A 57052-nucleotide genomic window follows, 5' to 3' on the forward strand; every position below is an offset into this window, starting at 1 on the left:
TTGGAGAGATAGGAGATAATAGAAAAATACCTAAACATAATAAACACAATATACAGCAAACCAACAGCCAACATCAAACAAAATGGAAACTCAAGGCAATTCCTCTAAAATCAGGAACAAGACAGGGTTGTCCACTCTCTCCCTATCTCTTCAATCCCTGACTTTGAGCTATAGTAATGAAAACATCTTGGTATTGGCACAAAAATAGGCATATAGACCAATGGAATGGAATTGAAGATCCTGATACTAAGTAACCCACACACCTATGAACACCTGACCTTTGACAAAAAAGCTAAAACTATACAATGGAAAACAGAAACCATCGTCAACAAAGGGTGCTGGCATGTAGAAAACAGCAGATAGATCCATACCTATCACCATGCATGAAGCCTAAGTCCAAATAGATAAAAAACCTCAAGATGAATCCAGCCACGCTGAACCTCTTAGAAGAGAAAGTGGGAAATACCCTTGAATGAATTGGCACAGGAGACTGCTTCCTGAACATGACACCAGTAGCCCAGACACTGATATGGACAATGAATAAATGGAACCTCCTGAAACTGAGAAGCTTCTGTGAAGCAAAGGACATAGTAGGAAAAAACGACCACCCACAGAATGGGAAAAGATCTTCACCAACCACACATCTGACAGTGGGCTGATCTCCAAAATATACAATGAACTCAAGAAGCTAGGCACCAAAATACCAAACAATGAATTTAAAAAGTCTGGTGAAGAACTAAATAGAGAATTCTCAACAGAGGAATCTGAAATGGCTGAAAGACACTTAAGAAAGTGCTCAAAATCCTTGGCCATCAGAGAAATGCAACTCAAAACAACTCTGAAATACCACCTCACACCTGTCAGAATGGCTAAAATCAAAAACACCTATGACAATCTAAGCTGGAGAGGATGTGGAGACCACTTTTGAAATCAGTATGGGGTTTCCTCAAGATAATGGGAATCAGTCTACCACAAGACCCAGCAATTCCACTCCTAGGTATATACCCAAAAGATGTGCATTCATACAATAAGGACATCTGTATAACTATGTTCATAGCATTATTTGTAATAGCCAGAATCTGGAAGCAACCTAGATGTCCCTCAACTGAAGAGTGGATAGAGAAAATGTGGTAAAATTACACAATGGAGGAGACTGGAAATACCTCACTGTTCCTTCCCCCTCTGCCGGTCAGACCTCTCCTGAATTAGGAGAATACCAGGAGAGGCAAGACCATCCAGAGCTGTAGATATTGAAGTCTTGGCCCAGACACACCACCGGGTGACAAGAGGCGATAGAGAGACCCCACCTGCACACACTGGAAGAAGAGATGGGAAGAAGGCAGAATAAGAACACACTCAACAACAGAAAGACCAATATGACACCACCAGAATCAAGGATCTCCACACAACCAAGATCTGAAAAGTACAACATAGAGGAAGAAGAAGAGACTGACCTAAATTTCTACAAGTTTGAGACCCTTAAGGAGGAAAAAAGAAAATCTCTTAAAGAAACAAAAGATAAAACAAACAAAAATTCAAGAAATAAGTAATTCTCTTAAAGAATCTAAAGAAAAAGCAAACAAACAAGGGAAGGAAGCACTCGATACAGTTCAAAGCAAGAAAGCTGAAATAGAAACAATAAAGAAAATACAGAATGAGAGGGGATGCTGGAAATAGAAACGCTGGATAAACAATCAGGATCTAACAAAGTGGGTATAAACAATAGAATACAAGAGATGGAATACAACCAATCTCATTGGTAAAGACTCACTAGAGGATATGCAGTCATCGACCAAAGAAAATTTCAAGTCCAACAAATCCCTAACACAAAATATCCAGGAAATATGAGACACCGTAAAAAGACTGAACCTTAGAATAATAGGTATAGAAGAAGGTGAAGAAATACAGCTCAAAGGTACAGAAAACATATTAAACAAAATCATAGAGGAAAACTTCCCCTACCTACAGAAGGATATGCCTATGAACATACAAGATGCTTACAGAATACCAAATAGACTGGAACACAAAAAGAAGTCACCTTTCCACATAATAATCAAAACATCAAACTTACAAAATAAAGAAAAATATTGAGAGCAGCAAAGGAAAAAGGCCAAGTAACATATAGAGGAAGACCTATTAGAATCACACCCGACTTCTCAATGGAAAATTTGAAAGCCAGAAGATCCTGGAGAGATGTCCTACAAATACTAAAGGAACATGGATGCCAACCCAGACTACTGTACCCAGCAAAGCTTTCACTCACTATAGATGGAGATAACAAGATAATCCATGACAAAATGAGACTTATACAATACATATCCACAAATGCAGCAATATAGAAAGTTCTGGAGGGAAAACCCCAACCCAACAAAGATACCTACACTTACAAAAACATAGGAAATAGATTATCCAACTTTACCAAACAAGAAAAGAAACAGGAGGGTAAAATCCACACACAGTGACACCACCAACAATAAATCCAAAACACACAATAACCAACAATCAATGGACATTAATATTCCTGAATGTCAATGGTCTTAACCTGCCTATAAAAATATACAGGCTAACAGAATGGATAGAAAGACAGAATTCATCCTTCTGCTGTATACAAGAAACACACCTCAACTTCAAAGACAGGCATTACCTCAGAGTAAAGTGTTGGGAAATGATTTTCCAATCAAATGGACACAAGAAACAAGCAGGTGTAGCAATCCTAATATCTAATGAATTAGGCTTTAAACTAAAATCAATCAAAAGAGATGAAGAAGGACATTTCATACTCATCACAGGAAAAGTCCTTCAAGATGAAGTCTCAATCCTGAACATCTATGCCCCAAATATGAAAGCACCCACATATGTAAAAGAAACATTACTAAAGCTCAAACCACACATAAAACCACACACACTTATAGTGGGATACTTCAACACACCACTTTCACCACTAGACAGGACCAGCAGACAGAAACTTAACAGAAGTGATGACCCAACGGGGTGTAACAGATATCTATAGAACATTCCATCCAAACACAAACGAATATACCTTCTTCTCAGAGCCACATGGAACCATCTCTAAAATTGAACACACTTGGCAACAAAGCAAACTTCCACACATCCAAAAGAATTGAAATAACCCCCTGTATCTTATCAGACCTCCATGCTTCAAGATTAGAATTTAACAGCAATACAAACTGCATAAAACCTACAAACTCATGGAAATTGAATAACACTTAATCGCATCATTCCTGCGTCGAGAATTTAATGAGAATGTAGACAAATCATACCCAAACTTATGGGACACTTTGAAAGCAATGCGAAGAGGAAAGTTCATAGCACTAAGTGCCCACATGAAGAAACTGGAGAATAGTCACACAGGAGATTTGACAGAACTGAAAGCTTTAGAACAAAAAGAAGCAAACTCACCAAGGACGAGTAGACAACAGGAAATCATCAAACTGAGGGCTGAAATTAATAAATTAGAAACTAGGAAAACATTACAAAGAATCTATGAAACAAAGAGTTGGTTGGTTCTTTGAGAAGATCAACACTATAGACAAACCTCTATCCAAACTAACCAAAAGGCAGATAGAGAGCATGTTAATTAACAAAACCAGAAATGAAAAGGGGGATATAACAAGAGACAGAGGAAATCCAGAGAATCATCAGGTCATACTTTCAAAACATGTACTCCACAAAATTCAAAAATCTGAAGGAAATGGACAATTTTCTTGACAGACATCACTTATCAAAATTAAACCAAGAACAGATAAGCAGTTTAAATCAACCTATAACCCCTAATGAGATAGAAGCAGTCATCAAAAGTCTTCCAACAACAACAAAAAACGCCCAGGGAAAGATGGCTTCACTGAAGAATTCTACCAGAAATTCAAACAAGAGCTAATACAAGTACTTCTCAAATTGTTCCACACAATAGAAGCAGAAGGCTCATTGCCAAACTCTTTTTATGAGGCTACAATTACTTTGATACCAAAGACGCACAAAGATACAAGTAAAAAAAGAGAACGACAGACCATTATCCCTCATGAACACCAATGCAAAAATACTCAACAAAATATTGGTGAACTGAATCCAAGAACACATCAGAAAAATCATCCACCATGAATAAGCAGGCTTCATCCCAGGGATGCAAGGATAGTTCAACATACGAAAATACATCAATGTAATCCACCATATAAACAAACTGAAAAAGAATAAAACACATGATCCTCTGACTAGATACTGAAAAACCTTTGAGATAGTCCAGCATCCCTTCATAATAAAGGTCTTGGAAAGAACAATAATAAGAGGATCATATCTAAATATGATAAAAGCAATATACAGCAAACCAAGAGCCAACATCAAACTAAATGGAGAGAAACTCAAAACAATACCTCTAAAATCAGGAATGAGACAAGGCTGTCCACTCTCTCCATATTTCTTCAATATTGTACTTGAAGTTCTAGCTAGAGCAATAAGACAAGAAAAGGTGATCAAGGAGATACAAATTGGAAAGGAAGGGGTCAAACATTCACTATTTGCAGATGAAATGATAGTCTACATAAGTGACCAAAAAAAAAACTCTACCAGAAAACTCCTACAGCTGATAAACACATTCAGCAAAGTAGCAGGATACAAAATTAACTCAAAAAATCAGTAGCCCCATTATATACAGATGATACATTCATGGAGAAAGAAATCACAGTAATATCACCCTTCACAATATCCAGAAACAACATAAAATATCTTGTGGTAATACTAACCAAAACAGTGAAAGACCTGTACAGTAAGATCTTTGAGTCTTTAAGGAAAGAAATTAAAGACATGTGAAACAATCTTGTTTCTAATTTAAATAAAAAATGGAGAAAAAAGTAAAAAACAAAAAAAACAAAATTCAATTTAGAAAACTTGAAATATTACACTTAACATTATTTTGATGAAAAAAATCCCCAAGCCAGTTTTTATCATTTCTAGTACATAGGTGAATTACCTTCAACTGGGTTATACCACAAAGATTATGCATAATATAAGTGAGACAGAGTACTACTATAAAGACCAAGAAGAATATGTTATGCTAATTATCTTTTTCTATTTGTTTGGGTTTTTTTTTTTTGAGATAGGGTCTTTCTTTTTTCTTGCTTTTTAGTTTTTCGAGAGAAGGTTACTCTGTAGTTTTGGAGCCTGACTTGGAACTTGCTCTGTAGACCAGGCTGGCCTCAAACTCACAGATACCCCCCTGACTCTACCTCCAAGTGCTGGGATTAAACACATGCTCTACCACATCCAGGCTGAGATAGGGTCTGTCTATATAGCCCTAGCTGTCCTGTAACTATGTAAAGCAGACTAGCCTTGAAATCACAGAAATTCACAGAGCTCCTGCCTCTGGAGTGCTAGGATTAGAGGTATGTGCCCCTGTGTCTGGCTCTGTCTGATTATTGTATATGATCTTTTTCTTTTCTTCTTGTTTTTTTTTTTTCAGACAGGGTTTCTCTGTATAGCCCTGGCTGACCTGGGACTCATTCTGTAGACCAGGTTGGCCTTAAACTGAGAGAACTGCATGACTCTGCCTCCCGAGTGCTGTGATTAAAGGTGTTCACCACCACCGCCTTCTTCAAAAGAACATGCAGCATGTACTTTGCCTTTAGATACAAAGAGACTAATTTCCCTCAACTTTTAATTACCATGATCATTTAGGAGAGATTAGCAGTCCTCTAGATTTGTGAAATCCCTAAGTACCCAAGTTAATAGCAAAATGTACTTGATCAGAAGCCAGACTGGGCACAAGAAACTTACTGAAGAATCTATAGTTCTGGCTTCCCAAGACTGAACAATAACACCAAGTATAACAGACATGTTCTAAACCTTCAGGCCACTGGTTCTGTAGCCATTACACAAATTGATCCTCACTTAGTCCAATTCCACCATCTAATCTAAATCTTTACCTGTATGCCTGTCCTTTTGATGGTTTTTCTGGATACCAGTGATTGAAGAATTTGAGTCAATTTCTCAGCAAACCTCTCAACTGCTTTTTTCAACTTAGCATGTTTCCTAACCAGCCTTGTGAAAAAGAAGACAACAGCATCAATTTGGTTCTTCATCTTTCCCTGCAAAGATAAAATTTTACTTAAAAAATACAAATCCAAATCCAAGCTGGGCAGTGGTGGCGCACGCATTTAGTCCCAGTACTCGGGAGGCAGAGGCAGACAGATCTCTGTGAGTTTGAAACCAGCCTGGTCTACAAGAGCTAGTTCCAGGACAGCCTCCAAAGCCATAGAGAAACCCTGTCTCAAAAAAAACAAAAAAAGCATTTAAAAATAAAATACAAATACAAGCAACAATAAAATACACACACACACACACACACAGAGAGAGAGAGAGAGAGAGAGAGAGAGAGAGAGAAGAAAATAAAGTTCTGCACAATATGCCCCCTTACAGCTTTCCCTCCTTTCAATTTTATCTTGTATTCATGTCCAGTAATTATCATTTATGGTTTTTAGTCATCAGAGACCTATTAGGAAATACTAATGGGTTTTGTACTACTTAAGTCTTATTTTCAGCAGTAGTTCAGTGTAGAACACAGAGCATTGCTAATGATGACTGAAGTAAAACCAGATAACACCCAAAAAGAATCACTAATAAATACCACATAGGTTTTACTAAATAGGTCAAAATCTAACTCAAATTACAAATTCTGTGAAATGATTTAAAATTTAAAACAGAAGAGTCCATTTTATAAAATCTAGCAGCCAGGGCTTGATAGATTGCCCAACAGTTAAGATCATTTCTATTCTCAGGGAAGATTTGCATGGTGGTTAAAAACTATCTGTAACTCCAGCACCAGCGGGGCCTCTTCTAACCTTTGAGGGTAGCAGACATCCATGTGGTGGTCATACATACATGCAGGCAAAATACCCATACACATAAAAAGTTAAAAAATAAGAAAGGAAAAACAAGAAAAAAATCTTTAAAAACTAGTACTATAGCTCCATTTTCCAGAAAATTTTGTAGTTCTCCCAAAAGTTTAAAGACCCATAACATTCCCAATAATTCTTCTGTTTATAAGCCCAAGTAAGCAAAAAACACATTCCCCCACAAAGAGTGTGTACAGATATGTCCCTGGTAACAATATTTATACCAGCTACAAAGTAGAAACAAACACTCCAAATATCCACCAGAAGATGAAGGGACAAATAACATATGGTGTACATGCACAATAGAATTAGCAATTACAAGGGGTGAAGTAGTAACACATGCCACAAGATGGGTGAACCATTAACACAGCATACAAAGGTGAAGAAGCAACACACAACATCACATATTGAGATTTCCTTTATACATAATATCCAAAACAGGTAAGTCAATACAGATAGAAAACAAGACTGGGTGGCCTAGAGGCAGGAGGAGTGGAAGAACAGGAGGAAAAATTCTAGTAAGTCCAAGGTTAACCTTTTGCTATGAGAAAACTGTTCTAAAGCTGAGTACTGTCCTGGCTTTAAAATTCTGACTATGCCAAGAGCACTTCACTGTTTACTTCAAACTGATGAGTTGCATTTATGAATCATACTGCAATAAAGCTGTTACACATTGAACATTTTTCTGCCCTCAGGGCTTTGCACACACTCTTTCAGAAATATATATAGTTTGCTAAAAAGCTAGGACAAAATAGTATTAAAACACATTTAACAGAACATAAATTCAGGATCACTCAAAAATTTAAAAAATCAGTTACATTTTGGAATTGCATCAAGGACTATTAAAATAGAAAATTTGATTTGTCGTTGATTAATCCACAAAGGCTGTGGGTGTATGTACATATGTATGTTTTGAGATGAGCTCATTTTTTGGCTGATGAAAGTAACATGGAGATATTCAGATCCAGCATTTACTAAGTAACTTCATTTTTCTGAGTGCCAACAACAGGCTGTTCTGTATTGATTATAGCAGTGAACTAGTTTAACAACAGTCCATTGTACCAAATCAAAGCCAATGACAAAATCCCAGAAACACCTGGTGGTTTTAGCTTTCTTTTCTTAAACTGCTCTTAAGTTTCTGGTCTAATGTGATTCCTTTTACTCTGTGTACAAGTGTAAACAAAGGACCTCACTGGAATTCTATATAGTTATCTGAGATGTATCCTGGCAGTCATACTCACTCTCACCTTGCATGGGCAAATACACAAAACTTCCTCCTGGACTCTCAGAATGCCAAGTTCACCTACAGCAATTATGGATTGAATCCTTACAAAGCAGTGTGTGGGCACACAGAGCTTCAGTCAACTACAACTACTGTACAATCTCATTCTTCTGAAAAATGTGAGGCATTTTCCACTTTATGAAGCTTTGTTTATACTTCATGTACAGTACCTATGATGGGACAGAAAATCCACTGGAATTGAATACACAACTTGGGAAAGAAAGTTATTGATGGAAGTTCATAAGCTCTACTCCAAAAATAAATAAAAGCCTCACACTAAAGAAATGTTTTGATTCTTAGAATGTTCTCATTCATCAATTTGGCCAATATGTGCTACATAACAGTTTGGGGATTTGCATTTGCTTGATCCATTTCATATTAAAAATAATAAAAGAAGTTAAGAACCACTTAGTGGTTGTTTTGGGTTTGGAACAGAAGATGAGCCATAAAGATTGATTTATTTTTCTGCTTGAAGGAATGACAACTGGAATAGCTGATAAATTAACCCTCTTTATCAGTGTTTCTGGAGCACCAAAGACAAAAGAGGGGGGTCTCTAAAGTCGGATGGGGAGAGGGGGCGAGCCATCACAGGAGGGATCCATTAGACCTTAGGCTTCTACTGCCATTCACAGGATCCCAAAGCTGCCGTTTTAATTGCCACTAAGTGAACATCTTCGCGGGACATCATCACCATGGTGCCTGCCCCTCAAGTTCTACTTTGTTTCACAACCCGGCCTTCTAGGAATTTTATAACTTTTTAGTTCCATCTCCCCAGTAATGAACAGGCAGGCACAATTTCTAGAAACAACTATTTCTCCAGGTGGATGATGCCAAAGTGGGATCGCCAAGCGTGGTCGCAGCGAGCAGCCCTGACCGCCAGGGCAGTGGTGGCTAGAGAAATTCAGATGCTGTGTCTCCCAGCCTGGCACGGGTGGGGAGGCCCCACACACTCCTGAGGGTCGGCCTGCGTGCCAAGTCTAACTGTGCAAGCCGGCCCGCCCCTGTTGGCCGCTTGCCCGCCGGCCGGATACCAGCTGTGGCCTATCCAGAAACGGTAGAAATGTAGTAAGAGCAAAAGGAGGCATTGCCTCCACTCCTTTCCCTGCTGTCACCTCTGCCATCTGGCGCTGGGCTTTGATATGGCTTCAGGAAAGTCTCAACGTCCCTTACAGATTCCATGGGGCCCGCTGGTGGTCTCCACCCCGCCCATTCCACTCACCTCCAAGTTGCCACCATTCTGGGGCTGGACCCTCACCGGCTTGCTACCTGGGCCTCCTGTGACCACCCAGGCTCCTAGTTCTGTGTCAGCGGGCCACTGTGGAGTGCGCAGGAAAAGAAGCAAGGAATGCAGGGAACAAGTTGGCAAGCTCGGTCCTAAGGTGGCCATTGGAGGTTGGAGGCTCCGAAGAAGGGAGGAGCGATGGCTGGGAGAGGCCTGGAACTGCACAGGACCAATGCGCGCGCCCTGGAGGCGGGACTTATCGCAGACCAGGTCCCAGCCTGTGTGTAGAGCCTGGGTTTGCACAGTGATGATGGCCAAGTGGCACCTGTCCTCTCGTGATGATGACAGAAGGAGTCAGCAGATTGCATCCTCTCTGCTCTTCAGCCACTTCTCCTCAGGCCAGTCTCTCTGTTACATGTGGGTAATCTTAATTCCAGGGGAAGCAGGGAAAGGATGCAAAGGCGAGATTGGCATGAACTCTCCTTGTCCTTCCTGTGGTGAAATCACTGACTGTTCCCTTCCCACCTCCCTGCATGTGAGACAGACTGTGTAATATTGCCTGAGCACTGTGCTGCCAGAGTTGGTGTCTCCAAATGAGCATGGCATTTTCTTGTTGGCTATTGTATCTGTTGGGCAGTGACTAAGGAGTGGCCCCAGGGATGGCTCAGTGGAGAAATCGATCCTTCAGTAACTTTCTATTTTTGAGGCACTTTACCTCAAGGACTTACCAGGAATGAGGCTTAAGCCTTGACTAAACACAAGAAAGAGCAGCATCCTTAGGCTGAACTAGTAACAAGGCGGTAATGTTGTGACATCAGTTGATATGTAAAACAGACCAGGAAAACACAACACACTCACTTAAAGAAGATTAAAAGTGCAAATTTAGAATTAATTGTTAAAACTTTATCTGGCCAGATTTCTTATTGTTTACTGGGGCCTGGTAATATGTGTTGTAAATATTCCTTGGGCCATTCCAGGAAATGGTATAAGAGTGTTTTCATTTAAAACTAATCATCACATTGAGATTCTTACTGATACAGGCCTTTAACTCTACACTTTCATAAAATAGGTACAAACATTTTCAATTGTCAAGAAATTTCTAAATCTTTTGATTAATGTTTTATGTAATCTTTTCCCCCCTCTCATTTTCTTTTTTGGTATTCTGAGACTGTTTAACAGCCTTGGCTGTTCTGGATCTCGCTTTATAGACCAGGCTGGCCTCAAACCCACAGAAATCTGCCTGCCTTTGCATCTTGAGTGCTTCAATTAAAGGAGTGTGCCACCATGCCTGGCTAGGATCCCTATATAATCTTTATTAATCTGTGGCCCACATGGTTCAAACAGCAGTACCGTATTTAAAACCAAACAAAAGGCAAAACCCTGAAATTTCACACACTCAGTGGTACTAAACACATCTGAAACACCTTTGCCTTCTCTCATTGACATTTCTCCCACTTTGTGGGCTCCCTTAGTCTTTTCAAAACTTGACCACAGAGGCTGTTGAGATGGCTCAGTGGTTAAGAGCGCATGCTGTTCCTACAGAAAACTGGGGTTCCATTCTCATTACCTACATGGCTGCTAACAACCATCTGCAAATACAGTTCCAGGTGATTCCAGGTCCTCTCCTGACTGCCTCGGGCAATAGGCACATACATGGTGTACAACATACTTAAGAGTAAAACACTCAGATACAAACGAACATGCCTTGCTTTTTGTTTTTAGCCCTGTTTGTGTACCTTAGAAACACTCCCAGTTCTGGCTCCTAAAATCAACAAATAACAAATGGAAGTTCTGGAGAGATGGTTCAGCCATTAAGAGCATGTGCTACTCTTACAGAGGATCCAAGTTGGTTTCTCAGCACCCACATTTGGACCAGTAAGTCCAGCTGCAGGGGATCAGATACCTCTGGTCTCTGATTGTAGATGCCCTCATACACACACACACACACACACACACACACACACACACACACACACGTATATGTATATGTATATGTATATGTATATGTATATATATCTACTCACAGACACATCCATATACATACAGTTTAAAAAATAATAAAACTGTTCTAGTTAAGTGAGACTAACTTCTGCAGGAAGTTTTAAGGGTAGTTGCTCTGGAGTGGCAACTTGTGTTGCCACCACCAATTGTTGTTTAAAATAATTCAGGAATGTGAGGATGATATTTGGTGACAAGGTCTTCAGGGTGTGGCTGGATACTGAGCATAGTCGTCTTTAGGAATTGAATGCCTGTCCTATTAGAAGAGACATGGAGATGTGATTGCAGATTCTTCTTTTCTGGAGGACACAGCAGATGACAGACAGCAAACCAGGAAGTGTACCCTCACAAGACAGGGATCTTGATGTCCCAACCTCCAGATCTGTGAGAAAATAATTTCTATGTTTTCATCTGCTCAGCCTCTGGTTTCATGTTATAGCAGCATGAACTATGAAGGAAACAAGGCTGATGTAAACAATTATATATTAGTGTTTCTCTTTCACAGAGAACATAAAATGTTCATTAAAATGGCTCTTAGGACCATAGGATTCAGGGTTTTTTTGTTTTGTTTTGTTTTGTTTTGTTTTGAAAATGAACCATCCTGGTAGAGCTGAGACTAAATAATCTGGTTTTATGTGATTTCTAAAAAGTGTATATGGTTTCCTAATAATAAATCATACTTCACCAAATCTTTGAATAACTTTTAAAATCTCATTTTCCCTAAAATAACAGTATTACTTTAAATTTTGTTTATGTTTTGTTTAAACAAAACAAAACCTTTTGTTTCTTTTGGCTCAGGGAAGTTCTATATTGATATCAGAACCGTCTTGAGGCTGGAGAGGTGGTCCAGAAGTTAAAAGCAGGTAACTGCTCTTCTACAGGACCTGGGTTCAATTACTAACACACGTGTGACAGCTCACAAGCTTCTGTAGCTCCAGTTCCAGGGATTCAGGTGCCTTCTGCTGGTCTGAAGGAGCATTGCACACACATAGTGCACTGCATACATGTAGTGCAACACACTCATCCGACACATAGAATTAAATTTCAGAAAGGAGATATATATGTTTCAGGTGCAGTCTCTTCAACATACAAGTTTAGTTTGCATCTGAATACACATCCATCACCTTTGTATTGTAAACAAGGTTCTGCTGTATTATGTAGCACCAGCATAGACCTAGGGAATCATTAGAGAAAAAATAAAGGGATCTAAGCATTTTTAAGTCTAAATATGATATGTTTGTGGCAGTTGGTGTTCCATACCTGTGATGAAATCCCTGAGAAAATGATCTTCCACAGAGAATTGCTTAGTTTTGACTGCAGTTTTGGAGCTGCTAGTCCAAGATCAAGTGACTCCACTACTGTAGCCCTCTTGTAAGTGTGCTAAATAGCAATGACCCAAGCATGTGATCATCAAACTGCCCACCTCATGTCCAGAAAGCAAATGAAGAAACAACACAGTAATGGGTATGCTGAACATGTCCCAAGGACTCCCACCAGGTCCCACCTAGAAAATGAAATTAGTTCATGGACTTCTGAGGATGCTGAACATCCAGACTGTAGCATAGTCTCATCCAGATTTTCTAGGACTTAGCAATCTCCCTGAATTAAACTAAATCTACTTCTTTTGCTCTTGACTTTCTAAATATCTACAGTGTGGTAGTTTTAAAAATACAAGTGTAAAGAAAAATTGTAACGCTTATTTTCTCAATGTGTCATGCAGTAAAGATGACTCCAATGAGTCAGACAGTCACATTGTGAATGATGAATAGAACCTTGGTATCAGCCTTTTCTTTCTGGTTTTACCCACTGTGTAAACCCATTCGACTGCCTCAGCCAGGTTGTAGGTATGACCTGCCTTTTTGAGAAGAAAATATTGTGATGACACTTCTCAGATACTTTACTGATAAAGAGTGTGTGAACTGGGTAAGCATATTGCTTAGGTGTGCCAGGTACATTGGACTTAAGTATCTTGGAACCCAGCCTCCATGGGGTCTCTAAGAGTTGTTTTCCAGCATAACCACATGTACCTCCTGTTTTCCTGACCTCACCCCACTGGGAACAATATCCTGTTGTGAACCCTTTGACCTGGGGTTTTGTAAGTTTGTATATAAGGCTGCTCCACAATAAAGGTAGGAGACAATCTCTCAGAAAGTGGACCAGGAGTCTTCATCCAAATCTCCAGGCTTTCGCTCAATACTCAGACTAAGTGGTAGCCAAGAGCAGCCACATAGGTAGACCTTCCTATTGGAAGTGCCTGATGTAAATGTCCCCTTTTTGACAGGAGAGGAGGTCTTTTTTCTGTTAGCCTCTTTGCCATTATTCACTATTTTCTAGTTCATGAGAGAACATTAGTTATATTAGTGAGTATAGCATCTATGAACACATTTATACACACAGAGAGAAAGACAGAGAAAGAGAGACAGTTTTGGAACCCAGCCCCCATGGGGTGTCTAAGAGTCGTTTTCCAGCATAACCACAGGTACCTCCTGTTTTCCTGACCTCACCCCACTGGGATCAATATCCTGTTGTGAACCCTTTGACCTGGGTTTTTTGTAAGTTTGTATATAAGGCTGCTCCACAATAAAGGTGAAAGACATTTTCTCAGAAAAGGACTAGGAGTCTTGTGGTTTATCCAAATCTCTAGGCTTTTGCCCAATACTCAGACTTAGTGGCCAAGAGCAGCCACAAGTGGAGGTCCTACCGAGATCGGGAAAGAAAGGGAACCCTGAGAGATCACCCTCAGAAGGCTGGAAAGCAAGTAAAGAGTTGTGAGGGTAGATTGCAAAAGGTACTAGAAAATAGGTACCTCAACTCCTGAGAGAGTTGGATTGACAAAAGGTACTAGAAAATAGGTATCTCAACTCCTAAGTGAGTTGGATTGTAAAGGCACTGGAAAAGGGGTGCCTCAACTCCTAAGAGAGTTGGATTGGAATAGAGATCACAGTCAATCACACAGGTAAAGTTTAAGGAGACAAGGTACTGGTAAGATTTAATTTTAACTTTGAACTAAGCAATAATGCTAAGAAAATTATTAAAGAAATGCGGGAAATCTGCCACTGAGGAATCCCTCCTCCATGAACTACCCACCAGCAGCCAGCTGACCCAGAAGCCCGTGCTTTTGTCCACTAGAGCCTGCTGCGGGCTCCAATCAGCCAGCAATGATGTGGTGTGCACAGGCTGGCTGGAGAAATTGCCCCCTGAGAAAAAGTTTGGGTGCTATGCTTGGAAGAAATGCTGATTTGTCCTGTGGAGAGGTCAAATGAGTGGTGACCCAGATGTTCTGGAATACTACAAGAATGAACACTCCAAGAAACCCCTGAGGGATATCAAGACCAATGAGCTCACCTTCTACCTGGTGGCTGAGACAGAGGCTGACATGAATAGGTGGGTCCTGAGCATCTGACTGATGCCCTGAGAAACCTTTCTTCAGTCAACCTGTGTCAAGCCACATCCAGCCTGCCTTATCCACCAGTGCACCTCAAGAGTATCAACACTTGCACCAATGCATAAAATGCAAGGAATGCCAGCTTCTCTCAGACCACTGGACAGGAGAGTGATACAGCAATGCAGAACCCAATATCTTCATCCCCTGTATCCAGTGGCACTAACAGCTGAGCTCCAAAAAGAGTACTGGCAATGTGAATTACATAGTCCTGGACTTTCAGCCGATCTCCCAGAGCTCTCATCGCAAGCCATCCACATCTTCTGTCAAATACGATAAAAAAGGAGAATATGTCTAAGAAAAGATCGAGGACCTACAAAAGAATGGACAAAGATGCGACAGTCCTCAAGACCCTCCAAGGATGCCAACCTATGGTAAGGATGGCCATCCCTGACATCTCCTCTCCTTTGTGACTTTTGTTCAAAAGATGTATGTGTGTTCTGTATGTATGGTGTGGCCACACGTGTTTATGAAGTTTGATCGTAAATGTGTGATTGTTAACAAAAGAATGCTATTGTGTTGTCTTTGAATTGTTTATATGCTGGGGAAGGAGCAACAGTTGTTAAAGTTCAGGTTACTTGGGAGGGAAATTTCTGCTTTATTCCATGGAGGGTGAAGAGCTGTGGATTTCTTCCAGACTGGTATGGTTTCATGGGGCAGGACCCCCTGAAGCAGTGGCCCAGGTGATCTGAATATTTGTTTTCATTTAAATTTGGTCAGTTAGAAATGTTAGTGGTCACAGTCAATCACTTTTAAAAGCAAAAAGGAGTAATATGATATAGAAATGATACTTTGTTTTGAAATGGATCTTCATTTATTGATACTTTGTATTGGAATGGATCTTCATTTGTTGATACTAGTTAGGTTTTCTAGATATATAGATATTCTTCATATCATTCAAAGACCAATGGAATATATGGCATTTAAATGGTTTAGGGTTTTTCTTGACAGTAAGACACAACTGCTCCTGGCACACCAATTATATCTAAGAGAAAGATGGGCATCCAAGAAACTCGTTATAGAGTTTGACTTTGACATGGCAAGACCAGCCATTTGGGAAAGAAGCTACTCTTGCCTAAACTATTTAACTGTTGCTTTATAAACTGGACATGCAGGACCCACAGGAAAATGCCTAAAGGGTTCCTGCTTCATGGAGGAGTACAAACTGCCAATGCAGGACAGTTTAGAATTCCCTGCTTCATGAAAGAGTCTACCAGACATTCTACAGGATACAGAAAAAAGATGACAGACAAACTGCCAATGCAGATGGACAGTTTAGAATTTCCTGCTTTGCTGAGAAGTCTGCCAGACACATTGTGGCCTGTTGGCTAAAGATGGATGCCCCAAGGTTACCAAAAAACTTTAGATGACTATCTAGAAAGCAAGATGACTCTGTCAGTTCTAGAGTTTATATATTATACTTCTATGGTCTTTGATGGAGTTGAAGACACATAGTTATAATAACTCACTAAGATAGAATGGTTGAATTCCTTGATAACTGTTTTGTTATATATAAAGAAGGGGGAGATGTTGGAGCCCAGCCCCCATGGGGTGTCTAAGAGTCGTTTTCCAGCATAACCACAGGTACCTCCTGTTTTCCTGACCTCACCCCACTGGGATCAATATCCTGTTGTGAACCCTTTGACCTGGGGTTTTTGTAAGTTTGTATATAAGGTTGCTCCACAATAAAGGTGAAAGACATTTTCTCAGAAAAGGACCAGGAATCTTGTGGTTTATCCAAATCTCCAGGCTTTCGCCCAGTACTCGGACTTAGTGGCCAACAGCAGCCACAAGACAGTCAGACAGAGACAGGAGTTGTAAGAGTTGGTTTGTATTGTTGTAGGAGATGGAAAATTCAAAATCTGTGGGGCCATCAGAATAGAAACTCATCAATAATTAAAATTATCACTTAATCCCTAAACTTACATCTAGGATTTCTATGTTAAGGTTTTAAGATGAAATTTCTTATTTGAGAAACTTCAGTTTTTTCTTTTTGGGCCTTCAACTGATTGAGACTCGGCTCTATCACTGAGGGTAACTTCCTTTACTTAAGGCAACTGATCATGAGTGTTGATCACATTTACAAAATATCATTCAAACCAACATCTAGACTAGTTAGTGTTTGAAAAAAAACAGTAGTATAACAGCATACTGCCACATAAAACCAGTTACCAAAAGAACTAGCTAATAGTGTTTCCATTTGACATGCTAATAAGTACAATTAAAAACACAAGTTTTTTAAAATGAGCTACAAATAAGCACACATTATTTAGGAAAATAAACCTCTGGGCTGGAGACATAGCTCATCTGTAATGTGTTCTGTTTACTTGGTATACTGAAACACTATATCCAGAAGTTAGGCTTGAAAAAAAAGGCTACCGGTGACAGTACAGTTGTAATCCCAGTGCTAGGAAGGCAGACACAGGCAGATTTCTCCGGCTCACTGGCCAGCCTCCCCTGTTGGCCAGTTCCAGGACAACCAGAGACCCTCATGCAAAAAGGTGGATGGTATCTGAGATTGACAGCCCAAGTTTTCCTCTGGTCTTCCCATGTCCGTGCTTGCACATTCATGCTCCTCCTTACTATACAGTCACTCACATACACAGTGAACAGAAATTCCTTCAGTTATTTAAATTTGATTGTTTTAGGCAGTTTTGTGGAAGTGAGGATATGTAGGTGTATTAGTTACCTGTCTGTTACTGGAAAAATCATCACGATGAAGGCAACATATAGAAGGAAGAGTTTATTTGGCCTCTAGTTCCAGAGGGTAAGAATCAAGCATCGAAGCAGGAACAGAAATGTAAGGGTCATATCTTGACCAACACATGAAGCAGAGACAGCAAACTGGGAGTAGGGTGAGGACTTAAGCTCTCCAAGTGTGGCCAGATAACATACTTCCTACAGCAGGTCCACACCTCATAAGTCTCAGCAAAATGTGCCATCAACTTGAAACCCAGTGTTCAAGAGCCCCAGAATGTGGTGGGAGCAGAGTGGGGTGGGATTTGTCATTTAAAGAACCACTTTAGGAGTAGAGGAGGGAAGATTGGATGTATGATTTTACAAGTCATTCTTCTCTATAACCAAATATTTGCTACAGCATTGGGGACAGTGCAGCTTAAAAACAAAAGTTGAGTTAATAAATGGGTGACTATCTCTTCAAAGGTAAAAACACGCTAATATGTTTTCAAGGTGTCCCCTCCAAATTTCCATGTTACCGAAGTGATAGTATTGAGATGTGGGGGCCTTTCACAGGTGATGAGGCTACTGAGAAGGCTTGCTTTCTAAGTAAGACTAGTGCCGATGCAAAACATGGATCCTACCTTAAAGAGAATGAGAGATAGTTTGTTCTTGAGCTAAATAAGAGTGATCCTGACCCAGGAACCCACATTCAAGTTTGTGGTGGCTTGAAAGATAATAGCCCCCATAGGCTCATATATTTGAGTGCATAGTCAACAGTTAATAGAAATGTTTGGGAAGGTTTAGGAAATATGGCCATGTTGGAGTAGGTGTGGCTTTGTTGAAGAGTAGGTGTGGCTTTGTTGAGTTTTCAAAAGCACATGTCAGATCCATTCTCTTTCTGTCTGTTGCCCACAGATCAGAATGTAAAACTCTTAGCTTCTGCTGCAATGACATGCCAGTCTGTCTCCTGCCATGATGATCATGAGCTAATTCCTCTAAACTGTAAGAAAACCCCTGATTATGTGATTTTTTTGTAAGAGTTGTGTTGGTCATGGTGTCTCTTAAGAGCAATAGAACAGTATTGTTCTATAATACAAGAGGTTGTCCCAAATAATGTGTTTCCATGTAGGAAAAAGTTCATTAATTTTTATAGTTAAAGAACAGAAAGTCATAAATCAGTACATTTTCCCAAATACATTGGTGGAAACATTGGTGGGTGAATTATATCACAGCGAGAAATCTCAACTCTTAAGTCTCAGATGCTATCTGATGACATTCTTAGCTTTTGGATTGGTGGACACTAGGCATCCGTTGATTTAATGCATTCTAAAATATTTCAATTGGTAGTTGAAAGGATTTAGGCTACAGACAAAGGTGGGCATTAAATGCTATTAAGACCCTGAAAGAAGATGGCCTCTGGATCTGCTTTCTGAAATCAGGAACTCCTCACCAGTCAAACTTCCTTGTAGAGTCTTTACCATAGTAGTGACCCTCTGGCTGCAACTTCAGACTACAGCAGATGGCTAGACAAATGAAATTCACAGTCAAGTCCTGACACTTGAAGGCCTAATTAGGATGATTGTGCATAGGCTTTCCATAGGTGCAATGTCGGCAGGTGAGCCAATGAGATGTTCCCATAATGAGTGCATTCGCACCCTGCCCCTGATCCAGTAGCAGCTGAAAGCATGGACTAATTCCATAGGTTACCATTATCCATTCAGAAGCATGTTTAAGTATAATCCTAAACAGTAATTATTGTGCATTCTGTCTACCAGTGGTTTGTGATGAAGTGAGAAATCAGTATAGTGTAGCAGCAATTCATGAATGCAGCAGATAAGCAAAATGAAGAACAGACAAAGGTGAAGTACAAAAGGAACAACTTATGACATCACTGCATCTCATGTTTAAGAACTGAGTAACATCATACGTACCAGTAAATGTGCCTGCTCATATTTTCATTGACTTACGATTCATATTCATCTTACAAAAACAGAGAAACTTCGTGTAACCTCTAAGATTGTGGCTGATAAGTATCTAACAGACCATCTCACAGTAAAATTGGGGAGTCATACGTAGAACCTCAAAGTAAACCAGGCTACCCTCAAGCACAGCAATCTCCATACCCCAGGCTTATGAGTCTTGGGATTACAGGCATGAGCCATATTGCCCATCTTATTTGTCAAAGTCTGATCATGCAGACTATAGCAAGTAATTGTTAGCATATGTGATTGACTAGCAGGTGATTCTAATCCTCTGTGTTAAACTCAAAATTTAACCGAGAGGTGCGTGAGTCATATGGATGTACTTCAAAACTGAAAACATACATACAAGTAACATCATGCAGATTGATAATGCTATATTTAGAATTATATTATATAAATGTACATATTATGCATGCAATAACATTTCATGAAATAAGAGGTGACAGATGTTTTGGCAGCCATTCAAGTTTACTAAATAGTTCAAATAGTCTCCAAAGATGACAAATAGCTCTGAGGCGTGCATTGCCAGGGAATCTAACTTATATTTGCTGTCTTGTTTCCCATTGCACAATAACACAATTTCTTATGGTTATGGTATTCTCATCTCAATTATGTTGATGTTTGTGTTTCATTTACATAACTTTCAAGAACAACCCATAATAGCTTTTGAAAATTTGCACTTTAGTTTGACTTCAAGCAAAAATTCCTGGCAAGCTTGTAGACTGTGAATTGTTAGAAATACATATACAGTGATCTAACGTGAAAAGATCACTCACTTCACTTTAGCATTTACTTAAAACAGTAATGAAATTTAAATTGTGATTTGAGTTTTGCTGATTGTAAAGGAAAGAGTTTAACTACTTGTTAAATTTGGGGTTTAAAAACCCAAATATTATAATATAAATGAATTGAGATACTTGAACAAGGAAGGCGTCAAACTTTTAAAAATTAGAGAAAGGTGAGAAACATAAATCTTAAAAGAAAAAGGCTTGCTACTAAATTTTTAGGCTATGAGCCAGCATTTCTGGCTCTTCCCTGAGAAAATCTGTGAAGCCAGGTGATTAAACAGAAAGTCCAAGTTCCAAAAAGAATTAAACTTCCTGGCTTACCTAGATGTCTATCTCAGTGTTCGGTGTGAATCAAGGTGTGTGTGGCTATGCTGGCACTCTGCAAGAGTGACAGTTACCTTTTTGGTGTTAGCATAGCACTTCCCAATCCACATAAGAGCTGTCAATTTCTTCATTTAACTCTAAAAATCCCACCTTGGAGAAGGCCCTGAGAATGCATAGCTCCTTCCAAAGGTCCCAAAAAGTATCAGCAAATGTAAAACAGCAGGGAATTTGCCTCATTATCTGTGCAGCAGGTATCAAACTAATAAAGCTAATCCCATATCAAGTGCTGGAGTTGCTCAGAAACCTAAACTGGAACTGGCAAATCTCACCCTAGGGTCTTTGGCTGAAAATTGACTGCCCTGTGTCTGCTCATGCATCCAGTACACACTTTCCCAAAAGTTTAGAAGCCAAAGAAGTCAGAGACACAAGCAGCACACAGAAGCCATCAGATCCAGGAAAAAGAAAAGATCAGAGGAGAGCAGCTCTGCAGGGGGGTCTTCCTGACGAAACCCTGGGATGAACATGCTTATTTTCACGCTGCAACTGCTGATCATTTTACAGAAACACACCATGCTGTGGCTCTGCATGGAGCTGAGAACGACAGAAATATTTATTTATTTATTTATTTATTTATTTATTTATTTATTTATTTTGCTTTTTTGAGACAGGGTTTCTCTGTGGCTTTGGAGCCTGTCTTGGAACTAGCTCTTGTAGACAAGGCTCGTCTCGAACTCACAGAGATCCGCCTGCCTCTGCCTCTGCCTCCCAGTGCTGGGATTAAAGGCGTGTGCCACCAACGCCCGGCCCATTTTTTTTCAGAAATATTTATTAATGCTATAATTATAGTTAATCTGTGTTGAATCTCCCCAGGCCCTTCCATTTTCCTTCATCAGCGACTCCTACAAGGAAGGCCGGCCTGGGGTAGAATCCCCAAATGCAGGTCTTCCATACAGGCAATGGCTCGGATTTTGGAACCATCCTGGAACTTGGGGTTCTGCACTGTGTTCCAGTTCCCCAGCCTACCTGCCCTGCTCTGCCCTCTGCTCTAGGGCCGGTCACCCAGGATTCCCTTCAGGAGAAGGACAATAAAAAGATCATTTGGGGGGGGCAGGGGTCTTTCTTTTTATCATTTTTTTATTTGAATTAGAAACAAGATTGAATTACATGACAATCCCAGTTCCCTTCTCCCTCCCTCCTGTCCTCCCCTACCACTCCCCCCCAACTAAAACCCTACCTATCACAACCCCTTCTTCTATTCTTCACCTGACTCAACCTTTCTGCTCCCTCATGACCTCTGCATCCTTTTTAAAGTTTCCTCTCTGTCAGCTGCCTCAATGGTCTGCCTCAGGCATGTCAGCAAAGGTTCTGGGAAAGATGCCATGGGCAGGAGTAGCCTGCAACATGCCTAGATGTGTTCCTAGGTCCCCAACATTCTCCCCTTCACCCTGGCCTCGGCAATTTTGAACTTCTTAATTTGGTAGTCTCCACGTGCTTACCCAAGTGGTTGCTGTGCATGAAGCGTTTGCTGCACTTGGGACAGGCAAAGCTCTTCTTGTCCATGTGACTCTGCGTGTGCCACCACAGCTCATCCCAATACATGAAGCTGTTGCTGCAGAAAAGTCCGTTGCACAGGAAGGGCCGCTGTCCCCTGTACCAGCACAGGATGCGTCTTCGGCTGCCATGCCTTGCTGTGCACCTTGCCGCAGCCTGGCATTTGGGGCAGTGGCAGTGGTGGCACCTCCAGCCAGTGGTCACCAGGACCTTGGTCTGCAGTAGCACTGACATCTGGCTCTGGTACTGCACAAAGTCCAATGGCCCAACACTAGTCCCTTTGCAGGGCGCAGGCAGCTACTGCAGCTGCCCTAGCTGAGGAGGGGAAGTGGAGAGTATGGGGGACCCCAGCACAGGAGCTCGAAAGGCTGGTCCCGGGAACTAAGGAGCCTTCCAGATTGTGGGAAGCGCCTATCCAGCGTCTGGGGCTGGGACTGGGAACAGATGGTGACAGGAAGGTGGTGGAAGCTGATGTGGTGATGGGGGCAGCTGGTTGGAATTGCCGGAGGCAGCACAGCCTGCATGGCATACAGAGTGGGTATGCATGGGTACAGAGGTGGGGGCACAGATGGCAGGCAGACCCACCATGCTTGAGGGCAACATCTTGACTGGAAAGAACTCATAAGGATATGAGGGATCCACAGGGGCATGAGCAGGAGCCCCTGTACTGCTCTTAGGGACTGCTGCAGGTGTGGTCTCTGCACATACTGTAGTCAGGACACAGAGGCCATGCTGTGGACTTGATGCACACTCGATCAAGATAAGGGCCTTCTGGGTAGACAGATAAATGGCAAGGCATGATGAAATGTGAGTCTGAGACAGCAGAGATGGAACAGTCATGCAGGAACCGAAAGTTTCACCAAACCAGGACAAGGGAAGAGAAGTAAGTCCCTACAAGTAGGCAGCTGATGTCAAGACTGGGGGACCAGAGAAGGGGGAGGGAGAAAGGGAGGGAGGGAGGGAGGAAGAGAGGAAGGGAGGGTTGTATGTGTGTGTGTGTGTGTGAGAGAGAGAGAGAGAGAGACAGAGAGAGAGAGAGAGAGAGAGAGAGAGAGAGAGAGAGAGAAACACACAAGAAGAGGCAGAAAGACCAGCAAAGAGTTTACCCAGAAGATACTCATGTCCAAAGGGGAAACTTTCATGGTAAGGGCCTCAACACCTACAAAGCAATGGAAAGGACAGTCACTGTGGACTCTGGTTCATAAACACTAAATGTTCTGAGTGAAACAATCAACCTATCCAAAGAAAACTACAGAGGACCACACATCCATGTTTGTGGCGGTATCAATCATAGCTGTCAAAATATGGAAACAACCTAGTGATAGCCAATGGATGAACAGATAAAAACAAAAACAAAATCTAGATGCTCAGTGGAACATTTTTAGCCATAAGGGGAGTGAGATTCTATAATATGGCCAGTATGAATGAACCTTGAGGACACTGTGTTAAGTAAAATATTCCAATCAAAACAGGGTTCTACCATTCTACTTTATGAAGTACATAGAACAGACAAGTCAAAGGCACAGAAAATAGAAAAGTCGTTACCAGGGACCCAGGGGATGAAGTAGTGGAGAGTTGGTGTGTAATGGGTATAGGATATAGTTTTGCAAGATGAAAAGAATTCTGGAGATGTGGTTAACAAATTATACAAATATAAATCTATGAAAACAGCACATATAGACTATTTTCTATGTAATTTGCCTTATATTTTTAAAGCAAAGAGGAAAACCCATCCCATTTTACTGTACTTCTAATACACACACAGGTAAAAGAATAGCTGAAGGCAGGCCAGGAACCATACCCACTGCCACAAATCTAAGTCCAGCAGGATGGGAGGTGGATTTGGTCACAGTTCTACCACAGTGCACATACACAGGCACAGAGGCCCAGCAAGAGTCCTGCACTGACGCCCCAAGGACATAAGCTCTGAACACAGAGCTCACAGACAAGCAGACACACTGAGGTAGTTGGGTGCCTGCATGCACCTCTCTGATTTATCTTTGAACTTATAATGTCTCCCTCTATTATATTACCTCTTATCTTGCTCTCTTATGTTCTTCTCTCAACTCAACCTCCCTGCCCCATCATGTCTACCTCACCCCTCCTCTTCTCTCTTTCTCATTCTCCTAATTCCCGGTCCCCTCACCCCATGCTCCCAATTTGATCAGGAGATCTTGTCCCTTTCCCCTTCTCCAGAAGACCATGTATCTCTCTCTTAGGGTCCTCCTTGTTTACCAGCCTCTCCAGCAGCCTGGGCTGCAGGCTGGCAATCCTTTACTCTGTCTAAAATCCACATATGAGTGAGTACATACAATGCCTGTCTTTTTGTGACTGGGTTATCTGGCTCAGAATGGTTTCTTATAGTTCCATCCATTTTCCTGCAAATGTCAAGAATCCATTTCTTTCTTTTTCCACTGAGTAATACTCCGTTGTGTAAAAGTACCATATTTTCTTTATCCATTTTTCAGATGAGAGGCATCTAGGTTGTTTCCAGGTTCTGGGTATTACAAATAATGCTGCTATGAACATAGTTGAGCAGATGCCCTTGTTATATGAATGTGCTTTTTTGGGTATATGCCTAAGAGTGGAATTGCTAGATCTTGTGGCAGACTGTCTCATTTTCCTGAGGAACCGCCATACTGATTTCCTAAGTGGCTGTACATGTTTGCACTCCCACAAGCAATGGAGGAGTGTTCCCCTTCCCCCACATCCTCTCCAGCATAAACTGTCATTGGTGTTTTTGATTTTAGTTATTCTCACAGGAATAGATGGTGTCTCAGACTGCTTTGATTTTCGTTTCCCTGATGACTAAAGATGTTGAGTGCTTTCTTATGTGTCTTTCGGCCATTTTAGATTCCTCTGTTGAGAATTGTTTATTTAGATCTGTACCCCACTTTTTAATTAGATTATTTGGAGTTTTGGAGACTAGCTTCTTGAGTTCTTTGTAAATTTTGGAGATCAGCCCCCTGTCAGATGGGGTTGGTGAATACCTTTTCCCAGTCTGTGGGCTGCCTTTTGTCTTAATAAATGGTCCTTTGTCTTACAGAAGCTTCCCAGTTTCAGGGAGAGAGAGAATAAAAATGAAAAACATTTAAAGATTCTTTTTACCACTAGAGATTAGATGGTTCAGTATGTAAAACATGCTATGCAAATAAGAGGCCCAGAGTTCAGATTACAAGCTCTCAAGTAAAAATAAATAAGTAAACAAACAAATAAATAAATAAGCAAACAAAACAAATACAGGCAGGCATGTGCTGCCTGTAATTCCAATGCCAGGGAAATGGCATATTAACTAACTAAACTAACTGCAAATGATGAGCTCTGGTTCAGCAAAAGACTTGACTGCAATAAATAAAGTGGAGAATGATCAAGGAAGATGCCTGATAGAAACTTTGGGACCCCAGTCACACACACTTGTATACAGGCGTGCACCCACATGTATGTCAACACTCAAAGGTGTGCGTGCCCCCCCCACACACACACCATGAATACACACACATTCGAAAAGAAATTTCCACCCAGAGGCTATGTTTTATGGAAATTAACAAGTATAGTTAAAGTTTTTTATCTCTCTCTCTCTCTCTCTCTCTCTCTCTCTCTCTCTCTCTCTCTCCTGTCTGTCTGTCTGTCTGTCTCTCTCTCTCTCTCTCTCTCTCTCTCTCTCTCTCTCCTGTCTGTCTCTCTCTCTCTCTCTCTCTCTCTCTCTCTCTCTCTCTCTCTCTGTCTCTGTCTCTTTGTGTGTGTGTGTGTGTGTGTGTGTGTGGTGGATATGTATGTGCACCACATGTGTGTGTGTATCTGCTGTCTGTAGTAGACAGAGAGGTTATCATATCTCCTGGAACTGCAGTGGCAGGTGGTTGTGAGCTGCCCAATGTGGCAGCCACCCCTCTGATCCTTGCATTGTTTAGTTCTATCGGCTGGCTTTACAGGCTCTGACTAAGACTAATATAATTCTCAAGCACATAGAAATTTCTGATGATCAATGCACCCTTTTCATTCAATGCCAACCCTCTTCAATGAGGTGTGAGGCTAGTACCAGCTCCTTCAACCAAGTAGATAGGGGACCCTCGTCAGGAACACAGTGGACTGAGGTATCAAGACAAGGAGGAAAATATAAATACCCCATACTTTATTCCAGGACCAAAAAGGAATCCAATGTCCCAAAAGCCACAAAGCAAAATAAATGAGGACCTAAACGACTCATACGGGTTCATTTTGATTGGGGAGAACATCACTCTAGTGGGTTCCTGTGGGAGACTAGAGTCCAGCACAGAACAGACACACATGAATAAATGACACTGGTGAGTCTCTGAGGCTCCAACTCAAGCTTCTAATAACTGCCCGATTTTGTTTCCCCAACACACCCTAGCAGGACATGGTGTTAATGTGCTTAAAAGTTACAAGGTGGATGGACTACACCATGCTGTCAAAAACAATTAGGTAAAAGCAAATAAAAGCCCAAGATGTAAAAGGATGCAGCTTAAGCGCTGATAAACAATACACCTCTTGGCAGTAGATAACAGGAGCCATGACTAAGATGAGTACAGCTGAGCAGAGGCAAGTTCGGCTCTCTGAGGGAAACTCTCCCACTTCCTCCTCTTTCAGATAATGAGGGGACAGCCTGGAAGAACTCCACCGCTGGCAGCAGAAAAGCACAGAAAATGGAAGATCATTCTGCCAAGGAACAGATCCCTGCTTGGTGGAGAAATCCCTGAAGGAAGGAAGGCTCTGTGTTTGGTGTGCTCAGGAAGCAGAGGTTCTGGAGAACAATAAGCCTGCGGGTATGGCTCTTGCAGTAGGCAGGAGGAGACAGCATCTGCTGGACAGCAGCCCTGCTTAGGAACCATGTGCATCAGCCTCCATGAGGAAATTGCCTGGAACAAAACTCTAGGTGCAGGACCAGGAAATCACTCAGCAATGGAGAAGTCCCAAACAAAAGTCTCACATCTCAACAACTAAGTCCTGTCCCACATGTAACATGCATGCGGTACCAAACATATCAAGGTCAACACTCACCACCCATGGTCAACACCACGTCTATAACTGCTGTCATTTTCTCATCTCAGGAACAGTGATGATGGGCTCCCCAGTCAGCTACAACTCATAGAGCAAAGACCGGATGCTCACATGGGATCAGCCAGCAGAGCTGGAGGTGGAGTTGAACTATGCAGCCCCAGAAGTCAACACCAAAGACATGTGCTATGTGCTTCTCAAGCTCTTTTCTTCATTGCTGGGGCCAACAGCACACAGGGCAAAGGGACAAGTGGCAACATGTTTGACCCTGAAAACTAAAATGCAGGCTCTCACGATACATGTTCTATCCAGCCAAAACCCATTCTGAATATCCTAGGACACTGGATAATGGGCTTGCTTCTTCCACAGTGTCCTCACCATTCACACAAGAATTGAGCATGGGAAGACGGCACAGTGAGTAAAGGATTTGCTGCAAAAACTTTAGTACTTGAGTCGGACCCCCAACACCCATGTAATAAAGTCAGGCATACTCCCAGTGCTAGGGGTCAGACACAGGAGGATCCTAGGGCTTGCTGGCCTGATAATAAACCTTAACTAATGAGGTCCCTGTGTCTATGGTAGAGAAGTATGGTAGAGAAGAGGTAGAAGAAGCTACTCCATGACTTCTGGCCTCAACCCACATGCTAACACATACACTCACATACGCTCACAAAAACACATATGAACACACACACACACACACACACACACACACACACACACACACACACACACACACACACACACAGAAAGAGAGAAAACAAAAGGCTCACAGTAATTCTACAGATAAATGGTGGAACCTATGAAGAAAGGCAACATGGCAGGTAAGTGTGGAAAAATCTTTTAGTCAAAGGCTTGATTCCTTGAGAGTAGATTTTCATATATTTATTTAACCAGGCTCTTATACTAAACAGATATTTCCCAAATGTCACTGGAGACTTCTGTTCTCATCGATTTCTATGATAAGGTTTTTGGGTATGGATATGCCTCTCACAATTAGATGAATGCAAATAAAATGTTTGCACTTGTCCTGCTGATCCCCTAGGGCAAACAGAACTTACCCTGTCTCCCTCGTCTCTTCTGTCCACTCTCTGTCTCTGTGTCTCTTTAACTCATTTGTCTTTCCTTCCCCCTTCCCTCCCTTTCTTTTTTTTAGCTCTAAGTATATTTACTTTTATTTACATACCATTTCTTTGCAGAATTTTTTATTTGAGTTAGAAACAAGATTGTTTTACTGTCAATCCCAGTACCCTCTCGCACCCCTCTTTGCCTATCACCCCCCAACTAAAAGCCTACCTATCACATATACTTTCTGCTCCTCAGGGAAGGTGAGGCCTTCCATGGGTGGGTAATCAGAGTCTATCATATCCTTTGGGATAGGGCCTAGGCCAACCCCCAGTGGCTCAGGGAGTGGAATGGGCTCCCAAAGTCAACACTTATGCTGGGTTTAAGTTCTGACCTACTACAGGAGGCCCCATAGAATTCCAGAGTATCCTCATTAAAACCCACATTCCTGGGGTCTAGATCAGTCCCATGCTGGTTTCCCAGCTATCAGACCAATAGCTTGCCCTGTTGAGGTCAGCTGCTTCTGCGGGTTTCACCAGCCTGATATGGACCACTTTGCTCATCACTTGTCCTTCTCTGCAACTGGATTCCAATTCAGTTCAGTGATTAGTTGTGGGTGTCTGCTTCTACTTCCGCCAGCTGCTGGATGAAGACTATATGATGGCAGATGAGTCACTCATCAACCTCATTATCAGGGGAGGACATTTAAGGTAACCTCTCCTTTGTTGCTTAGATTGTTACTTGGTATCATCTTTGTAGATCTCTAGACATTTCCCTAGTGCCTGATTTCTCTTTAAACATAAAATATCCCCCTCTATTATGGTATCTCCTTTCTTGTTTTCTTTTATTCTTCCCCCTACTCAAACTTTCTGCTCCTTCATGCCCTCCTCACCTCTCCTCTTCTCCCCTTCTCATTCTCCTAGCTCCCTCCACCCTCCTCCCATGCTCCCAATATGCTCAGGAGATCTTGACTCTTTCCCTTTCTCCAGGGGAGCATGTATGTCTCTCTTAGTCTCCTACTTGTTTTCTAGCTTCTCTGGCAGTGTGGATTGTTGGCTGGTAATCCTTTACTCTATGTCTAAAATCCATATATAAATGAGTGCATGTTTGTCTTCTTGTGATTGGGTTACCTCGCTCAGAATGGTTTCTTCTTTTTCCATCCATTTGCCGGGGAATTTCAAGGTTCCATTTTTTTCTGCTGAGTCGTACTCCATTGTGTAAATGTACCAAATTTTCTCTATCCACTCTTCATTTGAGGGGTATCTAGGTTGCTTCCAGGTTCTGGCTATTACAAATAGTGCTGCTATGAACATCGTTGAACAGATGTCCTTGTTGTAGGAATGTGTTTCCCTTGGGTTTATGCCTAAGAGTGGAATTGCTGGATCTTGTGGTAGACTGATTTCCATTTTCCTGAGGAGTCCCCATACTGATTTCAAAAGTGGCTGTACAAGTTGGCACTCCAACCAGCAGTGAAGGAGTGTTCACCTTTCTCCATATCCTCTCCAGCATAAACTGTCATTGGTGTTTTTTATTTTAGCCATTCTGACAGGAGTAAGATAGAATCTCAGAGTTGTTTTGATTTGCATTTCCCTGATGGCTAAGGATGTTGAACACTTTCTAATGTGTCTTTCAGCCATTTTAGATTCCTCTATTGAGAATTGTCTATTTAGTTCAATACCCTACTTTTTTTCATTTTTTTTTATTTTATTAGTTCTAGTTAGGGAACAACCTTATTTCAAGTCCCTTCTCCCTCTCCCTCCCCTCACCCCCAACCCTCCTCCCCCAGCCCACCCCCCACCCCATCCACCCACCACTCCCCAGGCAGGGTAGGGCCCTCAACGGGGGCTCTGCAAAGTCCACCAAGTCTTCCTATGCTGATCCTGGGCCCTTCCCCATGTGTCCAGGACCAGAGTGTAACCCTTCACATGGGATGGGCTCTCAAATTCCCTTCTTGCACCAGGGAAAAATACTAATCCACCACCAGAGGCTCCCTGGAGTGCAGAGGCCTCCTTATTGACATCCATGTTCAGGGGTCTGGATCAGTCTTGTACTGGCCTCCCCGACAGCATCTGGGGTTGATGTGTTTTCCCTTGTTCAGGCCAACTGTTCCTGTGGGTTTCTCCAACCTGGTACAGACTCCTTCATTTTTCATTCCTCCCTCTCTTCAACTAAATTCCCGATTTTGGCTCAGTGTATAGCTGTGGATGTCTGTCTCTGCTTCCTTCAGCCACTGGTGAGGGCTCTAGGATGGCATAAAGAGAAGTCATCAATCTCATTTTAGGGGAAGGGCTTTTGGGTTATCCTCTCCACCATTGCCTGGATTGTCAGATCGTGTCATCCTTGTAGGTCTCTGGAGATCTCCCTGGTTCCAGATCTCTTCTCAGACCTATAGTGGCTCCCTCTGCTATGGTATCTCTCATCCTGCTCTCTTTCCTCTATTCTTCCCCCAACTCAATGTTTCTGCCCCTCCATTTCCTCTCCTCTTCTCCTCTTCTCTTATTGCAATACTCTACTTTTTAATTGGATTATTTGGTGTTTTGGAAACTAGCTTCTTGAGTTCTTTGTATATTTTGGAAATCAGCCCTCTGTCAAATGTGGGGTTGGTGAATACCCTTTCCCAGTCTGTGGGCTGCCATTTTGTCTTGCTGACTGTGTCCTTTGCCTTACAGAAGCTTCTCAGTTTCAGGAGGTCCCATTTATCATTTGTTGATCTCAGTGTCTGTGCTACTGGTATAATGTTCAGGAAGCAGTCTACTGTACCAATTAATTCAAGGGTATTTCCCATTATCTCTTCTAATAAGTTCAGGGTGTCTGGATTTATTTTAGGTCTTTGATTCTAAGTTTTGTGCATGGTGATAGACATGGATCTATCTGCAGCCTTCTACAGGATAGTATCCAGTTATGCCAGCACCATTTGTTGAAGATGCTTTCTTTATTCCATCTTATGAATCTAGCTTCTTTGTCAAAAATCAGGTTTTTGTAACTGTGTGGGTTAATATCAGGGTTTGCAACTCTATTCCATTGGTCTACCTGTCTATTTTTGTTCCAATACCAAACCTGTTTTCAGGACTATAGCTCTGTAATAGAGCTTGAAGTCAGGGATGGTGATACCTCCAGAAGTTCCTCTATTGTACAGGGTTGTTTTGGCTATCCCGGGTCTTTTGTTTTTCCATATAAAGTTGAGAATTGTTCTTTCAAGGTCTGTGAAGAATTGTGCTGGGATTTTGATGGGGATTACATTGAAACTGTAAATTGCTTTTGGCAAGATTGTCATTTTTGCTATGTTGATCCTACCAATCCAAGAACATGGAAGAGTCATCCATTTTCTGGTATCTTCTTTAATTTCATTCTTTAGAGACTCAAAATTCTTACAGTACAGGTTTTTCACTTTTTTGTTAGTGATGCCACAATGTATTTTATGTTGTTTGTGGCAATTGTAAAGGGTGATATTTCTCTGACTTCTTTCTCCATTAATATATCATCTGTATATAATAGGGCTACAGATTTTTTTGAGTTAATCTTGTATCCTGCCACTTTGCTGACGGTGTTTATCAGTTGTAGAAGTTCCCTCATATAGTTTTTCGGGTCACTTATGTAGATTATCATATCATCTGCAAATAGTGAAAGTTTGACTTCTTCCTTTCCAATTTGTATCACTTTCAACTTCTTTTGTTGTCTTATTCCTCTAGCTAGAACTTCAAGGACAATATTGAAGAGGTATGGAGAGAGTGAACAGCCTTGTCTTGTCCCCGATTTTAAGGGAATTGTGTTGAGTTTCTCCCTATTTAATTTGATGTTGGCTGTTGGCTTGCTGTACATTGCTTTTATTGTTTTAAGGTATTTTACTGTTATCTCTGATCTCTCCAAGACCTTTATCATGAAGGGGTGTTGGATTTTGTCAAAGGCTTTTTTGGCATCTAATGAGATGATCATGTGGGATTTTTTCCTCTGTCTGTTTATATGGTGACTTACATTGATGGATTTTCATATGTTGAACCATCCTTGCCTCCCTGGGATGCAGCCTACTTGATTATGTTGGTTGATTTCTCTGATGTGTTCTTGGATTCAATTTGCCAGTATTTTATTGAGTATTTTTGCATCAATATTCATGAGCGATACTGGTCTGTAGTTCTTTTTCTTAGTTGTGCCTTTTGTGGCTTGGGTACCAAGGTTATTGAAGTCTCATGAAAGGAGTTCCGGCAATGACCCTTCTGCTTCTATTGTGTAAGGGGCCATGGGCCCAAAACTATGCGGCTTAAAGCCCACCTTTGTAAGACTTTTAATGACCTTTAAGTTTTCGGCTTAAAGCCAGCTCTGTGAGCCTCCTGTAACCTGTAATTAGATACGGTTTGGCCAAGCGGAACTGCTAACTGCTTCTGTTCCGAGAAAGGGTCTGGAGCTTTTCTGTTCGCTGTTCCAAGAAAGACCACTAGATGTTCCGGCTGACAAGAAGAATGTTCCAGTCCCAGCAAATACCTGATGTTCCTTCTATTATTCCTCCCAATTCTATTGTTGCAGGGCTTTTTAAGCCCACTCTAAGCCCCAGTAAATCGAGACCTTGACATTGCACAGACGGACTCTTGTCCTTTCTTGCACCGCTTGGTCTCCATTCCTCTCTCGCCCCCATTGACCCCCCCTTAGGTGACAACCTCCTCGAGACCCGCAAATAACCTGGCCTGCTGGATGGGTCACTATTGTGTGGAATACTTTGAAGAGAAATGCTATTTGCTGTTCCTTGAATTTCTGGTAGAATTCTGCACTGAAGCCATTAGGCCCTGGGCTTTTTTTGGTTAGGAGAATTTTTATGACTACTTCTATTTCATTAAGGGTTATGGGTCTATTCAAGTTGCTTATCTGTTCTTGATTTAATTTTGGTAAGTGAAATCTATCCAGAAAATTGTCCATTTCATTTAGAATTTCGAATTTTGAGGAATACAGGTTTTCTAAGTATGACCTGATGATTCTCTGCATTTCCTGTGTCTGTTGTTATGTCCCCCTTGTCATTTCTGATTTTATTAGTTTGCATGTTCACTCTCTGCCCTTTGGTATGTTTGGATAAAGGTTTGTCTATCTTGTTGATTTTCTCGAAGAACCAACTCTTGGTTATATTGAGTCTATATATTGTTCTCCTACTTTCCACTTTATTGATTTCAGACCTCAATTTGATTATTTCCTGGCATCTGCTCCTCTGTGGTCTATTGGATTCTTTGTGTTCAAGAGCTTTCAGTTGTGCTGTTAATTCTCTAATGTGAATTATATTCTCCTGTTTCTTCATGTGGGCTCTTAGTGCTCTTAGAACTGTTTTCAAAGTGTCCCATAAGTTTGGGTATGTTGTGACCGCATTCTCATTGAATTCTAGGAAATCTTTAATTTCTTTTTTTATTTCTTTCTCCACCCAGAAATTGTGCAATTGGGCATTATTTAATTTCCATGAGTTTATAGGTTTCCTGCAATTTGTGTTGTTGTTGAATTCTAACTTTAATGCATGGTGGTCTGATAAGATACAGGGGGTTATTTTAAATTTTTTGTACCTGTTGAGGTTTGCTATGTTGCCAAGTATGTGGTCAATTTTAGAGAAGGTTCTATGTGGCACTGAGAAGAAGGTATATTGTTTTGTACTTGGATGGAATGTTCTAGAGATGTTTGTTAATCCCAATTGGGTCATAATTTCTATTGTTTCCTTTGTTTCTTTGTTAAGTTTCTGTCTGGTGTTCCTGTCCAGTGGTGAGAGTGTGATGTTAAAGTCTTCCACTATAAATGTGTTCAGTTTTATGTGTGATTTGAATTTTAATAATGTTTCTTTTATGAACGTGGATGCCGTTGTATTTGGGGCATAAATGTTCAGAATTATGAATTCATCTTGATGGATTTCTCCTGTGATGAGTAGGAATTGACCTGCTTCATCTCTTTTGATTGATTTTAGTTTAATGTCCAATTTGTTGGATATTAAGAAACCCACTTGTTTCTTGGGTCCATTTGATTGGAAAATCTTTTTCCAACCTTTAATTCTTAGGTACCGTCTGTCTTTGAAGTTGAGGTCTGTTTCTTGTATGCAACAGACATGGTTTCACGGAAGGCATAGCAACAAGTAGCCCTAATAAGGTAGCAGGAACAACCCTTTTGAAACAAAGGTAAGATTAAAGATGGGTTATTACCCTTCAGAAACAAAGACACGATTTCCATTCCTGGGCAGGTAGTACATTACCATTTGTAGTTAGGGTTGTAGGTGGTTACAGGAACAGTTTCATCATAAACAGGAAGGAACCTAGTTTGTCTTTACTATAAGATGGCCTGTAAACATAAGATGGAGGCAGACAGGTCTTCATTCATAATTCTGGCATGACAGTAATGCCCAACAAATCCACTAAATGAGGAATTCCTGGTCACAGCTGCATGATATTCCAACTCCAGAGAACAAAACACTTATTCTACACACATCAACCACCTGCATTTACATAACATGTAGAACACACACACACACACACACACACACACACACACACACACACACAGAGAGAGAGAGAGAGAGAGAGAGAGAGAGAGAGAGAGATGCAGTGAAAGTGATGAATTTAAATTTAGTAAAAGTAATAATAATAAAATTTAAAATACTTAGAAACACCCATAACATCAATGAGAACCCAAATATACAGTTGAATTTTTAATAAAGAGAACACAATATGTGGATGTGAAATTCAGTCAAAAGAATGGGAAAACTGCTGCAGTCTTTACATGGAAACATCTGTACAGTAAGCATAGAAATTCTGGAGAAATACAGCAGTAGAGACAATAAAGCAGAACACTAGGGCTGGAAATCAATGTGGGTATATTGCCATACTCAGACACTAATACAAAGTAATGACTACATCTTTCAAGATCTCTGGGATGCTGCTATCCAGGGATTGTATTCATTAATTTTCTGTTTCTGTGATAATACATCATGACCAGAAGCATCTTACAGAAAAGAGTGTATTTGGGCTTCCAGTTCCAGAGGCTTAGTAATTGTTTTTTCTTTTTTTTAATTTAAATTAGAAACAAGCTTGTTTTACATGTCAATTCCAGTTCCCTCTCCCTTCACTCCTCCACTGCCACACACTGACACCCTATCCCACCCCCTTTCTGCTCTACCAAAAGGGTGAGACCTTCGATGAGGGATCTTCAAAGTCTGTCATATCATATGGAGCAGGGCCTAGACCATCCCCCATGTGTCTTGGCTGAGAGAGTACCCTCTATATATAGTTGGCTCCCAAAGTCCATTAGTGTACTAGGGATAAATACTGATCCAATAACAGGTCCCATAGATTGCCCAAACCTTGAAACTGACATTCCCTTCCAGGAGGTCTGGATCAGTCCTATTTTGGTTCTCAGTTATCAGTCTGGGGTCTATGAGCAACCCTTGTTCAGGTCAGTTGTCCATGTGGGATTCTCCAGCCTAGTTCTGACTCCTCTGCTCACCACTTCTCCCTCTCTGCAACTGGATTCCAGAGTTCACCTCAGTGTTTAGCTGTGGGTGTCTGTCTCTGCTTCCATCAACCACTGAATGAAGGATCTAGGATGGTAGATATGGTAGTCATCAATCTTATTATCGGGAAAGGGCATTTAAGGCAGCCTCTCCACTATTGCTACTTAGATTGTCAGTTGGCATCATCCTTGTAGATCTCTGGAATTCTCCCTAGTGCCAGATCTATTCTCAAACCTATAATGTCTCCCTCTATTATAATATCTCTTATCCTGCTCTCTTATATTCTCCCAACTCAACCTTCCTGCTCCCCCATCCCCTCCCCCCTTTGCCTCCTCTCTTTCTCCCAGCTCCCTCTCCCCTTTCCCGATGCTTCCAATCCACTCAGAAGATCCTGTCCCCTTCCTGTTCTCTGGGGTAGCATGCATGTCTCTCTTACAGTGCTCCTTGTTTCCCAACCTCTCTGGCACTGTTGATTGTAGTCTGGCAATACCCTGTTCCATGTCTAAAATCCATATATGAGCGAGTACATACCATGTTTGTCTTTTTGTGACTGGGTTACCTCACTCAGGGTGGTTTCTTCTAGTGCCATCCATAAGACTTCAAATTTCAAAATTCCATTGCTTTTTTCTGCTGAGTAGTACTCCATTGTGTAAAAGCACCACATTTTCTGTATCTGTTCTTCAGTTGAGGGGCATCTAGGTTGTTTCCAGGTTCTGGCTATTACAAAAATGCTGCTATGAACATCGTTGAACAGATGTCCTTGTTGTATGAATATGCATCCTTTGGGTATATGTCTAAAAGTGGAATTGCTGCATCTTGTGGTAGACTGATTCCTGTTTTCCTGATGTACCATCATACTGATTTCCAAAGTGGTTGTGCAAGTTGGCACTCCCATCAGCAGTGGAGGAGTGTACCCCATTCTCCACATCCCCTCCAGCATAAGCTATCATTGGTGTTTTTGCTTTTAGCCATTCTGACAGGAGTAAGATGGTTTCTCAGAGTTGTTTTGATTTGCATTTCCCTGATGGCTAAGGATGTTGAGCACTTTCTTAAGTGTCTATCAACCATTTTAGGCTCCTCTATTGAATATTGTCTATTTAGTTCTGTACCTCATTTTTAATTGCATTATTTATTGTTTTGGAAACTAGCTTCTTGAGTTCTTTGTAAATTTTTGATATCAGCCCTCTGTCAGATGTGGGGTTGGTAAATATTTTTCCCAGTCTTTGGGCTGCCATTTTGTCTTGTTGACCTGTCAGTTTTTGTGCCAATATCAAGCTGATTTCAGGATTATACCTCTGTAATAGAACTTGATGTCAGGGATGGTGATGCCTGCAGATGTTCCTTTATTGTACAGGGCTGTTTTGGCTCTCCTGGTTCTTTTCTTGAATATTGTTCTTTCAAGGTCTGTGAAAATTATGCTGGTATTTTGATTTAGATTGCATTGAATCTGTAGATTCCCCCATGGAAGGACTCACCCTCCCTGGGAGCAGAAAGATGATGGGATAGGGGGTCAGTTGGGGGCAGGGGAGAGGGAGAGGGAACTGGGATTGACATGTAAAACAATCTTGTTTCTAATTTAAATTAAAAAATTACTGAAAAAAAGAAATCCCTTAGGTATGCTAGTTCACTACAACATCTTGGCTTAATGGTCCTGATAAAAATCTTTCTTGCTCTTTTATTTCAGTGACAAGTGAAAGAGTGGATCCTAAGGACCTAGAGGAGATAGTCCAATACTGAAATTGTCTGACACCTAAAGAGTTACATGGGGCAGAGATTTCCTATCTCTACCCAATTTCTATACTTTCTTCATAATTGAACATTACCTAAATAGTAACATTATGTATTCTAAGGATTTACAATGTGAAAATCTGATATAAAGGTTCAAAACAATATAACTCTTAGAGTTCTGATATATTCCAAAACTAAAAAATTCTACATTTCATGTTACAGGTTGTACTGAAAATACAGGTACCAAAATGCTATAGATAATCACTTTAAGGCAATATACACGAGGTGCAAGAAAAACATAAATAATGTCAGAATCAACTGTTTATTGTATGTAAATAAGATGAACTATGAAATTACTCCTGAATCTATAATTTCTGAAACTCAGAAAACTTGGATACAGTATATTTCACTTATGAGACACCATTATTATGAAACAATTTTAGTTAGAACTCTCTAGTGGAACAAAAAACAACAGAAGGCATACACTTTACAAAGGGGACTTATGAAGGTGACTTCTATGTACAGGGTTGTCCAACAATGGCCATCTGTGTGCTGGAGAACCTGACAACATAGTTTCTGATTAGTCTGCGAGTTTGGATGCCTCAGCAATTTCCAAATAAGCCCAGGGAAATAGAGGAGTCCTTGAAAGTCACTGGTCTTCAATCACATTTCAAAGCTATAAAAAGGGATCCTTGGGTCTTCATTAACATCATGTATCAACTTTAACTCTCATTTTTCTCTTACTTTACATAACATCCTCAGAAGTCTCCAACTTACATAGACTTCAAACATTTTTCCATCTCATCTGTACAAATCCCATCATTTACTATGTCATGTAGGTGGTTGGCTACTGAGAGCAGTCATTGCAAAGCAAGTTCTTTAAATAAGGAAACAGTGAAAAAGCATTCCTACCTTTTCAACCTGACTGTGAGTCTGCCTTTCTCAGCATGAAGTCTGGCAGCAGGGTAATCCTGTCTGTGAGTTTTGATTACTCAGCAGGAGACCTAGTAGCTCTAAGAAAAGCAAGTCTTGAGTTTTACATATGAAATGGCCAACTAGAGAGGGCAGCCTTTGAGAAGGGGAGGAGCTGGCTGAGGTTGGCTTGCTGCTTCTGAGCTGTCTGCCATCACCTCCATCACAGGGAACAAATTAGAGCAAAACTGATAAGGAGGTAAAAATATAATGGTTTCCTTATAAGCTAAAAGGACAGAGATTTACCTATTACCTAGACAGGCAACCTGGGCTTCTCCATGGTGATCTCTATGGCTGGGTTGGGGTCAATCTACTGCTATGAAGTCAGCTGTTCTTGGGCAGTGGGGAACAGTGCTAATACATATGAATTTCATGAGCACACTATCAACCACTAGACTTCCTTGACTCTGTATTTCTACATTAGAAATAATGTCTAGAATACCATAAGGCATCATCCTCTATTGTGTCACAGTTTTGGTAGAAGATTTGTACATAGGGATTCCAAATCAATACTCACAATAAAAATCTATATTCCAGTAGGTGATACTACAGTGTCAACTTTCCCAAGATATAAGTGGTCCATGGTATTTGTACTGAGACCTAGTCCCTGGAGTTACCCAGAGAATAGTGTACTACTGTTAGTTTAGTGTTGGTCTCTGCTGTTGGAGGATTTCACATTAAGCTGTTACCATGTTCCATTAAGCTTTGGTGAGTGAATGCCCATTTTTTTCTTTTACCTTATTAATAAATTCCACCCTGACACCATGACCAGTTTGTTCTTGCTCCATGGCCCCATATGGTGTCTATTAATCTGAAAGATGGGAAGATGGTCCTAATAATTGTGGGAAATTAATTAAAACAAGTTTTCTTATTCATGTACAGGAGCTGCCTCAGACAGTGTTTGAGAGGACAGCATTGGAGGTGAGGAAGTTAAGGTTTTTCTAAATTTCAGGGGTTGGGTTTTTCCCAATGGGGGATTTGATGTGTAAAATATGCAGGAGTAGGAACAGAACATAAGTGACCCATCCTGAGAGTCTAGTCATTCAGGGTCCCGAAGGGGGGGGCTGCCTGAAAGAATGGTAAGGTTGAAAGTTGGTTATTAGCCTTCAGAAACATGATTTCCATTCCTAGGCAGTCAGTACACTACCATTTGTAGTTAGGGTTACAGGTGAGGCAGACACATTCCTTAGAAACAGAGTTTCATCATAAACAGGAGGGAACCTAGTTTGTCTTTACTATAAGATGGCCTTTAAGGCTAAGATGGAGGCAGGCAGGATTTTCAATGATAGTTCTGGCATGACAGTAATGCCCAACAAATCCACTAAATGAGGCATTCCTAGAATGCACTTCAACTGGGTCATAATTTTGTGCTATTTCAATTCCAGGGAACATAACTGCTTATTCTACCCACATCAATCATCTGCAATACACACACACACACACACACACACACACACACACACACACACATACACACACAGTGTGAAATTTAAATTTTGTTCAAAAAATAGTTATAAAATTTAATTAGAAACATGCATAACATCAATGAGAACCCAAATATACAGCTGAATATATTATAAAGAGAACACAGTAGTATAAAAACTGCTGCATTGTTTACATGGAAATGTCTCTAAAATAAGCATAGAAATTCTGAAAAAAGATCAGCAGTAGAGACAATCAAGCAGAACAACACCAGGGCTGGAAATCAAGGTGGGTATATTGTCATATTCAGACAGTAATACATTCAAAGTAATGACATCTTTCAAGATTTCTGGGATGCTGCTATCTAGGGATTATATTTGTTAATTTTCTGTTCTGTGATAATACATCATGACCAGAAGCATCTTAAAGTTCCAGAGCATAAGCGTCTATCATGTTGTGAAAACTTAGCAACAAATGGCAAACATGGTGGCAGAATGAGGTAGCTTAGAGACACCATGTCACACACAGGCAAGAAGCAGAGAGCAAACCCAGTGGGCAGAGACTGTGAACATTCAAGACCTGCCTCCAGGGACAGATGTCATCTATCAAGGCTCCATCTCCCAGATGTTCCACAAGCTGCCCAGATAGCACCACCACCTGGGACCAAGTGTTTAAATATCTGAATCTGTCAGGAACATTCTCATTGAAACACCTCCAAAACCAAATATTAATACCTGGAACTGGTTGCACAAAATATATTTAGATTCCACCTGCCATAGCTGAATGATAACATCTCCACGTGGTATTGTAATCATGTTAAATAAAACACAACTTCCATTTTTTGAGGAGGTTCTCAATCCTCAACTCTGCCTCACTAGACCATACTGACCACAAACTCACAGAAATCCATACGTCTCTGCCTCCTGCCAAATGCTGGGGATAAAGGTGTGTGCCATCACTCCTGGGCTGAGAAGAATCATAATTAAAGTTTTTCACTACATGGAAAATCCCAAAAACACAGAACCAAAACCACCAGAGGGAAGTTTCAAGAAAAAAAATTTCCATATTCCTAGAAAGGAAAGCCCAATGCCCAACCATGGCCTCTTAGTAAAAATGAAAACAAAAGCAGCAAAGCAAACAACAAACCCAAGAGAAGATTTTAGAATGAATAATTAATTACAGCCCCCTAAGAAAACCGTTAAGCAGGATTATTGTGGGGAAAAACAGGAATCCACCAACCTGGAAGAAGAGATGGAGACCTTGCAGGATATACACAAACTAAAGCCCAGGAAGACCACCACACTTCCATTGCACATGCGCAGTGAGCACTATTTGCTCCATGAACTATCAGTTATGGATGAGGAAGGAACATGCTTGTGTTTATCAGTGTTGCTTAGCAATGGCTGGTCCATAACTATTTCTGTTAGAATGGTCAAGCCGGAGCCTCTCACTTGTGGGAGTCATGGAGGTTGGTTCTGTTTTTTTGACAGTGAATGGTGACAGCTCACCATGAGATAAAATTATACACTCTTGAGATACAGAATGGTGGTCACAGAGATGTTCTCAAACCTGAAGAAGCTTTTCTGCTTTAAGAAGGAGATAAGAACCCCCTTGTGGTTCTGTGATGGCCCAATCAATGAAAGGTGGAGGAAATTTTTCTGGTGTTGCTGTGAAAGTGAGGACAGGTACTGCCGGCTATAGTACCCAGAAAATACCGTTCATGAGGCAGTGTGTTCGGGGAAACTGAAAGAGGCACTGCACCTACTATCAAGGCAAAATTTTAATGTCAATGATAAGGACACAGGGAAAAGGTGAGAACACTTGGCAGCTAGGGATGAAGGGCCTTGAGGAAATTGGGTGATGGGAGAATCCTACCTTTCCTAGCTTAATTAAGGGCAACAGGGGTGAGTTGAGCCCAGCTGTGCTTTCTGTACTACAGTCTCCTCAGTAGCTGTGATTACACACATGACCAGTGTTCAGATCTTCTTCTGGAGCAAAAGAATGGTGAGACCAAAATTCCAGCAGGTTTACTGTCACCCCATAATTTCCGTTTGCATCATTTTCTTTAGGAACATTGAATGTAGAACAGAATCATATACAAAATCATAAAGAAATTGAGTTTTAATTTCAATGTACATAATTATCACAATGTTATATAAACTGTAGAAAGGACAAAATTGAAGTAACGATTCTTTCTCTGGCATAAACCTATGCAAAAAACATTCAATATGACTTTTTATCAATGTATATGAACATTTATATTTCTAACTGAGTAATAGAAATATCTAAACTTGAAAAACATGGTTGTGGGCTCCTCGCTCTCCTCTTCCTCTTTCTCACTAGTGTCCTAGGGATATCACTCTCCATCCCAGTAGATATTCAAAATTTCTCTTAAGTTTCTTCATTCTTTTCTGAAGGCTTATTTGCACTGCCTTGATCAGCCACCATTTTTTCATAACACCCTGTGCTGACAAGCTCCAAATTCCCTGAACATTACTTCTGATGTTTATCCTTACTTCTAATAGAGGTGAATAGAGCTTTCTGGAAATTTCATGATTTACAAATCTACAAAGTATCTTGTTTCTCTGCTTTTGGTGTAACTTGAGGGGGCCCATAGGGTCCAAATCTCCTTTGTGGAATTCACATTAGATGTTGATATTAGGCATAGAAAACATCTAATTCCTGTATTTTCTATGAACTTAACTATTGTCGAATATGAACCATACTTACTTGGATTCAAATACTACACTTATGTCCTTTGATTTGAAGTTTAGATGTTGCTGTTGATACTTTTTAGTTTTGGTGAATAGTGCTTTTTATAACCATATGCTTTCCATTTTATAATTCCTTTTTATTTAGAATCAATCTTATTTTACATATCAATCACAGTTCCCTCTCATTCTCATCCTCCCATGACCCCCCAATGACACCCACATCCCACCCCCATACCCACTCCCCCCGGTAGGATGAGGCCTCCCATGGGGAATCATGACATTCTCTCATGTCTGAATGCATTTGTTGCACCCTAATTGGACAAAAGGATTCCTTTTGACACCCATTTTATGCACAAGAAACCTTAACACAGAAAGACTGAGAAGTAGTTAGTTGATAATAGAGTCTACAGAAGGATGAAATTCAATAGGAGTTCAAGTTCAAGTCATGTTCTTTCTGTTCAAATAAGCTACTCTTGACTACATAGCTCAGTGATAGAGCATATATCTAGGCTACAACAGCTATGGGTTTTTTATTCACACTGTCATAAAAGTTATGTATAGTAAGTCATTGTAATGTACCAAATTATAAGAACAAAAATATATTTATAGAAAGAAGTTCATGTTTATTGATGGATCAGTGGAGGCAAACATCACATAATCACATAATCACATGAGTGATTCTGTATGTTCCATAGTGCTTTACAGTTTTCATACAAAATGCTTCTCATTCCCACAGAACTGCACTCCACTTTGCCTGCTTCTATGGGCATTTGCATGTGGTTTATTTGCTGTTATTTAATGACAGTGAGATAAATGATCTTGATAGCAAGTCCTGGTTTCATCCTGATTGAAACTCAAAACAAAACTCAAATCTTTTGTCTTTTAGCCCCTTTGATAGAATGGTTCCCTGCGGGAGTTACTTCCATGATCCAGGATTCAAGTGTGTTCTATTTGCTAACAAACCAGAGCAGTATTTCCCCATTTCATATGTTTTGTCTATATACATGTTTCAAGACTAGTAGTAGTCTTGTTTCTTCTGCTTATGATATAAATTTAGGATGTGTGAAGATTTGTTTTCTCCCTTGACAGTTTGTAGAGCACCCTCAGATTCAATGGTAGCTAGTCCTTGGTAAAAATTATTGGGTTAATTCCAGCTTTATTCCCTCCAATCCTTTCTACACTGTTTTGGTGTCTTTTGGAACAAGATCAATCAAGTGATTGGAAGAAAGCAAGAGCAGAAGAAATAGCTTACATTGTTTGATAAATAACTTCAGAGAAGTTTTCCCTTGCCTGGCACTACCTACTTTATTAGTTGTGGAGTTGGGGATGGCTTTTTGAACCTTGTGGCATCAATCCATATAAGCTAGAATATATCATTTTAATGTCAGTGAGGATAATCCTAACACTGTACTAGACTTCCAATATTTATTTATTTAGCTAGGTTTCAGTATATAGCTCAGACTTACATAGAAGATTTGATTGGCCTTCAAATCTCTTCATTCTCTTAATAGGATTGCAAGTGTGCCTTCATTTCTGAATCAACTAATGTTTGAAATGCTTTTCAATTATTGGTCCATTTTGACCTCTGTTTAAGTTGTTTTCTAAGCACAATATAAATCACAAATAAAGCAATGCATTGCTTATGACTGAAACCCCAATTACACTGATCTGTGTGCACTTGCTATAATACAGTACAGTCACTCAGTAACTTGGACTTAGATGCAATGATAATTAAAATTCAGCAATTTCAGAGTATAACAGACTTCTACACCCGGGGAAAATGTGGAGACCAAAGGCCCATGGATGACTATCCACATTGAAACATCTACAGAATAGGTTCCACATTGAAACACCCACATTAAAGGTTCAGGTAGCCTTGAGTATGAAGGCTCTAAAAAATTCTCAGGAATCCACCAGGATGGCCCTAACAAAGAATCTCAGCAATAATGGAGAGGCTACCTTAAATGCCCTTCCTCTATAATGAGATTGATGATTGCCTTAAACTCCATCCAAGAGCCTTTATCTAGTGGCTGTTGGAAGCAGAAGCAGAGATTCACAGCTAAGCACTGAACCCAACTCCTGGAATACTGTTGTAGAGAGGGAGAAGGGACAAGCAATGGAGTCCAGACCATCCTGGGGAAACCTAGAGAAACAACTGACATGAGCAAGTGGTCGCTCATGAACTGCAAAATGACAGCTGTGCAACCTGCATAAGACCTAACTAAGACCCCTGAATGTGTGTGTCAGAAGGGAGTTGGGCAGCCTATGGGGCCACTGACAGTTTATCCCTACTGCATGAATGGGCTTTGGGGCCCATTCCCTATGGATGGATATTCTCTTAGCCTAGATATACTGGGGAGGACCTAGATCCTGCCCCAGATGATATGACAGACTTTGATGATCCCTCACCATCCCCGAGGAGTGGAAGTGGGCTGGGAAGGGGAGATTTTGGAAGGGAATAGGAAGACAGGAGGGAGGTGGAACTGGGATTGGTATGTAAAATAATATTGTTTTTAATTTAAATAAAAATAAATGAAAAATCTCAGATGTCTAGTGGGCAGAAAAGCTTTTGCAAGATAAAGTCTTCTGATATGAAAGGAATATTGCATCTATGAAGTCTAAATTATATGGTTCCCTAAATTAGATATGCACCATGAAAGCACCAGTTGACATGCAAACACTGATGGGGGAAACTTCAGAACTCCACTTTTAAATGAAAAGTTGCCAACTATCAAATATTGATAAAATAAGAATTATGGTATCACCCTGAATTATGCTGAGGTGAGTGTCCTCTGTGCTCCTGCCCAACTTCCACCATCACCCCTTCTTTGCATCTTTCTGGGCCTGCTCCTGGCATAGAGTGGACCTTTGCAGACAGAGAGGATCTCCCTGAGTCCAGATACACCACATTCTTGGTTCCCACTCTGCCCTAAACTCTGCTGAGAATGGACCCAGCCATGCAGGGATGACCTCTCTGAGTCTGGAAAAACCTCACTCTTGGTTCCCCCTCTGCTCTTACCTCTGCTGAGTGAGGAGAATACCAGGAGAGGACAGACCAACCAGAGGTGCAGACACTGAAGTCTTGGTCCAAATATGCCACCAGGTGATAAGAAGAGATTGAGAAACCCCACCTGCATTCACTGGAAGAAGAGATGGGAAAATAAAAGTAAAAGAATACACTCAACAACAGAAAGACCAATATGACAGCACCAGAATCTAGGGACTCGACACCAGCAACACCTGAAAAGCACAACACAGAGGAGGATGAAGAAGAAACTAGCCTAAAAAACTACTTTGTGAGGATGATAGAGACTCTTAAGTAGGAAACAAGAAAATCTCTTAAATAAAAATAAGAAAAGAAAACAAACAAAATTTCAAGAAATAATTATCTTAAAGAATCTGAAGAAAGCCAAGGAAATACAACCAAACAATTGAAGAAAACAATAGAAACAGTTCAAGGCATGAAAACTGAAATAGAAACAATAAAGAAAACAGAGAATGAGGTAATGCTTGAGATAGAAAGGCTGCATAAACAATAAGGAACCAAGGATGTAAGCATAACCAATAGAATACAAGAGATAGAAGAGAGAATCTCAGTTGTTGAAGACTCACTAGAGGATATACAGCCAGACCAAAGAAAATCTCAAGTCCAACAAATCCTTAACAAAATATTCAGGAAATAAGGGACACTGTGAAAAGGCCAAACAAAAGAATAATAGGTATAGAAGAGGGTGAAGAAATAACAGCTCAAAGGTACAGAAAATATATTCAACAAAATCATAGATGAAAACTCCCCAGCCTACAGAAAGATATGCCTATGAAAGTACAAGAAAGCTTACAGAACACTAAATAGTCTGGACCACAAAATGAAGTCCCCTCACCACATAATAATCAAAACAACAAACTTACAGAATAAAGAGAAAACATTGAGACCATCAAAGGAAAAAGTCCAAGTAAAATATAAAGGCAGACCTATCAGAATCAAACCCGAATTCTCAGTGAAAACTTTGAAAGCCAGAAGGTCCTGGATAGATGTCCTACAAACACTAAGGGAATATGGATGCCAACCCAGACTACTGTACCCAGCAAAGCTTTCAATCATTACAGATGGAGAAAGCAAGACATTCCATGACAAAACCAGATTTAAACAATACATATGCACAAATCCAGCACTACAGAAAGTTCTAGAAGGAAAACTCCAACCCAAGGAAGATAACTACACTCACAAAAACATAGGCAGTAGATAATCCCACTTTTCTAAACACGAAAAGAAAAGAGGGTGAAATCTACAAACAATGACACCAACAACAATAAATCCAAAACAAACAAGAACCAACAATCAATGGACATTAATATCCCTCAATGTCAATGGTCTTAACCTGGCTTTTAAAAGATTCAGGCTAACAGATTGGATATGAAGACAGAATCAATCTTCCTGCTGTATACAAGAAAAATATCTAAACTTCAAAGACAGATATTACCTCAGAACAAATGGTTGGGAAAAGATTTTCCAATCAAATGGTCCCAAGAAACAAGCTGGTGAAGCAATCCTAATATCTAAAAAATTAGACTTCAAACTAAAATCAATCACAAGAGATGAAGAAGGGCATTTCATACTCATCACAGGAAAAGTCCATCAAGATGAAATCTCAATCCTGAAAATCTATGCCCCAAATACGAAGGCACCCACATTTGTAAAAGAAACTACTAATCTCAAACCACACTTAAAACCTCACAACCTTATAGAAAGAAACTTAAACACCCTGCTCTCACCAATGGATAGGACCATGAGACAGAAACTTAACAAAGAAACAAAGGAACTAACAGAAGTTATCACCCAATTGGGATTAAAAGACATCTATAGTACATTCCATCCAAATACAAAACAATATACCTTCTTCTCAGGGCCATATGGAATCTTCTCTAAAACTGACAACATAACTGGCAACATAGCAAACCTCAACAGGTACAAAAATTGGAATAACCCCCTGCATCTTATCAGACCACCATGATTTAAAGTTAGAATTCAACAACACAAATTGCAGAAAACCTAAAAACTCATGGAAATTGAATAATGCCCAATTGCTCCATTCCTGGGTCGAGGAAGAAATTTAAAAAAAGAAATTAAATACTTCATAGAATCCAAAGAGGATGAAGACACAACATACCCAAACTTATGGGACACTCTGAAAGCAGTGCTAAGAGGAAAGTTCATAGCACTAAGGCCCACATGAAGAAACTGAAGAATAGTCACACTAGAGAATTGACAGAACCACATGAAAGCTTTAGAATAAGAAGAAAACTCACCATGGAGGAGTAGATGCCAGGAAATAATCAAACTGAGGGCTGAAATCAATAAAGGAGAAACTAGGAAGACATTACAAAGAATCAATGAAACAGTTGGTTCTTTGAGAAGATCAACAAGATAGGCTAACCTCTATCCAAACTAAACAAAAAGCAGAGAGAGAGCATGCTAATTAACAAAATCAGAAATGAAAAGGGGGATATAACAATGGACACTGAGGAAATCTAGAGAATCATCAGGTCATACTTTGAAAACCTGTACTCCACAAATTTCAAAAATCTAAAGGAAATGGACAGTTTTCTGGATAGATATCACTTAGCAAAATTGAATCAAGAACAGATAAGAAATTTAAATAGACCCAAAACCCCTAATGAAATAGAAGCATTCATCAAAAGCATCCCAACCAAAAAAAGCTCAGGGCCAGATGGCTTCACTGCAGAATTCTACCAGAAATTCAAACAAGAGCTAATACCAGTATTCATCAAATTGTTCCACAAAATAGAAGCAGAAGGAAAGTTGCCAAACTCTTTTTACAAGGCTACAATAACCTTGATACCCAAGCCACACAAAGATACAAAGAAAAAAGAGAATTACAGACCAATATCTTTCATGAACATACATGCAAAAATAACAAAATATTGACGAATTGAATCCAAGAACACATCAGAAAAATCATCCACCACAATCAAATAGGCTTCATTCCAGGTATGCAAGTATGGTTCAACGTATGAAAATCCATCAATGTAATCCACCATATAAACAAACTATAAAAGAAAAATGACCTGATCATCTCACTAGATGCTGAAAAAGCCTTTGCCAAAATCCAACACACCTTCATGATAAAGATCTTGGAGAGAACAGGAATAGTAGTAACATTTATAAACCTGATAAAAGTAATACAGCAAACCAACAAACAACATCAAACTAAATGGAGAGAAACTCAAAGAGATTCTTCTAAAATCAGGAACAAGAGAAGACTGTCATACTAGAAGTTCTAGCTAGAGCAATAAGACAACAGAAGGAGATCAAGGGGATAGAAATTAGAAAGGGAGAAGTCAAACTTTTCACTATTTGCAGATGATATGATAGTCTACGTAAGTGACCCAAAAAACTCTACCAGGGAACTCCTACAGCTGATAAACACCTTCAGCAAATTAGCAGGACACAAAATTAAGTCAAAAAAGTCAGTAGCCATACTATATACAGATGATAAACACAATGAGAAAGAAATCAGAGAAATATCACACTTCACAATATTCACCAACAACATAAAATATCTTGGGGTAACACTAACCAAAAAAGTGAAAGACTTGCACAGTAAGATCTTTGAGTTTTTAAAGAAAGAGCTGATTAAGCTCTGTGTAGAGATTTCTAAGGCTTTTGCTATCCAAAGACCTGATATCTCATACATTTTTCCAAAGATGAAATTCTCAGGCTCTGCCCAACAAGAAAAATCATGATTGGTTTGCCACTTTTATTCTAACTTGTTTCTCTGCTGCTGTGATTAAATTCTCTAACCAATTCTCTCAGGTGATATATGGGTTTGTTTCACTAATTCGTAGGCCATCATTGTGAAACCTTAGGATAGAAGTTCAAGCTAGCAACTCAGGGCAAAAACAATGAGGAATCTTTGTTTCATGGCTTTCTCACTTACTTATACATTGTGTCATTTGCAGCTAGCTGTCAATACAGCCCAGACCAACTTTCTTAGGGATATTGTACCCTCAGTGGAAAGGCCTTCACACACTCCAATCATCAATGAAAAACATCTCTCAAGGCATAGCAAGCAGGCATTCTGATGGGCACACATCCTTAACTGATGTTCCCATAGATGACTATAGGCTCTGATATGTTGACACCTGGAGCTAACTAGGACACAAAGACAATGACTAAGAAGATTCTGAAAACAAAAAATCAATGTATCACCCACTTTGATAACTTAAATAGCAAAAAAAAAAAATGATGACAGTAACTACCGGAAAACACAGATATACCAAGAAATGATGAAAGACAAGATACTAAAATCAAGAATAAAAAATTAAAACTATTTCTCCCCAGAAAGTCTCCACACCAACACACTCAAGGAACTCAAAATAGAATATAGATGTAGGTTTTTCACTGTCCAGAGAAACAATAATTAAATTATCACTAATAACCTCCATCCACGAGAAGAGGACAGACATCAGAGTATTGGATCTTTTTGCATCTACCAGAAGAGAAGCTTGGCCCCATACCCACCAGGAGAGCAAGAAACTCCTGCTACACCCACCAGAAGAAAGGATGAGAAGAGGACAAGGCAAAAGCACATTCAACAACAGAAAACCCAATATGACACCACCAGAGACTAAGAACCATACGTCAGCAAGACCTGAACATCACAATGCAGATGAACCAGAAAAGAATGACCTTAAAAATATCTTCAGTAAAATGATAGAGAACCTCAAAGAGGACATGAGAAAATCCCTTAAAGAAATGGAAGAAAAAAACCAAAAAATACAAAATATCAACAAATCTCTCAAGGAAACAGTTCAAGACCTAAAAACTGAAATAGAGACAATAAAGAAGGCACAATCTGAGGGAATGCTGGAAATAGAAAAACTTAGTTAACGATCAGGAACTACAGATGTAAGCATAACCAACAGAATACAAGAGATAGAAGAGAGAATCTCAGGAGTTGAAGACACACTGCCAGAAATAGATTCATCAGCCAAAGAAAATCTTAAGTCCAACAAATCCCTAATACAACGTATCCAAGAAATATGGGCTACAGTAAAAAGACCAAACCTAAGAAAAATAGGTATAGAAGAAGGTGAAGAAATCCAACTCAAAGGCACAGAAAACATATTCAACAAAATCATACAAGAAAACTTTCCCAACCTAAAGAAAGACATTCCAATGAAAGTACAAGAAGCTTACAGAACACCAAATAGAGAGGACCAAAAATAGGTCTCCTCACCACAAAATAATCAAAACCTCAAACATACAGAACAAAGAGCAGCAAAGGAAAAAAAGGTCAAGTAACATATAAAGGCAAACCAATCAGAATTACACCTGACTTTTCCATGGAAACTCAGAAAGCCAGAAGGTCCTGGATAGATATTCTACCTACACTAAGAGACCATTGTGGAGTGAATCAACCAGCAGTCAATAGGGTCAAGGTCTCTTTATTTGGACATACCAGCCAAGTGCAGGCCAAAGCGTGCCAGGGCAGCCAGGCCAGAGCGAGGAGGAGGGAACTGGGAGAAGGGCCAGAAAAAGAAGGGGCCATCCATGTGTCCTCGGTCCCTTAAAAAGCCTTCCTAAGTCACCTTAGACTTCCCCTCACCATGCCCTCACGGGTGTATTCTGGCATACCTGTCTGTGCTACTAGGAGGCGGAGCTACAATGTCTCCCTACAGACCATGGGTGCCAACCAAGACTACTATACCCAGCAAAGCTTTCAATCAATATAGATGGAGAACACAAGATATTCCATGACAAAACCAGATTCAAACAATACATATCCACCTATTTAGCCCTACAGAAAGTTGTGGAAAGAAAACTGCAACCCAAGGAAGTTAGCTACAACTAGAATAATATAGGCAATAGATAATCCCACTTTACCAACATGCAAAAGAAAAAAAGGGGTGGAAACCCACACATAAACCACACCACCACCAAATCCAAAGCAAACAAGAATTAACAATCAATAGTCATTAAAATCCCTCAATATTAGTGATCTTAACTCACCTATAAAAAGACACAGGTTAGCAGAATGATTAAGAAGAGAGAATCCATCCTTCTGCTGCATACAAGAAACACTCCTCCACTTCAAAGACAGATGGTACCTAAGAATTAAAGGTTGGGGAAAGATTTTCCAATAAAATGGATCCAAGAAACAAGCAGGGGTAGCAATCCTAATATCCAAAAAACTGGACTTTAAACTAAAATCAATCAAAAGAGATGAAGGAGGTCACTTCCTACTTATCACAGGAGAAATCCATCAGAATGAAGTCTCAGTTCTGAATATTTATGCCTCAAATACAAAGCCATCCAGGTTCATAAAAGAAACATTACTAAAACTCAAATCACACATAAAACCGCACACACTTATAGTGGGAGACTTCAACACCCCACTCTCACACCTGGACAAGAATACCATACAGAAATTTAACAAAGAAAAAAAGGAACTAATAGAAGTAATGACCTAATTGGGATTAACAGACATCTATAGAAAATACAAAAGAATACACCTTCTTCTCAGTGCCACATGTAACCTTCCCTAAAGTCGAACACATACTTGGAAACACAAGAAATCTCAACAGGTACAAAAAAATTAAAATAACCCCCTGTAACTTATAAGACCACCATGCTTTAAAGTTAGAATTCAACAACAACATGAATTGAAGAAAACTTACAAACTCATGGAAATTAAGTAACACCCAATTGCACAATTCCTGGGGCGAGGGAGAATTAAAAAAAAGAAATTAAAGATTTCCTAGAATTCAATGAGAATGTGGACAAAACATACCCAAACTTATGTGATACTTTGAAAGCAGTGCTAAGAGGAAAGTTCATAGGGCTAAGTGTCCACATGAAGTAACAGGAGAATAATCACAGTAGAGAATTAACAGCAAAACTGAAAGTTCTAGGACACAAAGGAGCAAATACACCCAGAGAAGCAGACGCCAGGAAATAATCAAATTGAAGGCTGAAATCAATAAAGTGGAAACTAGGAGAACAATACAAAGAATCAATATAATGAAGAGTTGGTTCTTCCAGAAAATGAACAAGATAGACAAACCTTTATCCAAGCTTACCAAACGGCAGAGAGTGAACATGCAAATTAATAAAATCAGGAATGAATGGGGGATATAACAACTGACACAGAGGAAATCATGAGAATCATCAGGTCATCCTTCGAAAACCAGTATTCCTCAAAATTCAAAAACTAAAGGAAATGAACAATTTTTCTGGATAGATTTCACTTACCAAAATTAAATCAAGAACAGTTAAGCAACTTAAATAGACCTATAACACCTAATGATATAGAAGCAGTCATCAAAAGTCTTTCAACAAAAAAGAAACAAACAAAAAAAAGCCCAGGGCCAGATGGCTTCAATGCAGAATTCACCAGAAATTCAGAGAACAACTAATATGAATTATCCTCAACGTATTGCACACAATAGAAGCAGTAAGGTCATTGCCAAACTCTTTCTATGAGGCTCCAGTAACCTTGATACCCAAGGCACACAAAGACACAACTAAGAAAGAGAACTACAGTCCAATATCTCTCATGAACATTGATGCAAAAATACTCAATAAAGTACTGGCAAATTGAATCAAAGAACATATCAGAGAATTCATCCACCATGATCAAGTAGGCTTTATCCCAGGGATGCAAGGATGGTTCACCATATAAAAATCCATCAATGTAACCCACCATATAAACAGATTGAGGAAAAAAAAACATATGATCATCTCACTAGATGCGGAAAAAGCCTTTGACAAAATCCAACACCCCTTCATGATAAAGGTCTTGGAGGGATCAGGGATAAGAGGAACATACCTTAACATAATAAAAACCATATACAGCAAGCTGAAAGCCAAAATCAAATTAAATGGAGAGGAACTAAAGGCAATTCCTCCAAAATTGGGGACAAGATAAGGCTGTCTGCTCTCTCTATACCTCTTAAATATTGTCCTTGAAATTCTAGCTAGAGCAATAAAACAACAAAGGGAGATCAAGGAAATACAAATCAGAAAGGAAGAAGTCAAACATAGGATAGTCTACAAAAGTGACCCAAAAACTCTACCAGGGAACTCCTACAGCTGATAAACACCTTCAGCAAAGTGGAAGGATACAAGATTAACTCAAAAAAATCTGTAGCCCTAGTATATACAGATGATACCTTTGTGGAAAGAGAAATCAAAGAAACATAACACTTTACAGTTGCCACAAACAACATAAAATACCTTGGGGTAATGCTAACCAAAAAAAGTGAAAGATCTGTGCTGTAAGAATTTTGAGTCTCTAAAGAAAGAAATTAAAGAAGTTACCAGAATATGGAAGGATCTCCCATGTTCTTGGATAGATAGGATCAACATAGCAAAAATGGCAATCATGCAAAAAGCAATCTACACATTCAATGCAATCCCCATCAAAATCCCAGCACAATTCTTCACAGACCTTGAAAGAACAATTCTCAACTTTATATGGACAAACAAAAGACCCAGGATAGCCAAAACAACCCTGTACAATAAAGGAACTTCTGGAGGCATCACCATCCCTGACTTCAAGCACTATTAAAGAGCTACAGTGCTGAAAACAGCTTGGTATTGGCACAAAAATAGACAGAGAGACCAAAAGAATAGAGTTGAAAACCCTGATATTAGTCCACACACCTATGAACACCTGATTTTTGACAAAGAATCTAAATTTATACGATGGAATAAAGAAAGCATCTTCAACAAATGGTGCTGGCATAACTGGATGCTGGCATGTAGAAGATGGCAGATAGATCCATGTCTGTCGCCATGCACAAAACTTAAGTCCAAATGAATCAAAGACCTCAACATAAATCCAGCCATACCGAACCTCTTAGAAAAAAAGTGGGAAATACCTTTGTATTAATTGGTACATGAGACTGCTCCCCAAACATTACAACAGTAGCACAGACATTGAGATCAACAATTGATAAATGGGACCTCCTGAAACTGAGAAGCTTCTGTAAGACAAAGAACACAGTCAGTAAGACAAACCAGCAGCCCACAGAATGGCAAAATATTTTCACCAACCCCACTTTTGATAGAGGGCTGATTTTAAAAATATATAGAGAAGTCAAGAAGCTAGTCTCCAAAACACCGAAGAATCCCATTAAAAAGTGGATACAGAACTAAATAGACAATTCTCAATAAAGGAATCTAAAATGTCTGAAAGACACATAAGAAAGTGTTCAACATCCTTAGCCATCAGGGAAATGCAAATCAAAACAACTCTGAGATACCATCTTACTCCTGTCAGAATGGCTAAAATTAAAAACACCAATAACTGTTTATGCTAGAGAGGATGTGGAGAAAGGGGAACACTCCTCAACTGCTGGTGGGAGTGCAAACATGTGCAGTCACTTTGGAAATCTGTATGGCGACTCCTCAGGAAAATGGGAAACAGTCTACCAAAAGACCCATCAATTCTACTCTTAAGCATATACCCCCCAAAACACATTCATACAACAAGGACATCTGTTCAACAATGTTCATAGCAGTACTATTTGTAATAGCCAGAACCTCAAAGCAACCTAGATGCCCCTCAAATGAAGAATGGATAGAGAAAATGTGGTACATTTACACAATAGAGTACTACTCAGCAGAAAAAAAAAACAATGGAATCTTGAAATTTGCAGGAAAATTGATGGAACTAGAAGAAACCATTATGAGTGAGGTAACCCAGTCACAAAAATACAAACATGATTTGTACTCACTCATATGTGGATTTTAGACATAGAGTAAAATATTACCAGCCTACAATCCACAGTGCCAGAGAAGGTTGTAAACAAGGAGGACCCTAGAAGAGACATACATGGACCCCTGGAGAAGGGGAAAGGGACAAGATCTCCTGAACAAATTGGGAGCATGGGAGGAGGGTGGAGGGAGATAGGAGAATGAAAGTGGGAGAAGATGAAGGGTGAGGAGGACATGAGGCAGCAGAAAGTTTGAGTCAGGGGAAGAATAGAAGAAAACAAGAAAAGAGATACCATAATAGAGGGAAACATTTTAGGTTTGAAGAGAAATCAGGCACTAGGGAAATGTCTGGAGATCTACAAAGATGATACCAAGTAACAATCTTAGCATCAGAGGAGAGGTTACCTTAAATGTCCTCCCCCAATAATGAGATTGATGACTGACTTATCTGCCATCCTATGTCTTCATCCAGCAGCTATTGGAAGTAGAAGCAGATACCTTCAACTAATCACTGAACTGAACTCCAATCCAGTTGCAGAGAAGGAGGAATGAGCAAATGTGTGAAGACCAGGCTGGTGAAACCCACAGAAACAGCTGACCTGAACAACAGGGAGCTCTTTTTCTCCAGATTGATAGCTGGGATACCATCATAGGACTGATCCAGACCCCAGGAATGTGGGTTTCAGTGAGGAGAACTTGGAACTTCATGGGGCCTCCTGTGGTAGATTAGTACCTATACCTAACATAGGTTTGGAATTTGGAGCCCATTCCACATAGAGGGATACTCCCTGAGCCAAGACACATGGGAGTGGGCCTAGGTCCTATCCCAAAACATATGATAGACTCTGATGACCCTCTATGGAAGGCCTCACCCTCCCTGGGGAGTAGAAAGTATATGTGATAGGTAGGGCTTTAGTTGGGGAGGTGGTAGGGGAGGAGAGGAGGGAGAGTGAACTGGGATTGACATGTAAAATAATATTGTTTCTAATTCAAATAAAAAATCTGCAAAAAAATACATAAATTCAATTTTAAAAACAATAAAAAGAAGAAAGAATAAAACTGATGCAGTCAGGCAGGACAATACAATCAGCAGTATTCCTTCAGAGTCTCTAATTTAGTTCATGTCTCTAGAGTTATGCATTAAGTTCCAGGCAGACTCCCCTGAACGACAGACTGTGAATTTGACCTGTAAGGGAAATAAACCCTTTTCTGCCACAGGAACTAACTGAATTCAGGGAGTCTAAAATCATTCCCTGAAGCAGAGATGAGGGAACAAACGAACAACCAGACAAAAAACACAGACACAAATAATTGGAGCAAATATGAGGTGGATTTGTTCATGGGACATTATATTTTTGTATAAAATCATAAATAATAAAGGGTGCCTAATGTATGGCTAAGAAAACCAAAACAGTCAATAACCAATAACCATGAACTTTTTAACATTATTTTGGTCACCAATGTTCTAGGTAGGACAAAATCAACTGCAACATGATGTATTACCCTCGAACCTATAAACAAAATGAATGGTACGTTTTTTTTTTATTTTTTATTTTTGGTTTTTCAATAAAGGGTTTTTCTGTGTAGCTTTGGGGTCTTTCCTGTTACTTTCTCTGTAGACCAGGCTGGCCTCCACCTCATTGAGATCGTCCTACATCTGCCTCCCTTTGTGTTTCTCCCCCCCCCCCCAGACAGGTTTCTCTGTGGCTTTGGAGCCTGTCCTGGAACTAGCTCTTGTAGACCAAATTGGCCTCCGACTCT

At 40.2% G+C, this 57052-nt stretch overlaps 1 pseudogene; it reads right to left on the reverse strand.

Annotated features, from left to right (window-relative positions):
- Window positions 1-22039: 22039 nt before the first annotated feature.
- On the reverse strand, window positions 22040-23013 carry LOC113834899 (annotated as a pseudogene).
- Window positions 23014-57052: the final 34039 nt, after the last annotated feature.

The sequence above is a fragment of the Cricetulus griseus genome, chromosome 3 (genome assembly GCF_003668045.3).
Source record: "Cricetulus griseus strain 17A/GY chromosome 3, alternate assembly CriGri-PICRH-1.0, whole genome shotgun sequence".
NCBI lineage: Eukaryota > Metazoa > Chordata > Mammalia > Rodentia > Cricetidae > Cricetulus > Cricetulus griseus.